The following is a 72,089-nucleotide window of genomic DNA, read 5'->3' as shown; positions in this document are numbered from 1 at the left end:
TCTGTTCTGTTCAACACTGGTAGTGGAATAGCCATGATCTGCGCTTTCTTCTGATTATCGTTTCATGAAATTCCACAAGTATAACTTCGCCATATGCCTCGGCGTTTTAATATTTTTCATTATTTTTCGTAATTTCGTATTACAGAGTAACAGTGTTTTATCGCCTTAAACGTGTTTTGCATAGTTCACTACATTATGCACAAAATGACTTCTATTTCACTTAGATTGCTTGAGGTATGTGTTCGCCACGCACTCTAAAAGTTTACTGACCGCTCGGACCCGAAACCTCGAGAAGTAGTGTCGATTCCCTGCCGTGACCTCGAATATTATCGAAGACCGTTCTTATTGGAGGATGCGTAAGCTCTTTCCTCGTCCGGCCCCGTGGTGTAGGGGGCAATGCGTCCGCCTGTCACCTGGCGGACCCGGGTTCGATTCCCGGCCCTGTCAGGGGCCTGGGGACTGGGTGTTTGTGTCGTCCTTAACGTTCCTTTCCTCGCATACAATACTGTACACTTCGGCAATTCCATTTACATGCAGGTTCCTCTCAAATGGTGAAAGTAGTGGCGAAAGATCTGTAGAGGTGGATGCCACTAACAAATATCATTTAAAAAAAAAAAGAAACTTCTTTCCCCACGTATCTATTTACGTAGCTTGACTTACTGTACCGGGTTTATGTTTTTAAATACCGAGCAAATGGCAGCGTGGTTTGGGTCACGTAGTTATAAACTTGCATTCGGGAGATACTGAATTTGAACTACATTGTCGGCAGCCCTGAAGGTGGTTTTCCGTGTTTTCCCATTTCCACACGAGGTGAATGCTGGGGATGTACATTAATTAAAGCTACGATCGCTTCCTTCCATTCCTAGCCATTTCCTGTCCCATCGTCGCCATAAGAACAATGTGTCGGTGCGATGTAAAGCAAATTCTAAAAATAAAAAAGTTTAAAATCATCCCTATTTTCGTCTCACTTAATTTTTCAAAATGGCATCGCGATTTACAAATTTTTTTTCACGACAAAGACCGAGGAGGAGGATAAACAACTACATCGACCTTCCAGTTTGCTACTGACCTCACAGTTACGGTATTCATTTATCGACATGGAATCTTGTCCTTTTCCTAGCAGGAACTATACTTTATCATCTGGGAATAATGGAGAAGATAGCCTATATCGTCGCTTTTGAATGGAGACCTCGTATCTGTAACTTTTCGGAAATATTGTTTCATTATTTCATTGCGGCCATACTAAATCTCTAGATCGTCCAACATAATTGCTCAAAATGAACCAACAATACTACCTCGTATATCGCGTATATTACGTAGTACAGTCATTAAGTTCTGTCACTAACCGCAAGATGGCGCTGTGGTGCACTATGGCGCATAGGTGGCGCCGTGGTATGGTACCATGTCAGTTAGTCTCTCGTCCCTGCATGAGACAGTTGAGTGCATGCACTGGAAGCAGACGTACGGTCGTTCTTGTGACGGTGATTTTTATGCGCCTGTCGGACCTACACATGTCACAGTTTGAGCAACGGATAAACATCAATTTCTACCAGAAATTAGGCAAAACCGCTGCCGAAACGTTTGATTTGATGAAGTAGGTTTACGGCAAGGACGCATTGAGTCGCAGTGTTGTTTTTAGGTGGCACCGATATTTTGTGCAAGGACGGAGCAGTTTGGAAGATGTGCGTACTGGTCGGCCACAAACAGTTCGAACGAAACGCAAGATCCAAGAAGTTGAAACGTTGGTGCTTGCGAACCGCTCCCAATCGGTAGACGATCTCGCAGCAGCATTAGGTGTCAGCCATGGTACTTGCCACAAAATTCTGACGGATGACCTCAACATGTCTCGTGTTACCTAGCACAGTGTGCCACGAATCCTGTCGCAAGCCCATGTGATGATCGCGTGAAGATTTGTGGTGACCTCATCAGTAGCGCGACGATGATCCGAAGTTTCTCGACCGGATAATAACTGGAGACGAAGCATGGTGTTTCCTTTACGATCCGCAACTGAAACGACAATCCGCCACCTGGAAAACGCCATCATCACCACGACAGGACAAGTCAAAAGGCAAGGTGATGCTGGAACTCTTTTTTGATTCAAATGGAATCGTTCACATGGAATTCCTCCCAGACGGTGCAACGGTAAACAAAACCTGCTACAAGGAGATCCTTGGTCGTTTACGCGATGCAATTCGCCGTAAGCGACCTGGGCTTTGGCGTACAAAGAATTGGCTGTTGCTACACGACAAATCCCCTGCGCATCGCTCTGTCCTTGTCCAAGAGGAACTGGCAAGGAAACAGGTGACAGTTTTGCCACACACTCCGTACTCACCTGATCTCGCACCGTGCGATTTTTTTCTGTTTCCTCGCCTGAAAGCACTCCTACGTGGGCGCAGATTTCAGTCGTCCGAAGAGGTCATGACGGCTACAAGAGAAGCAATGCGGGACCTTCCTGCCAACTGCTTTCAGCGATACTTCCAGCAGCTATACCAACGTTGGCAAACGTGTATAACGGCCAACGGCGACTAATTTGAGGGTGGATGTGGTTTTGAGTAAGTGGTTAACGGCCAAAGGCGACTATTTTGAGGGTGGATGTGATTCTGTGTAAGTGTACGCCGTGTGATGCTGCATCGTGCGCAACATACGGGGTCGTGTGGGTGCCTATCCTCCAGCCGTTAAGTCTCAGAACTCAATGACTGTACTACGTATAACACTTGTCTATAGATACATCGTAGGAGCGAAATGAAAATCCTAAAAGTAGAAAATTATTGTTTACTAATCAGTACCTTCTTGGCACTATATATGTATTTAGTCTAGTTTTATGGCCGGATGCCCTTCCTGGCGCAAACATCTGTGGGGGAATGTATTCACTACTGCTTGTTTCTGTACTGGTTGGTTGACAGAGAGAGAGAGAGAGAGAGAGAGTATATATATGTGTGTGTGTGTGTGTGTGCGTGCGTGCGTGCGTGCGTGCGTGCGTTTTACAAGAACAGAAACACTAGTCTCCGACGATGACTGTTGTCACCACATTGAAGATAATTTACCGAAGTTACTTGACATTCAATGTACCAGAGTGTAAAGTGTAACCTATGTTAACTTTCTGAGTTCTCAGTTAATTTGTCCGATGTATCAGTCTCCAGCCGGTGAGGAACTGGACATAGACTATACTTGCTCAGAGTTGCAGTGCTACGAGAAATACGTGAACTCCTGTCACGTAACCTTACTACATCATCGACTATTTGACAGAATCGAAAATACTCGTATCTTGTCTTATGTATAGATCTGGGAAAGAGATTCGTGTAATCCTTACGTATTTCTCATTTAACGGAGAAAAACGCCACTGAATTTTCTTTGTACAAGTCTTACGAGAATATTTCTGGAGGCAGCGATGACCTCAGTGTTGACCCCCGAGTGGTCGCTAGCCAAAATATAACGTGAGTGGTCGCGCGTGAGACTTTCTCTCACGTTAAAATAAATATGACATTTTTCAGTTTTATGGGGCGTATGGCTGAAATTTACCACTGAAATCAAAAGCAAGTTCTACCTTATATATTTCAGATAAAAATGAAATAAAGAAAATGAAATGCCGTATGGCTTTTAGTGCCGGGAGTGTCCATTGACAAGTTCGGCTCACCAGGTGCAGGTTTTTTGGTTTGATTTCCGTAGACGACCTGCGCATTGTGATGAGGATGAAATGATGATGAAGACGACACATACACTCAGCTAGTGAAATTAACCAATTATGGTTAAAATTCCCGACCCTGCAGGAATCGAACCCGGGACCCCAGAGACCAAAGGCCAGCGCGCTAACCATTTAGCCATGGGGCCGGACATAAATATGAAATTATTAGCTGTTTATTAGAGACAAAAACTGCTACTTAAAATAAAATATGCAATGTACATAAAAATAACTTCCATCCTGAAGTTGTAAAAAATAAAATCTCACGAATGCATTATATCTAGTAATATTTACGTAAAAAGCAAGGTTTCTGAACACAATAACATTTTCGAAAACAAGAAGTGCTCATAATACAAATACTAACGCGTACAACAGGAGTAAGTTTTCCGCTCCACTTCAACATAACACCAACGTCATTAGTCGCGCGATGAGAGAAACTCTCACGCAGCGCGCACGGGCACATAGGAACCTTCGTTCTGACTAGGGGAGGGGGTGTTTACCCTTCAAATGTGAATCGCTCTACTCACGACAGTTATAAACTCAGCTAGAAGAGGGATCAGTCACCTCCCTTTCATCACTGTGAAGTAATATCACACTAAAAAATAATGTGAGAGAAAATCTCATATAGCGACCACTCGCGGGTTAAGCCCGTTAAGACAACCACCATTATCATCACCGCCATCACCATATTCTTCGATAAGTAGGTCCTATCAACTTTTCAATTTGGTCTGAAATCCTGAGACAGTCGATAAGAGACCGAGAGAGAGTTGGCTAAGCGGTTCGCTTCCTGCAGCTGTAAGCTTATATCGTTACAGTTTTGGTGGTTTTGAAACCCACCGTCCACAGCTCTGGGAGTTTTCCGTGGATTCACCTCTTCACACCAGGTAAAGACTGGACTTGTACATTAACCAATCCCATGGGTGTTACGTCCCCATTCCTAACGCTTTCCTGTTCCATCGTCATAAAAGACCTAACGATGATAATGTGATCTTATAACACATAGCAAATATAAACCGCAAAGTTAATTTTCAGAACCAACTAACCTATCCCACGTAGTGCTGATATAAAGTATCTTAGTTCTCTGGTACTCGGATTAGTCTGATAGCTTAGAAATATAATATATTGCGGTCCGAGCTCCAGTGAATGTCCAAGATCTTCGAGCATTTAAAATTTGTAGAAGTTGCTATTCAGAGATAAATACGTGGTTTTTTTTCTCTTTCCAGGTGAGTAACGGTTCCTACGTCGGTGAGGTTCACTCGCTGTGAGTACCACATTATTGTGTTGATAATCCATTCTAGATATTTCTTGACTACTTTGAAAGTTGGATATGGTTTTGCTGTATTTATATTATGTGAATAGCATTGCCTTTTTACGCTGTGGGGGTAAAAGGATGTTTGGTTCTGCAGGAAGAACGCTGGTTCGATTCCCCGGCGGGAAGTTGAAAAATTAGGAAACAACAATTCCTCTCCTGGAGAAATGAGTACCAGATTCATTCATGGTGACCGAGCTCGATAGCTGCAGTCGATTAAGTGCGACCAGTATCCAGTATTCGGAAGATAGTGGGTTCGAACCCCACTATCGACAGCCCTGAAGATGGTCTTCCGTGGTTTCCCATGTTCACACGAAGCAAATGCTGGAGCTGTACCTTAATTAAGGCCGTGGTTGCTTACTTCCCACCCCTAGCCCTTTCCTATCCCATCGTCGCCATAACACCTATCTGTGTCGGTGCGACGTAAAGCAACTTGCATTCATGGTGACAAAGCGACGTGCATAGTGATTAGTCTCTCACATTCATTGTCGAGGTTACTTTCAACTCTTCCAAGAGCCTCCGTGGTCTGTTCAGAGATGGATTTGGTCTGATTTCCAAACGCATTATTTTTTATAAATAGCTCGGTGAAACTCTAGCTATATGCCGAACCTAAAGCACTGAGGTATATGAAAAGCAAAGCAAAGTCACCTCCGTACAGAAAATGAAAGCTCTTGGAGTAGTGGAAGGTAAAGACTTCCACCTTTGTTAACCTCGGCACGTGATGGGGTAGAGTGGTTAGCTCTACGTCCGGCCGCCTTTGCCCCCAGGAATTAACCTGGTATTCATTTTTGTGGTAGGCTGAGTGAACCTCAGGGCCATATGCACCTCCGGAAGTGGAAGTCTCGTTTCCTAAATGTTACGACTTTCTGACGGGGATTCGAACCCACGTGCTGCCGGGAGAACCGAGCACGCTGTACCGCCTCGGCCAGGTAGCCCCTGTGGTATGTGAAGGATTCCCTTATACTTGGTGTTAGGAACTTTTATATTAAAGAAAATGTTACTTGCAGGAGGATACCCATCCAGTCAGATTAACGGCTCAATTTTGAACAATTTCACGGCGTTTAATTCATGAAGTACTGTACTGAATATTCCTATTTGACATTTATAACTACAACCTTCGTAAACCGTAAAATTAGTTACTGGGTCGTAAATTCAAATAGTATTATTTTATTGCTAACGGCAATGCAAAGAAGCACACCACACTGCCGTAGTGCCTTTCTTTAAATATTTACAACGGTAGCGTAGCGTAGTAGGTACGGCACTCGCCTTCAATATTCGTGGTTGCAAGGTGGAATCTTAGTGACATTGGTTATATACAAGAAAACCTTATCTTCATATTTACTGTTACATTGCGAAATCCCTGTTCAGAACGAGGGAATGGTTGTCAACCGGCACTTCACCTTAAAATAATAGCCACCACCATTTTTCAGAACAAAATGCCGACACCTCAGCGTTTCTTAAAATCTACGATAACGAGCTCGATAGCTGCAGTCGCTTAAGTGCGGCCAGTATCCAGTAATCGGGAGATAGTGGGTCCGAACCCCACTGTCGGCAGCCCTGAAGATGGTTTTCCGTGGTTTCCCATTTTTCACACCAGGAAAATGCTGGGGCTGTACCTTAATTAAGGCCACGGCCGCTTTCTTCCCATTCCTAGGCCTTTCCCATCTCATCGTCGCCATAAGACATACCTGTGTCGGTGCGACGTAAAGCAAATAGAAAAAATCTACAATAATATTTTCACTTACATTAAACCTACACATCGGGACCTACTGTGCAGTATTATAGAATAAATGTAATTATCCGAAGTCAGCCTGCAGATGTAACACACTATATCACCTGCTTTCATGAAAACTTTCTTATTAATAATGGGCCGCTCCAATTATACAGTCGCTGAAAAAGGAGAATAAGCGCGTGGTCTCCTATGTTCCTCACATTTAATATTTTACCAGACTTAATTTTATTTATTATCAAAACATAACTGAGCTCCCATGCAGATGTAAACAACAAACACTGTATCTATAGGTTCAGTTGTTTCTATGAAGAGTATATCTGCCAGGAATTTATACAACGCACTGGCTATTTCTTATGAACGACTGTACATACGACTACTGAGAAATGAACATCAGAGTTTCCTTTGGTGACTGTGTGACATGATAGTGATAATACTACACTAGTGATATTACTTAAATCAACCCTAATAACTTGCATGTATGTGATGAAATTAAAAACGAAATGCTGTTTGGCTTTTAGTGCCGGGAGTGTCCGAGAACATTTTCGGCTCGCCAGGTGCAGATCTTTTGATTTGACGCCCGTAGGCGATCTGCGCGTCGAGATGTGGATGAAATGATGATGAAGACGACACATACACCCAGATCCCGTGCAAGCGGAATGAACCAATACTGGTTAAAATTCCCGACCCTGCTGGGAATCGAACCCGGGATCCCTGTGTCCAAAGGCCATCACGCTAATCGTGGTTAATAAGATGTTCATCGAGCGAGTTGCTACGCGGTTTGTGTCACGTACCTGTCAGCTTGCACCCGGGAGATAGTATTCGGACTCCACTTGCGACAACCTTTAAGATGGTTATCCTAGTCCTTTCCTATCCCATCGTTGCCATAAGACGTACCTGAGTCGGTATGACGTAAAATAAATTGTAAAAATATTTGTAAAAATTCATAAATTGTAAAAAATAACGAATAACGAAAATAACAACTAACGAACAAGTCTTTGAAATATATTTTACCATAATTATCCTCAGTATGTTTTATATCCATGAGTTCTATCCGAAAAGGCAACGGCCATCGAGTTTTCAATTATCCGGGGTAGCACAAGTACACATTATCTTGGCTAATTAGTAATCAACTGCTTCTGGAAATCGGACACTACGACATGATTTCCCATTTCAAAATCCTCACTTTGTTCGCCTTAACGAGAAACTCACGACAATGTTTCCGAGACATGCTACAGTACTTTTAAATCTATATATATAAAATAGCTTGTCCTGACTGACTGACTGACTGACTGACTGACTGACTGACTGACTGACTGACTGATCGACTGACTGACTCATTCATCATCGCCGAGCCAAAAATACTGGACATAATGAAATGAAATTTTGGAGATACATTCATATTAAGATTTAGGTGCTCGCTAAGACAGGATTTTTGGATATTCCGTCGCTATGGGGGGTGACAAGGGGGGTAAAATTTTAAAATGAGTGTATCTATAGTTTACAAATGTAAAAATAGGTATTTATAATCTTCTTTAAAAATAAGGAAACACGTATTCCTTTGTTTTCAGAAAATCCCAATAGGACGGGTGAAAAGGGGTGAAAAAGGGGTTGAATGCCTTTAATCAGGATACCGGTACTTATATCTCAGAAACTGAAGGTATTACAGACCTTAAAATTGGTACTTTTGATCTCTTTTAAAAATAAAGAAACACGTATTTTTTTGTTTTTGGAAAATCCAATTAACGGGAGGGTGAAAAGGGGGGGTGAATTTTTAAAATCAGTGTATCTATATCTCAAAACTTTGAAAGTTTACAGATGTAAAAATTGGTATTTAAAATCTTAATTAAAAATAAAGAAACACGTATTTATTTGTTTTCGGAAAATCCCAATAGGAAAGGTGGAAAGGGGTGAAAAAGTGGCTGAATATATTTAATGAGGATACTTATATCTCACAAACTGAAGATATTACAGACCTGAAAATTGGTGTTTTGGATCTCCTTTAAAAACAAAGAAACACGTATTTTTTGTTTTTGGAAAATCCAATTAATGGGGGAGTGAGAAGGGGGTGAATTTTTAAAATGAGTGTACGTATATCACGAATATTTTAAATTTTATAGGTGTAAAAATTAGTATTTAGAATCTCCTTTAAAAATAAAGAAACACGTATATTTTTGTTTTCGGAAAATCCCAATAGGAAGGGTGGAAAAGGGTGAAAAAAGGGTTGAATGCCTTTAATGAGGCTAATTATATTTCAGGACCGGAAGATATTACAGACCTGAAAATTGGTATTTGGGATCTACTTTAAAATAATAAAGAAACAGGTATTTTTTGTTTTTGGAAAATCCAATTAATGGCGGTTAAACAGGAGTGACATATTTGGGTGAATTTTTTAAAGACAATATCTACAGAATATCTGAGAAACGTAGAATGTTACAGACGTAAAAAGTGATATTTGGAATCTCCTGTAAATGTTAAGAAACATAGGCGATTTGTTTTTGGAAACTCCTCTTAAGGGGAACTAAAAAGGGGGTAAAATTTTAAAATGAGAATTTATACAGTATATCTCAAGGAACTTAACATGTTACAGAAGTGAAAAATGGTATTTTTATCTCTGTAAAAATAAGGAAACGTGTATTTTTAGTTTTCGGAAATAACACTTCGGTGGAAGTGTGGGGGGAAAGGTGACTGAAAATGGTGTTGAATTATTTTAATGAGGCTACTGTTATCTCAAAAATGAAGATGTTACAGACGTGAAATTTGATATTTGGAATCTGCTTTAAAAATAAAGAAGCACTAATTCCCGGAAAATCCAATGAATGGGGGGGGGGAGGTGAAAGAATTGAAAAATTAATTGATTTAATTGTATGAGAATACTTACATCCAATAAAAACTAAAGTTGTTAGGGCCTACAGACGTGAAAATTGGTATTTGGATCTCCTTTAAAAACAAAGAAAAGGCCGTTTGGGGGGGGGTAATCATCTTGGGGGCGGGAGTGAAAAGGAGTAGAATTCCTTTCATGAGGACACATAAATCAAAAACTGAAAAAGTTACAGTCGGGATAATTTGTATTTAGAAGATCCTTTACTATTAAAGAAACAAGTATTTTTTCGCCGGAAAATTCACTTGAGGGGGGGGGGGAGGAGTGTGAAAGTGAAAAAAGTGAATTATTTTAATCTCAAAACTGAAGGTAATAGACGTCAACAATGTTGTTTGGAATCTCCTTTAAACATAAAGAAACACGCCTTCTTTTAGTTTTTTCGGGGGGGGGGGGTGAAAACTTCACGGCGGTGGGGTGTAAAAGGAGTTGAGACCAATTGATTTTACTGTTCATAATGTATTTATAAGGAGCCTCCGTTGCTCAGGCGGCAGCGCGCCGGCCTCTCACAGCTGGGTTCCGTGGTTCAAATCCCGGTCTCTCCATGTGACATTAGTGCTGGACAAAGCAGAGGTGGGACAGGTTTTGTCCGGATACTCCGGTTTTCCCTGTCATCATTCATTCCAGTAACACTGTCCAATATAATTTCATTCATTTGTCATTCATTAATCATTGCCCCAGTGGAGTGCGACAGGTTTCGGCTGCCGGCACAATTCCTATTGACGCCGCTAGATGGGGCTTTATTCATTCCATTCCTGACCCTGTCGAATGACTGGAAACAGGCTGTAGATTATCGATGTACTTATTCTGATCATTAACCGATCATTTTTAATCTTTCCTGGGTTCGTTTTCAAGAGCCATCTTTTCCTTCGGAGAACTTTCTTAGATTACAGTAGATTCTCCTGGCATATAAATAAAAATTTACACACATTTGAAATAAACGATAGGAATGAGATTGACCGTCCAATTTTTCACCCCTATAATAAGGTCAATAATGCACGGAAGTATGTCATTCGTACGGCCAGAAATCCCCCACACTTGCCTACGCGCGACAATGGTGCTGGTCACATTCTCAACAACGACAATGGCAGCACATGTAATTTACCGCCAAGTAGCGGTCTTGCATCTTGCTGTCTTGTCCAGAACATCTATAATAATAATAATAATAATAATAATAATAATAATAATAATAATAATAATAATGTCAAATGTGCGGACCGCGCTGGAAACGGGTCCTGGACGGGTAATGACTAAGAACGCAGTCCGGTCGCGGTTTCAGTACCGCCAAGGCAACCAAGACGACACCTCGCCTGATCTCCTGAAGGATTTGTTCCATATTAAAAATGCTTATAGGAAAGGATGGTAGAGATTTAGGGACCCAAGTGACCGGGTAGAATACTTGGACCTAGCCCGGGAAAGAAAGATTGAAAAATGGGAGGAAACTTGCCGTAATCTATTAGAAAACGAGTCAGATCGCGAATTTTGGCGGATTCTCTCAGAAAAAGAGTCAGATCGCGAATTTCGGCGTATTATATATAAAACAATAAGCATTCAAATATGAATTTCAGTATAATACTGTAGCGTAGCACGGGTATCTTGCTAGTATGTACATAAGTCTGGAGCATAACAGAACTTTTAGGCTGCCAACCCGAGGAGGTATAAACTTCCTTGCTTCATTCAGGAGAATATAGGTTTGATTCTCCATCAGGAAATCAAGAAATGTATTTGCCAAGCTGATTAGTTCAAGCGGTAGAGTGTTGGCCCTCTCAGTTAAAGGTTGGCGCGTTCGATCCCAGCTCAGTCCGGTGGTACTTGAAGGTGCTCAAATACGTCAGCTTCATGTCGGTAGATTCACCGGCATGTAGAAGAACACCTGCGGTATAACATTCCACAAACTCAGTATCTCCGTAAAATCTATTATTATTATTATTATTATTATTATTATTATTATTATTATTATTATTATTATTATTAAAAACTTCTGATGAGGCACACGACGAGGCTCACCCAGCCTTCACCAGTTATTTCTAGGCTGGGAAAATGTACATACTCCTCCAGATTATATTCATGTTATTGCATGTAATCGGATTAGGTCGTTTAATTGAACTTACGAAGAATAAAATGTGTTAATTGATACATTGCTTCCTCTTATAAAAATGATAGGTATTCCGAGGCATATATTCAAAAATCCAGGATCTTCTTAGTATCAAAAGGATTGCGGTGTAAGACGCCGTTGCAAAATTGAAGCGGTGTGCGGGTGAAGAGCGTCATAAATTTCAGGCGTCTTCCAGCGTCGTTTTATGATAAACCTCGCATCTCGAGAGTGAGCTTAAGGCTTAGCCATAAACTGGACATGCAACATGGCGGGGAGGAGAGACTATGACAGTGTTATCAACGTTACTTCTCTAGCAGATTACTGATGTGGATAGATACAACTATCTCCTAATGATATTTGTTGTTGCTGTGGTTGTTGTTGTTGTTACTATTGTTCTTGCGTATGTGATGGTCTTGGAACATCGTAGTAACAGTCCTGTCTATTTACTACGTGTGACAAGTGATTGATGTCCGGTTCCGCGTAGCTAGTTTTCTGGAACTGAAGTGGAAAATTAACCTCTAGGATATTCTCGAATGGATTTTGAATCCACTTTGCCTCGAAGATAAGTTTTTCCAGTTGTAGCCTTAAATCCGCGACGAAGCATGGAATCCAACGCGTGTCACTCGGGTGACCACGATATAAATAATTTACCTGATCATCTCATTGTACTATTCCTGAAAATGAATCTATATATAAAACAAGACTGACTGACTGACTGACTGACTGACTGACTGACTGACTGACTCATCATCGCCGAGCCAAAACTACTGGACATAAAGAAATGAAATTTTGAGGGTACATTTATATTACAATGTAGGTGCTTGCTAAGGAAGTATTTTTGGATATTCCGTCGCTAAGGAGGTGAAAAGGGGGGTGAATTTTGAAAATGAATGTATCTATATCTTAGAACTTTAAAAGTTTACAGATGTAAAAAAAGGTATTTAGAATCTCCTTTAAAAATAATGAAACACAAGTTTTCTTGTTTTCGGAAAATCCCAATAGGAGGGGTGAAAAAGGGTGAAAAAGGGGTTGAAAGTCTTTAATGAGGATACTTATATCTAAGAAACTGAAGATATTACAGACCTGAAAATTGATATTTGGAGTCTCCTTTAAAAATAAAGAAACACTTTTTTTGGTTTTTAGAAAAACCAATTAATGGGGGTGAAAAGGGGGTGAATTTTTAAAATGAGTGTATCTATATCTCACAACTTTAAAAGTTTACAGATGTAAAAAATGGTATTTAGTCTCCTTTAAAAATAAAGAAACACGTATATTTTTGTTTTTGGAAAATCCCAATAGAAGGGGTGAAAAGGGTGTACAAGGGGTTGAATGCCTTTTTTTGCTAGTTGTTTTACGTCGCACCGACACAGATAGGTCTTACGGCGACGATGGGACATGAAAGGGCTAGGAGTGGGAAGGAAGCGGCTGTGGCCTTAATTAAGGTACAGCCCCAGCATTTGCCTGGTGTGAAAATGGGAAACCACGGAAAACCATTTTCAGGGCTGCCGACAGTAGGGTTCGAACCTACTATCTCCCGAATACTGGATACTGGCCGCACTTAAGCGACTGCAGCCATCGAGCTCGGTTTGAATGCCTTTAATGAGGATACTTATATCTAAGAAACTGAAGATATTACAGACCTGAAAAATGGTATTTGGGATTTCCATTAAAAATAAAGAAACACGTATTTTTTGTTTTTCGAAAATCCAATTAATGGGGGTTAAACAGGAGTGACAAACTGGGGTGAATTTTTAGAAAGACTATATCTACAGTATATCTCAGAAACGTAAAATGTTACAGACATAAAAATTGGTATATGGAATATCCTGTAAAGGTAAAGAAACACAGGTGATTTATTTTTGGAACCTCCAATTAAATGAAACTAAAATGTGGGTGAAGTTTTAAAATAAGCATGTCTACAGTATATCTCAAGAATTTAACATTTTACCGAAGTGAAAAACGGTGTCTTTTATCTCTATAAAAAATAAAGAAACATGTATTTTTGGTTTTCTGAAATACCACTTGGGAGGGGGGCGTAAAAGTGACTGTAAATGGGGTTTAATTCTTTTCATTAGGATACTGATATCTCAAAAACGGAATATGTTACAGACGTGAAATTTGGTATTTGTAATTTCGTTTAAAAATAAAGAAATACGTTTTTTTTTTCAGAAATCCACTTGAAGTGTGGGGGGGGGGGGATTTGAGAAAGCTGAATTATTTGTATGAAGATACTATTATCTGAAACATGAAAATTGGTATTTGGAATCTGCTTTAAAAGTAAATAAACACGTATTCTCTGAAAATCAAATGAAGAGGCGGTGGGGGAGGAGAAATTGAAAAATTAGCCTAATTGAATTAGTTGTATGAGGATACTTACATCTAATAAAAACTAAAGTTGTTAAAGACGTGAAAATTGGTATTTGGATCTCCTTTAAAAACAAGGAACAACGCGTTTTGGGGGGAAATCATCATGGGGGGTGGGAGTGGAAAGGAGTTCCTTTTATGAGGACACATGTCTCAAACACTGAAGATGTAGGAGTCATGATAATTGGTATTTAGAAGATCCTTTACTATTAAAGAAACACGTATTTTTTGCCGGAAAATTCACATGACGGGGCGGGGGGGGGGACCTGAAATGAAAGGAAGTGGAAAAAAAAGTGAATTATTTTTATGGTGATACTTATATCTCAAAACTGAAGGTAACATACGTGAACATAGGTATTTGGAATCTCCTTTAAACATAAAGAAACACGCCTTTTGGGGGGGGGTGAGAAGGGGGGATAAATCAACTTAACAGCGGTGGAGGGAAAAAAGAGTTGAGACCAATTGATTTTACTGTTCATAATGTACTTATTCTGATCATAAAGCGATCATTTTTAATCTTTCCTGGGTTTGTTTTCAAGGGCCATCATTTCCTTTGGAGAACTTAAAGTTAGATTACAGTAGATTCTCCTGGCATATAAATAAAAAAATAAAACATTTGAAATAAACGAGAGGAATTAGATTGACTGTGCAATTGTTGACCTCTATAATAAGGTCAATAATGCACAGAAGTATATCATTCGTATCGCCAGAAATCCCGCGCACTTGCCTACGCGCAACAATGGTGTGGTCACATTGCCATAAATGACAATGGCAGCAGATGTAATTTACCGCCAAGTAACGGTCTTGCATCTTGCTGTGGGGTCAAGAACATTAATAATAATAATAATAATAATAATAATAATAATAATAATAATAATAATAATAATAATGTTCTGGACCGTCGTCAAAATGTGCGGACCGAGCTGGAAACGGGTCTTGGCCGGGTAATGACTACGACTGCAGTCCGGCCGCTGGTTCAGTGCCGCCAAGGCACCCAAGACGACACCATGCCGGATCTCCTCAAGGATTTGATCCATATTAAAAATGCTTATAGGAAAAGATGGCTAAGTTTGAGGGACCCAATTGACCGGGTGGAATACCTGGACCTAGCCCGGGAAGTACGAAATCGATTGCTGGAAAGAAAGATTGAAAAAACTGGAGGAATTTTGCCGTAATCTCTCAGAAAATGAGTCAGATCACGAATTTTGGCGGATTCTCTCAGAAAAGGAGTCAGATCGCGAAATTCGACGGATTATATATAAAACGTTAAGCATGCAATTATAATGTTCATTATAATACCGTAGCGAAGCACGGGTATCTTGCTAGTAACAATAAATATAGGGTGCCTGTTCACCTCATTGTGTTGTCCCTGTAACGATCACAATTCGTAACAACAGAAATAGTATTTTCAACATCTCAGAAATGCAAGTTGCTTGCACCTATGGATTCAATACCGTACCGTAATGTGAATGCCGTTGGTGCAGATGTGTTTAGATTCTTGAAACTGGTTGATCAAAGGTCGAAAAACAGGCTTATAGTTTTGCGTGAATGTTGATATCGTGACCATCACCACAGTACCTTCTACGCAGAATCCCAAACACAGGGAGTGACTTGTCATTTCAATAATCCCACGTACAATGCCCGGGATTTGTTTAAGCACTATCTCCTTTATGATAAATTTGTGACTTTATCAATAGACTTTCATTCCCCTGATGAAAAATAGGAAAAATTTCATTTTCCGAATTCCAATCAAGGCATGCTCATAATTATTATACTCACAGCTACGAGAGGTCTTCCTATTTTCACGCCTACTTGTACAAAATCGTTCCTAGTGTCACCTGTAATTATACCGAACGATCGTGTAGGGCATGGCAGCTAAATGACTTACTAATTTCTAACCAACGAGGCCATTGTTCGAATTATAATGTTAACTTCATTTGTTTAGCATCCCGTCAGTTACTGCAGATCCTAAAAGACGCTGGGGTATACGAATTTTGTACGCCTGGAATTCCAACGACGCGGAGTTATTTTTTTTACACGTTTTAATACCACCAAACTCAAGCAGGAACAAATTCAGCGTTATGGGGACGAAACAACGACACAGTGACTACGACACTGGCGTCGGTGGCATGATTCGAATCTTGGTCAAAGCAAATAAGATTCTTGAAATGAAAGTCTCGTGTTTTAGATTCCACATAAAGCTGTGACTTACAAGTCACGAAAACCTCCAGGTAGGCTTACCGTTTTTTAAATGATCTGATGATGATGACCATCTGGGAATGAACCTCTGATATTATTACAGTTCTTCTTTCGGGCTGGGTGATTCAAATGACCCAAAAAAAACCAAACCCCATGGCACTACAGCCCTTGAAGGGCCTCAGCCTACCAAGCGACCACTGCTCAGCCCGAAGGCCTGCAGATTATGACGTGTCGTGTGGTCAGCGCGACGAATCCTCTCAGCCGTTATTCTTGGCTTTCGAGAGCGGGGCGACTATATCACCATCAGATAGCTCCTCAATTCTAATCACGTAGGCTGAATGGACTTCCAACCAGCCCTCAAGTCCAGGTAAAATCCCTGACCTGGCCGGGAATCGAACCCGGGGCCTCCAGGTGAGAGACAGGCACGCTACCCCTACACCACGGGGCCGGCATTCAAATGCCCCAGCGCTGGCTTTATGAGCCCAAGTTGGTGAGTTCGATCCTGGCCCAGTTTGGTCGTATTTGAAAATGCTCAAATGTAGAACCCTCGTGTCGGTAGATTTACCAGCACCTAAAATAACACCTGCCGGCCAAAATTTCCGTCAACTCGCCGTCTCCAATAAAAACCGTAAAAGTGGTTAGTTGGACGTAAATCCCTTAACATAGTTATTATTGTTACAGCACCTTTAATGACATAATTCCATAATTCTCATTTTTTGCTGATCAGTATGCTGTGTAGAGAACAGTGTGTTCTTTATTAAACTGTACATTTTATGAGAAATGTAATGGTGTCTCTGGGTACGTAGCTTAAGTGCGAAGATGGGTGAATATTTTACACATCACTGCACCATACTCCCTCCTTCCCATTCTATACACGCATGCTTATGAAATATGGTCTTATTAAATTCCTTGATGTATCATGCCTGCTTCTCAGGTTCGATTCCAGGTTAGTCCATGAATTCCAATTCTGGAGGGAGGCTGGTATTTACTCAACCACATGCGACCAACGGCGAAATTTTCCAACACGGGATGCATTGAACCCCGTTACGAAAACCGATTAATAGAGTCGGGCTTTAGTCAAATTGGCCAGATGCCCTCCAATATCCACAAATCACATGACTGGACAGAAGTTGTCTTGGCAGGCCAAGTCTCTTAGTGGGCTGTATGTACCACGGGTTCTTTTCTAGATGCCCTCATATTACGTAGTTAATTACAGAGAGAGTTTTACGATGGGAATACTCCGTAACACATGCAAACACAAAGATTGCTTGGAATGTCAGTAGTCAGGAGTCCTCGAGGATTTAGAGAATGCTATATGTTTCCTTTCCTCACAATTGTGAAACAAGAGAGCCGGTTAAAGCTCGCTGCACACGATGAACGACTTGGAGCGCGGGGGTAAATCGATCACTCGCCTCGCGTTCGGTAATCACCGTGCGCCATTTGTTTTCTGGTCGTGGGGCGCGATTGCTTCCAATTTATTAGTGTTATTGTGTATTCTTGTTTATGACTTGATTTAGATTTACTGAGAGTACATTAATCCGCCTCTGTTGTAATATATCTACAAGATGTCCCGCACTGGCGCTCAATGATGGTAACATATTTTATAAGAGAAGCTCACAGTCAATGAATGCATGAATGAATGGACGAATGAACGAATGAAATATAGAACCATGAGACTTCAAATATTTCTCATGACGTGCCGTAACGAACAAATGCCTTCATTCTAAGTACCGTATATCACTACGTACCAACAGCCTAGCCATGGCTAAGCACAGAATGCCATTATATATCCGAAGTTAAGCAACGTTGAGAGTGGTATCTTATTGGATGGATATCCCCCGTGTTGTTGCAAGAAGAGAAGTGAGAAGGTGTTGATCGATCTGCCATAAGTAAACTCTCGCTGAGAGTGGCTTCTCTTCGAGCTGTGGATATTTAGGCAAAATAAATATTGTTTTAGTTAGCCTAAATCGGTAGAAGAAAGGTTAGGCATTGAAACCAGGCAATATCAAAATGTGTATAAACTTGTATTAACGACTCTTTCTTCTTCCGCTTCTCCCACACTCTGGGTGCGAAATGTGATGCGCATGTGGACTTTGTCTTATTTTGCGGCCTGATATTCTTCCTTACGCAAATCCTGTGTGGAGGGATGATTGCAATGCTGCTGTGGTGTGTTCCTGTATATGAAGGGAAGTACACAAACACGCAGCTCCTGAGTCAGAGGAATTAACCAGACCCGGTTTGGATGCCCGGCTGCCCAGCAATCGAACTCAGAACCATCTGAACCGGAGACCTCGACGCTGACCGTTCAGCCAAGGAGTCGGACTTCGTATTAATCACTTAACTATTTAAAATTTAAATCGTCTCCTGAGCAAGGCCAAATTCTAATCTTATTGTATTTGGAAGTGTCAGTTTGTTATTGATCTCAGTTCTCTGAAGAAAAATGAAATGTAAAAAAATTTACTTTACAGCTACATTAAATTTGACCAATGTTTTTGTTCATGGCTTCCTGGCGTAAATGCATGTTTCTTTTCAGCCATGTTATTTTCAAATAGAGAGAATGTCCTCTCAGGATGTAATCGAGCTATAGGCCCTACCCCTTACTGGCCATCGAGATGTATCGAAGCAAAACAAAAAAGTAACATTTTAGGCGCTAACAGGGGCATTTAGTGCAAAATGGGCGCTAACGGTCGAAATAGACGTTTAGTCACTAACAAATGCTTGATCTAAAACGCATGTTTAAATTTACTCTGTATGATTAGCAGTTACAGGGGCAAATTAGACATTTTAGGAAATACGCCATATATATTCAGCTTACCGTAGGTCTAGCTGGAAACAGGGTTGGGTAAGGCATTATATACCTAAATCTTACCTCGAAAGTTGTCCGACTCGTTGGCTGAATGGTCAGCGTACTGACCTTCGGTTCAGAGGGTCCCGGGTTTGATTCCCGGTCGGGTCGGGTCTACTCAGCCTACGGGATTGCAATCGAGGAGCTATTTGACGGTGAGATGGCGGCCAAGAATAACGGCCATCAGGTTTCGTCGTGCTAACCACATGACACCTCGTAATCTGCAGACCTTCGGGCTGAGCAGCGGTCGCTTGGTATGCCATGGTCCTTCGGGGCTGTTGCGTCATAGATTTTTCTAATGGATTTCCTCATTAGTCTGTTACATCAATCTCAGGACTAGAAAATTATAGTAATGCATTAGAATATCATCTCCGATACAGGCCTTGGAGACCCTTGGAAGAGTGAACCTTGGTACAGTGTAGGACAAATCTTCCACTATGCCTAACTTTGGCACTACATGGCACAGAACAGCTTACTCTGCACCCGGCGATCTTAATCCTCCATAAACCTACCTAGTACTCATTTCTGTTGTACGCCAAGTCGACTCCTAGGCCAAAGGCCTCAACTTCCTCAGAGGAAATTGAACCCACATCCTTCATGATCAGGCAAGTGTCTATCACCCAAACTAGGCAGCCCATAAAGATGTCAAGTTGAATAATGCTTCATGTTATTCCAAAAAATCCGTAATCGTTAGAAGGCGCAAGAGCAGTGAAACATGTTTATAAGATTCTTGGATTTTGAAATTATTTTCTTCAGCTTGTCTCAGACGTTAGGCAGAACTCTGTTTGTGACAGCCAGTTGTAGGTAGCTCAGTAGAGTACAGAACATCAACTGTTTATGAGCTAAATCCGCCCTGGAAGCGACAGTTAATGGTCTCTGGTCCCTAATTTACATTGTCTTAAATTGTTGTTTTTAGCCTTCTGTGCAGCGATCGTTAGTCCTAGAGGTACGAATAGTCCCTAGTCTCACACATTGGTCGACATTGTACCTACTAATGTAGTCTTCCATACAGACAGTTCTACATTGCTTCAAAGGAATTGGATCCGTTGGCTTAGGGTGATTACATGTTCAAAGTATAGCAACCGAATTATTATCAATAATAATAATAATAATAATAATAATAATAATCTTTCTTTCTTAATCAGTTTACCCTCCAGGCTTGGATTTCTCTCGGACCTAGCGGGGCATCCCACCTCCACCGCCTCAAGGGCAGTGTCCTGGAGCGTGAGATTTTGGGTCGAGGATAACACTGGGGACGAGGACCAGTACCTCGTCCAGGCAGCCTCACCTGCTACGCTGAGCAGGGGCCTTGAGGGGGGATGGGAAAATTGGCAGGGATAGGAAAGGTAGAGAGGAGGAAGCGGCCCTACTCTACTCAGTTTGACCTCCGGAAGCTGAGTGGACCAGGTTCCAGCCCTCGTACCACTTTTCAAATTTCGTAGCGGAGCCGGGAGTCGAACTCGGGCCTCCAGGGGTGGCAGCTAATCACACTAAACACTACATCAGAGAGGCGGACAATAATAATAATAATAATAAGAAGAAGAATCGTCGTCATAAGACCTTTCTGTGTCTGTGCGACGTAAAACAAATAGCAAAATAATAATAATAATAAAAATAATAATAATAATAATAATAATAATAATAATAATAATAATGTTTTATATCCCACTAAATAAATTTACAATTTTCGGAGATACCGAAGTGCTGGAATTTTTTTACGTGACAGTAAATCTACCGACACGAGCCACGCATATTTGAACAACTTCAAATACCACGAGACAGAGCCGAGGTGACCTCAGAAGGCCAACTCTCTACCGTCTGAGCCACTCTGCCCGTCATTATTATTATTATTATTATTATTATTATTATTATTATTATTATTATTATTATTATTATTATTATTATTATTATTATTATTATTATTGTTGGTTCTCGCCGCCACCATGACAACAGAAGAATAAACGACTAAAGAGCGGTGCCACTGAGGTTGAATATTTTTAAAAATGGTTGTTTTTGTTTTGTTGTTGTTGTTGTTGTTATGGCCACTACTTACTGTGTTAAAAATGATGTTTAATATCCTGTGTCACCATGGTGTCTCTACTGACTAGTATGAGCGCCAGTAAATTTGGGGCTTACCGGGCGAGTTGACCGGGCGATTAGGGTCGTATAGCTGTGTGCTTGAATTCGGGAGATGGTGGGTTCAAATCTCACCGTCGGCAGACCTGAAAATGGTTTTCCGTGATTTACCATTTTCACACCAGACAAATGCCATGGCTGCATCTTAATTAAGACCACGGCTTCTTCCTTACCAATCCTAGCCCTTTCCCACCCTTGCGTCACCGAAAACGTTCAATTTCTGGGTGCGGCGTTAAATCACTAGTTAAGAAATGGTCTTCTGTTCAACTTACTTCTTTTACAGTTTTTGGAGACGCCGAAGTGCCAGAATTTTGTCCCGTATACGTTTTATTTTACATTCCGGTACATCTACAGACATGAGGCTGGTGCATTTCAGCAGATTCAAATACCACTGGACTAAAATGGAATGGAACCCACCAACGTGCGCTCAGAAAGCCAGTCCTCTACCACCTGAGCTACTCATCCCGCCGTACATTATTAACTTTTTTTTTCTATTTGCTATTTGCTTTACGTCGCACCGACATAGGTTTCATGGCGACGATGGGATAGGAAAGGCCTAGGAATGGGAAGAAAGCGGCGGTGGCCTTAATTAAGGTACAGTCCCGGCATTTGCCTGGTGTGAACATGGGAGACCATGGAAAAGCATCTTCAGGGCTGCCGACAGTGGGGCTCAAACCCACTATATCTCGATTACTGGATACTGGCCGCACTTAAGCGACTGCAGCTATCGAGCTCGGTATATTAACCATTACATCTACCATGACTGTGCTTCAGCTTCTATATATATTTCATAATATAATGATTAGATTACTCCATTGATTATGTATGTAGTATTCACGGTAGCAAGAAAGGAAGTGGCCATCGTAGCCCATTTGACTCACGGATTAGTGTGCCACTTTAGAACTACGTTGATTGACACATGAACTCTTCTACTCTAAATCATAAGACTTAATAATAATGGCGTGTGGCCTCCGGAGACGGCTGATGCAGGTCTTTCGATTTGACGCGGTATAGGCAACCTGCGCGTCTGTGAGGATGAGACCCTAAGATGAAATCTAACGCTGAATACGTCACAAATACCCAGCCCCCGAGCCGTAGGAATTGACTAATGAAAGTTAAAAATCCCCGAACCGATCAGGAATCTAAGCCGGGACCATTGAACCAAAGGCCAGCATGCTAACCATTTAGCCATGGAGCCGGACATAAGACTTAATGTCATTACATTACACGTCTGTATAACTGCCATCTGTCTAGAAGATTGCTGATGTACTCGTATGAGAAAAATCATGTCAATCTCCTGTGATTTGACGTACGAGTTCTTGTAATACAGCCGGAATGAGTGGCTCAGATGACCGAGTGCTCACTTTGTGAGCCCAGTTAGTGGGTTCGAATGTAACTCAACTCGATGGCATCTGAAGGTGCTGAAACACGCCAGTCTCGTATCCATAGATTTACAGGCACCAAATAGGGCTCACGTGGGACAAATTTATGTAATCTCAGCTTCTTCGAAACCCGTAATGGGCCGATGACCTTCGATGTTAGGCCCCTTAAAACAACAAGCATCATCATCAAACCCGTAATAACAATTATAATGTTATTGGTTTTTCGTCACACTAACTACTTTTACGGCATTTAGTGATGCTGAGATGCCAGAATTTAATCCCGCAGGAGTTTTGGACGTGCCAATAAATCTACCGACACGAGTTTGGAGTATTTGAGCATCTTTATGTAGGCCTACCACCGGACTGAGCGAGGATCGAACCTGCCAAGTTGTTGTCAGAAGGCCAGCGCCTCAACCGTCCGAGCCACTCAGACCGGCACCGTGAAAATAGTAAGGAGATGTAAACCAATAATTTTATTATTATTATTATTATTATTATGATCATCATCATCATCTGTTTACCCTCCAGGTTAGGCTTTTCCCTCGGACTTAGCGAGGGATCCCACCTCTACCGCCTCAAGGGCAGTGTCCTGGAGCTTCAGACACTTGGTCGGGGATACAACTGGGGAGTATGACCAGTACCTCGCCCAGGCGGCCTCACCTGCTATGCTGAACAGGGGCCTTGTGGAGGGATGGGAAGATTGGAAGGGATAGGCAAGGAAGAGGGAAGGAAGCGGCCGTGGCCTTAAGTTAGGTACCATCCCGGCATTCGCCTGGAGGAGAAGTGGGAAACCACGGAAAACCACTTCCAGGATGGCTGAGGTGGGAATCGAACCCACCTCTACTCAGTTGACCTCCCGAGGCTGAGTGGACCCCGTTCCAGCCCTCGTACCACTTTTCAAATTTCGTGGCAGAGCCGGGAATCGAACCCGGACCTCCGGGGGTGGCAGCTAATCACACTAACCACTACACCACAGAGGCGGACATTATTATGATTCGGTCGGGAAACGAACCCTCTGAACTGAAGGCTATTAACCTCACCTTCCAGCCAAGAAGCAGGACTTATCTTTATCTCCAAAAATGTAAGCTTATAGTTCTACCAGTTTTCTTGAACGAAAAGTGAACAGGAAATTATGTTAATAATTTGTAGTGCACCAATAATTTGCAGTTAGTTCGCCAAAATAATAATCATAATGAATGAGATGGCTGCGTGGTACGGACCGTACAGCAGTAAGGTTTCATTTGGGAGATCGCAAGTTCGAACCCCACCATCGACAGCCCTGAAGATGGTTCTGCGTGGTTTCCCACTTCCACGCCAGACAAATACTGGGGCTGTGCCTTCATTAAGGCCATGTCTGTTTCCCTCTTGGTCCTAGCCCTTTCCTATCCAACCGCTACCCAATATCTATCAGAGGTAGTGCGATGTTAAACCATTAGCAAAGAGGCCTAATAATAATAATAATAATAATAATAATAATAATAATAATAATAATAATAATAATAATATAGACTACGTTTAACATCCCTCTACTAATTGTCTTGGGAGATATGGTGGGCTGAACATTTCTCTTGAAGCGAATACTTCTTGACCAGGTTCGGTGCCTCTCATATCATCCAGATATTCAGTTTAACTGACGAGACTGACTAAATCCCGTTCCAGTTCCCACTACAGGCTTCAAATTTTCTAACAAGCTGGGAATCGAACCTGGGGTATTTTGTTAAAGGGCAGACACGCTATACTATCTTGTCGGCTAATTTAAACTTAACACTAATTACAGTTTTACGTTCTATTCAGACACCATGATAGCATGATCGTCAACTTGTATTATACACATAGAAGTATACTGTGTTGATGATCCAATATCTGTAGTTCTTCAGAAAATGCAGGACAATTACCAAATGAATAGCTATAGAGAGCACACTGTAGCCTGCATGGAGTGTTTATTTGCGAGAGATTTAGGTATTGCTGCAGTCTTACAGCTTCCCGAGTAATGGCCTGCGCTTGGGCACTTCATTAGCGCTCATGAAGTAACCATTACCAAGCTGTAATTATTCCAAAAAACAAAACCTTGTTTGTGTATCTTCATTAAACTGTTTACAATTCGCGGTCTTGCAGCTGTATCCTGTAATCTTTTGAAACAAAACTATGTAATAGGGGAGAAAACATTGGGAGAGCAAAGCTTGTTTAATTAACCATGGCGGTGGCGTCATTACTTAGAACTTCATTTTCCTCATAAGGTTGATTTCGCAACATGTACAATCAGCAGCATCACACTCTTTTCATTGCAATAATTAAGTTACAAGCGACGAAGCTAAAATGATTTGACTTACGCCTCAGTTTCCGTGGCAACACTGAAAAGCGACTAAATTCAATACAGACGTTTTAAATCCCACGAGCAGAGGATTTCTGTTTAACCACAAATCACATCGAGCGGTTTGCTGTGAACGTGCATTCCGGAGATAGTGAGTTCGAACCCCAGTGTCGGCAGCCCTGAAGATGATTTTCCGAGGTTTTCCATTCACGCAGGGCTAACCACTCCACCCGGTACACACTTAACGACGAGGTTACGAATAGTGGAAGCCTTCGCTTTTCACTCCTCCAAGGTCCTTAATAATATGAACGGAAATGGCTTCGACTTTTTTGTGGGGGAGGATATCTGAGAGGTTGACATTGCTGTTTGGCACCTGATTAAATTCCATACATAATATTCGAAGAATGTGGGGTATGGACCCCCAATACCTGTAGTCTGATGTACACAAAATATGCCAATATTACGTGCATCTTCTATTGATTATTGCCCTAGCCCATCGTCCGTATTCCTTTTCTTTCATAGCACCGGATTCCGAGTGTAAAGGATATTGCATTAAGCATTTTGATACGAACGATCGATTAAGTGGGTTATATTTTGCAAATTCCTCAGGCCACTCTCCTGAAACTGCTGCTGTATACTGCAGACCAACTCGAGATACTCCACCACATTTGAAGCACAATATTCATGGTAGGTACAGTCAAAGGGCGAATCTACCATGTAATATTAGTCCAAGTGGTGTCAGGAGATCTGGCGAGTTGGAGTGTACTGCTTTTGAGAAAATCAGAATTATATTCGATTCTGCAATACATATAAGACGCTTTCATACTTCTGATTTCAGAAGTTATAATGTTCATTGGCTACAGTTTACAGCACCTTAACATCTAATACGATTACCGACCCCACGTTTCCAAAAAGCGTCAAAAGTAGTTAGGCCTAGTGGGACGTAAAACTAAAATTATTATTATTATTATTATTATTATTATTATTATTATTATCATCATTATTATTGATTCCCGCCCCTGCTGTGATTTTATGAATAGTTTGAAGGACAAGGACAGGTTGTACTCGGCCTTGTGAACAAAACTAAAGACATAAGAGGGTTAAGAACCCGATCTTGCCCGTCGTAAAAGTATTTCATGGTTTCATACTGTACCCGTAAAAATGTGTACATATCTTTAAGGCGCTTGATATTAAATGAACGAGCATGATTCTTAATCTCGGTTGTGGCTTTATCATTGGAGCTGGTACAGAGAGAGGTATAGTTATCAAATTGAGAGATTATTTTGATAAATTGAGTTTATTGATCATCAAAAGCAAGTTCATATCACCTTCATACAGCAGCGTGGAAATGTCGTGGCTGGTTGGTACCTCCAAGTCCTGGGATGGTGCTGGACATCGACTGGGCAGGGACCACACCTGCTCGGATGAGGAGTTCTGGAACGTCTGGAGGTTCTGGAAATGTCTCGACGTTCTGGAAGTCTCGAAGATTGGTACGCGTTCCTGGGTTCGATTCGAGACGTAATTCACACCTGAATTTCCTGTACGGCACTCCACACATTCAGGGCACTGTCTGAACAGATATGACCTTTTAATTATGATTACTGAAAAATCGTTCTAGAATAATCACTCGAAGAACAAGTACTGGTAGAAATGCAAGTTCATAAGGCAAGCTCACTGTAAGTCAGGATGTTCTAGAGGATTACTGTTACTGCAGTCCTAAATGCACAGTTCTGAAGGTTTAAAACATATTGGCAATGAACTGAATAAGTAGCACTCGGAAACTGTCCTGTTGCATTAATAAGCGAAGTGAATAGCCATTAAAGAAAATAATATTTGAAAGAAAAAGTCTGACTTCATAAATTATGGATCACTCCAAATACTGGAAAGTTCTAGGCTTTAGGGAAATGCGATATGCGTATTCCGAATTGTCACAGTCTTTAAGAATCAAAACATAAGTCCCTGTGCAGCACTTGGAAAGCATTGCATATTTCACAATTAAACGTAACGTTGAATGTCCCCTAAGTTCAATGTTCCAGAAATTGATTCAAAAATATAAGTTCGAATAAGTTCGAAACGTAAGTTCAATGCGATACACAACACACGTGAAAATTCAATCGTCGTCGAATAAGTAAGTCCTTATGTGGCACTTAAGAAGAAAAACAAAGTTCCAATGTGTAGAAATAACAAAGTTCCAATGTGTAGAAATAACAAAGTTCCAATGTGCCGAAATGTTAAAGTCCCAACACGACACTCGAAGAAAATAAAGTTCCGATGACAATGTTCCAGTACGTCACCTTAAGAAAATAATAAAGTCTTATCGCGACACTTGGCGAAAATAACTAAGTTCCAATGAGACGCTTCAGGAAAAAAAAAACCAAGTTCTTATATGGCACTTTAAGAAAACATCAAAGTCCAATCACGACACACGAAAGAAAAACAAAGTCCCAATGCTTCAATATGACAAAGTTCCAATACGATGTCCGCAGAAAACAAAGTCCCATTCAGGCACTTCAAGAATATGGCAAAGTCCTGATACAACACTTAAAGAAATACCGAACTTGGATTTCGCAGACTGTCAACTAGAAGTTCGACACACACAAGACTTCTCTTGTCACCCGTGTCACAGAGACGGCGGAGTGACAGACACTGAATTCGTAGGTCGGGTGGTCTTCCTTTTATACACGTCCGCATGGAAGTGTCTAGAACTCGGGTACTATCTACCCTTATAACTTCTATAATACTCGGTGGATTTTCTTGAAATCTGAAGAGATGATGTCCATTGTAGAGGCTTTTAAGTTGGCAATGTCAAAATAGCGATACATTAGCTCAAAGATGTACTTTTGAGGACGAGCTGGATCATTACCATATATGGTAGCGGAGAGCTGGCTTACGGCGGCCACGTCACTCGCTGGGTACGTCACTGCGTTCGGCGGGCTGCCTACCTTCCACCTCGCGCGAAGTTCAACAAACATACTTCGGACTTCTGTCGTAGCGGTGTTCCCGGTACAATACGTAAATCGAGTCCCTCCCTGTTCTGTTTAATTACAGCTAGGACTGGGAAGAAATCAGCAATGACGTGTATGTTAGGTAGCATCTTACCGTTCTTCTAGATTTGAAGCGGAAGAAAACCGCTTTACTTCGTGGATTGCCAAAAATGTAATTCGAATTCACTTCTCGTCTCAGTTGTCTTCGCGAGGCTCAGTGTGATTCATTTCAGTCATTATACCATTACTTAAATCTTCTGAGGAAGAGCCGAGGATCGAAATTCGACTACCAGGACAAGACGAGAAGTTAGGATATCACTTTGCTGGTGAAATTAATTGCACTACTATCAACTGGAGCATGGGTTACCATGTACATATCTCTCACACACACATGAGCGTTAGAGGGCTGATCATACTGATAAATAATCAGAAAAAGTAATTAGATATCTCGCGCCGTAGTCATTTTATCAGTTGCTGAAGTTAGGCCAATCAGATCGCTTCGCGGGCGAATTCAAATGAGCTGTACAAGGTGGTGTTTCTAAATCTGGACATGGCTGCACATCTAGCTTATGACCGGCTTGAGAGCATCAATAGATGAAATACACTTCTCCAGGGGAGGGACTTGAACAAGGACCTCCCTGCTGATAGGCTCGGCCCATAGCATTGGCATTGGCTGAAACTCCCGGTATGTTAGTGTTTGATGTTCATTTCTAGACACGGATCTAGAGCTCCGCCAAGCTACGTGCACCGCCTCGTACAGCACATTTGAATTCGCCCGCGAAGCGATCTGATTGGCTAACTTCAGCGCGAGATATCGATATTATTTTTTCAAATTACGTATCACTATGATCAACGTTGTGACGCTCATATACTCGCTTCACATTGTTTGCGACCACCCTGTATATATAATTTTATTTACGTTGAAGTAGGCTTTATGCTAAGCTCATGGAGCTGAGGATGTCTGATGCTATTGTTCTGGAAGGAAATGCGGCAAATGATAGAAAAACCACATTCAGCATTCACATTTCCTATTTCATTGCCTTCCGTCAACTCTAAAATATAATATTTAATTAAGCCATCTCCGTACAGACAATGAAGGCGTTTGGATCAGTGGAAAATAAAGGCTTCCACTCTCCAAATTTCCAGTACTAAGTGAGATAGAGTGGTTAGCTCTATGGTTGGACGCTTTCGCCCCCTGGAATTAACTTGACACTCATTTATACTGTGCACTGAGTAAACCTGAGAGCTACGTGTCTCTCCAGAAGTGGAAGTGCCATTTCTAAATATTTCAACTTCCAGACGGGGAAATGCATCCTATGTCCTTCCCGGTGAATCGACCACATATTTAAAGCCTCGATTAGGCATGCCTTAGTATTTAAGAAACTATTTTGTTAAATGAAAATTACGTGACATATTGACTTCCCTTACACAGGAATGACCTTTTATTCTGTTCTCTATGTATTCAAACTGCCCACTCTAAACTTCAGCACACCTCAGATCTTCTTGTCCACATTAATGACATAATATACGAATAACAACCATTCCACGAGGGAGGCCTCGGCTATACTTTTCTTCTTCGTTAAGCACCACCAGTACTAAATCAGCTGTTTACCTTCATCCAACATAATGAACTCTAGTCAGCCACTCATCTCGAACAAAAAAGGGATATGTGTAAAACAGTCTCAGAAATTTCTTGGTAATAACAAAGGACCACGATCTTCTAAAATCTGCTGTTGTCCTCAAGATACCGAGAAGAGATCAATCTATTAAAGCGCATTGATAAGATTAGCATTCTTAATGATGTGTTTTTTGGCTAGTGGCTTTACGTCGCACCGACACAGATAGGTCTTATGGCGACGATGGGATAGGGAAAGGCTAGGAATTGGAAGGAGGCGGTCGTGGCCTTAATTAAGGTACAACCCCAGCATTTGCCTGGTGTGAAAATGGGAAACTACGGAAAGCCATTTCAGGACTGCCGACAGTGGGATTCGATCCCACTATCTCCCGGATGCAAGCTCACAGCAGCGCGCCCCTAACTCCACGGCCAACTCGCCCGGTATGACGTGTTGTTGTGAAGTTCTTTAGCAGCAATAGAAAAAATAATGAGCATCCGTATGATAAACTTAATTATTTGATTTGTTAATCGGTTTTCATCTTCAATCCGTTTGCCAAGTTTTATCTCATGTTTACATCCTGAATTATTCTTGCTGCGGTTTTCTTTGAAAAGATACAACTATGCCACTTTCCAGAATTCGTAAGTAATTGTAAGGTAGGAATTAACAACAATGACACGTGTACTCCTTCTTAAAGAGTTCTAACTATTCGTTCTTGCAGTAGTTAAATAATAACTTGTGATTTGCTGTTGAACAACACGAGATAACGTTATTTGAAATTATAGAGTGTATTCTCTATCAAATGTATTTATATCTCTGCTGCTTATCATTTATCAGTAGTTGATTTTATCTCTGAAATGAAATGTCGTATGGCTTTTAGTGCCGGGATATCCCAGGACGGGTTCGGCTCGCCAGGTGCAGGTCTTTCTATTTGACTCCGGTAGGCGACCTGCGCGTCATGATGAGGACAACACATACACCCAGCCCCCGTGCCGTTGGAATTAACCAATTAAGGTTAAAGTCCCCGACCCGGCCGGGAATCGAACCCGGGACCCTCTGAACCGAAGGCCAGTACGCTGGCCGTTCATCCAATGAGTCGGACATTTTATCTCTGAGTTACCTTATCAGTTATCCTTTATTTCATGTTTTGTTTCTATCTAACTGTCGTTTCTGTATATTTGTCTATTTCACCACTTACCAAAAGTAATTTGGAACGTTATTTATTTATTTATTTATTATTAATATTTATTTATTTATTTATTTATTTATTTATTTATTTATTTATTTATTTATTTATTTATTTATTTATTTAGTTGACGGACCCCAACAGGCAAATTATCACATTAAGATGCAGTGTGAACATGGCAATCTTCTTCTTCCTTCCCCTCTTCTCATTTTTTAGGTTCGGCGCTTAAAGAAGTTTAAACCCATCTTCACGGCCGACCTGCCCTATGTGGAGGGATATATCAACTAATGCATGTTTCTGTAGTGGTTTGTTTTATGTAAATGAAGGTGTGTACCAAGACGAACACAAACACGCAATTCCCAGGATAAAGAAATTAATCAGGCACGGCTAAAATACACGGCAAGATCGGAAATCGACCACGGGGCTTTCTGAACCGAAGGCCACTTCACTGACCATTCATTAAAAGAGCCGGACAATTAATTATATTTCAATGCAGTTAACATTTAACATGGTAATTGCCACATAAACCGCTATATAAATCGAACGTAGATGCTGTATAGTACCTGTATCGGAGGTACACCCGCCCTGCGCATTTAAAACTAGCGCCTTGGAGAAGGCCATCTAGATCAGGAAATCTGAAACTCATTTTGGAAGTAGTTTGAACATTTCTCGACAGATGTCGCTACTATCAAATTCGATTGCGCCCTCTGGGGTGAAGGATGAACTATTAACTTTCAAAGTGTTTTTGTATATCAAGGTTTCCTAAACTGAGTTGTTTATAGTTTGTTTTTGGTAATCAAAAGTTATCAACACTTCGATCTCTTCGCGCGAAGTTAATTTGTTGGCCAATCAGAAAATGTGTACATTTATTTAAGTAACCAAACGCACATTTTTGACATTTATGAAATTAACCAATAGAAATGGTGGGTGTGTCAGGTTTCCGACCTTGAGAAATCTGGAACCTCCTTCTCCACTATAAAAGCTGTGACATTTCGGGTCATGCTGTCTTTGTGATCTCTCCAGTCTAGAGTGTGTACGTAGCGGAGGCAGGAGGAAAGGGCCCCCTCGTCCATTTCCGGGAGGTCCAGCAGCTCGAGGTAATGGCAGATTCTGCTTAGCAACGTAATAGTTTTTGAAAGCTAGCTCGAGGGGAAGGTTTCAAATTTCTTTCGCAATGTAACTTTTATTTCTTAATGTAAATTCTCACTCAAGTCTACAGAACTTACTCGAAACAGGGAATAAAGAGCGATACCCTCTTGTATTCCCCCTTTAACTTGGTGTCGAGGTGACTACGACTTTGTAACCATTAAAATCTATCTAGTCATTTCTGTAACCTAAATGTTTTTATCTATCTAGTCACCTCCGTGGTATAGGCTTAGCCCCTGTAACGTCGGGCCATAAGGCCAAATAGTGTTTTAAGTATTTCATGTGAATTTCAAGGAGTGCAAGTGTTCGCTTCCTAACATATTTCTTTCCGGCCAGTAACTCTAAACTTTTGTTTTTTCCAAAGGCCATGTTGAATGGGTGCTCGTTACCCCCTGTTAAACTCAATTTAATTCATTTCATTTCAAGTCAATTAGACTGTTGAGCAGTTAAGACAGTGAATACTGTTTTAATTTTGTTAAATGTAGGTTGTGCCTCGGATAGGCCTGGAAAGTGTGAATTTTCGAAAATAGACTCCTAAAGTGTAAATTTTTAGAGCAATGAAGCTCTTCCACTGATGTAAAAATTGGGAGATCCGTCTCCATGGTTGTTGGTTGAAAGGAGCAGTAGCGCCCATGTAAAATTTGTAATTAGGGATCTTCAAGCTCATGTTGTTAACTGGTTATTAGTTGATTATTCTGATTTTCCTAATATTGTTACCCCAGCTCACGAGCTAGTTCTGTACCTGATTTGTTATTTGCTTAGCAAAGTGTAAAGTTTAAAATAGAAAAGGAAAGGAGAAGAGAAAGAAGTATAGCTCCAATTTTAAAGTTTTAAATTAATCTTACGTCATTTATATATCCACCCATTCTTGCCCGCACCTTCTTTCACCTCTGCATTCCACAGAATCCCCGGAAGAGTACCTAAGTTAAAACATAAAATACAATCGATACATAATTTTACGTTTATTGCTTCAAACCAGTGAATATATATATATATATATATATATATATATATATACACTGACTGACAGAGCAAATGCAACACCAAGAAGGAGTGGTTCGAAAGTGATGAAAGTTGGGGAAAAAATAGAGTCGGCACGGACGAATAATTGATGTTTATTTCAAACCGATATGCAGGTTGCACAATGCGCACGTCATCGACTCAGTAGGATGTAGGACCACCGCGAGCGGCGATGCACGCAGAAACACGTCGAGGTACAGAGTCAATAAGAGTGCGGATGGTGTCCTGAGGGATGGTTCTCCATTCTCTGTCAACCATTTGCCACAGTTGGTCGTCCGTACGAGGCTGGGGCAGAGTTTGCAAACGGCGTCCAATGAGATCCCACACGTGTTCGATTGGTGAGAGATCCGGAGAGTACGCTGGCCACGGAAGCATCTGTACACCTCGTAGAGCCTGTTGGGAGATGCGAGCAGTGTGTGGGCGGGCATTATCCTGCTGAAACAGAGCATTGGGCAGCCCCTGAAGGTACGGGAGTGCCACCGGCCGCAGCACATGCTGCACGTAGCGGTGGGCATTTAACGTGCCTTGAATACGCACTAGAGGTGACGTGGAATCATACGCAATAGCGCCCCAAACCATGATGCCGCGTTGTCTAGCGGCAGCGCGCTCCACAGTTACTCCGGATTTGACCTTTCTCCACGCCGACGCCACACTCGTCTGCGGTGACTATCACTGACAGAACAGAAGCGTGACTCATCGGAGAACACGACGTTCCGCCATTCCCTCATCCAAGTCGCTCTAGCCCGGCACCATGCCAGGCGTGCACGTCTATGCTGTGGAGTCAATGGTAGTCTTCTGAGCGGACGCCGGGAGTGCAGGTCTCCTTCAACCAATCGACGGGAAATTGTTCTGGTCGATATTGGAACAGCCAGGGTGTCTTGCACATGCTGAAGAATGGCGGTTGACGTGGCGTGCGGGGCTGCCACCGCTTGGCGGCGGATGCGCCGATCCTCGCGTGCTGACGTCACTCGGGCTGCGCCTGGACCCCTCGCACGTGCCACATGTCCCTGCGCCAACCATCTTCGCCACAGGCGCTGCACCGTGAACACATCCCTATGGGTATTGGCTGCGATTTGACGAAGCGACCAACCTGCCCTTCTCAGCCCGATCACCATACCCCTCGTAAAGTCGTCTGTCTGCTGGAAATGCCTCCGTTGACGGCGGCCTGGCATTCTTAGCTATACACGTGTCCTGTGGCACACGACAACACGTTCTACAATGACTGTCGGCTGAGAAATCACGGTACGAAGTGGGCCATTCGCCAACGCCGTGTCCCATTTATCGTTCGCTACGTGCGCAGCACAGCGGCGCATTTCACATCATGAGCATACCTCAGTGACGTCAGTCTACCCTGCAATTGGCATACAGTTCTGACCACTCCTTCTTGGTGTTGCATTTGCTCTGTCAGTCAGTGTATATATAGTTATTTGCTTTACGTCGCACCGACACAGATAGGTATTTTGGCGACGATGGGATAGGAAAGGCCTTGGAATGGGAAGGAAGCGGCCGTGGCCTTAATTAAGGTACAGCCCCAGCATTTGCCCGGTGTGAAAAAGGGAAACCACGGAAAACCATCTTCAGGGCTGCCGACAGTGGGGTTCGAACCTACTATCTCCCGATTACTGGATACAGGCCGAACTTAAGCGACTGCAGCTATCGAGCTCGGTGAAAATACTTAACATACTGAACCCATAATTCTACGATGAGAAAGTAATTTTTTATTTTCTCAATATTTATTTCAAATAAAAGTTACTTGTTTGAGAGCGGCCATTTCATGAGTCTGGCTGTCTCGTGGGAGCGACCTCACCGTGTCGAGCCGAGCCGCAAGCTCGTGAAATACCGTGACACTTCGGTGGGCTTCGAATATTCAACAATTTTTCATATTCACGGAATTCTTCGTAACGAGAGATTTTGGCAACGCAGTAAATCCTGAAATAAAGAATTTAAATTATTCTTAAACCCTACGTGAAGACAGAACCCCCAGGGTATATATAAATGCAGTTAAGCCTAGAGACAAATCCGCGTCAGATCCGCGGACTACCTACACGCGCCAAGGTCAATGAATGAAGAAAACCCGCGAAACGCCCGGGCAGAAATAATTTATTTCGGCTGTTGCGAGTATGGGAAAATTATGAAATTAACACAGAAATAAATTGTAAGTCTGTCCGAAGTTATGGAACAAATTTCAGAAAAATCGGTCTATTGGATGCGGAATTAGCATATTGGATAACCAAGCTCCTTGGTGTGAGTAGCGTCACCCCATAGAGTATAAAAAAACCTCCCTCCGTATATTTCTCAGTGCCTGTCTGGTCTCTGGAGCTGCGGAGCTCACGCCCATCGTCGGCAGAAAAGTGTAAAAGGTTGATCTCCAAATAACTTACTACATGTTCGTGGCTATGGTTCAGATCTACTGTTAGGAATGGAAGATGATAGAAATTTTCTGAGCGGCCGCTAATGAAACTTTGAAGGTTTAGAAGTAATTGAATTCCTCTCGATATTCAGTGTGTGTCTGTTAAAGAGGAGTTTGAAGTTAGCTACTGTGTCGGGTTTCTTATCTGTTGGAACACCTGGCGGGCGAGAAGGGGAGAGATTCTTGTGAACGCAGTAGATGCGGTCATTTGAGCAGAGTGTTCGTCGTTTGCTAAACGTTTGAAAGTGCATTGGAAAGTGTTGTGTAATTTAAGTTATATTTATAAAGAAGATGTATAACCTAGCTATGGTAGGCTAGACGAGAGGTTTGCTGGCTAAATGCAGCAAGAACTCCAAGGATGACGGCTAAGATCACAGGTCTGTAAACTTTTAATCAATGTTGTAGTTAGAATGTTGATTGTCCCAACCAAATTTTTCATTGCGTGTGTCGGGTTGATATTTTGTAATGATCAGGAAAAGATATTATATTTTTGGTCAGCGTGTGAAAATCTTTAGTTTTGTAAAATTCACATCAAGAAACTATAAAATGCGACGTTTAAATCATGTGTTAATGTTCTTTGAGATATTGTCCGAAGTGAGGAAAATTAGGAAGGTGATCATGATAAAGTAGTCGTGGCGAATGTCTTAATTTCGAATATCGTTTGAATTCAGAAACTTTTATCGAAATAATAATAATAATAATAATAATAATAATAATAATAATAATAATAATAATAATAATAATAATAATGTCTACCGCGGGATAAAACTTTCCTACGTGAAAAAGTGGATTAAACAAGTATGTTCTACAAGGATTGCGGGCGTTTAGAAAAATTCCAGTGAAAGTTCGATAAAGTTATGTTTTATTCATGGGAAGTAAAATTTTGTGACATCGTGTATGTCGATAATATGGAAAGTCACGGTGTGTTGTTGTATTCTCGAGGTCCGAAAGTTGTAGTAACAGTAAAAATAAAAAGGTATATTTTTATAAAAGTTGTTTTTCACAAGAGGATTGAGATTTGCAAAGGGTCTTTAAATATAAGAAAAATGGATTGAGAGCGAAGAATTTATATATGTGGAGATGAGAGTGGTAGAAATGTTGAAGGCGAAAGGGAGCCTGGATTTTACGTAATACCGCCATGAGAAGACGAGGAGAATGAATTTTGGAGATAGGCTATATTTGCCGCGGAAGAGTTTTTGAGACAGTCTATATTTGCCGAGGAAGGATTTTTGAGACAGGCTGTATATTAAATGTGAGATTCATGTGGCAGGCTGTACTATATTCCGCTAACAATCCGAAAGCTGGGACCTGGAGAAAGTCGGTCCGAGATAATTATTGTGTGAAGCACAGTAACTGTCAAATAAGATCCCAAGTGAAAAACGATTTTTGGTGAAGATGGTAACTCTTGGTAGTAAAATTTCAAGTGACTAGTTACGTAAAGTCAGTAATGAATTATTAGAATAATATGACCTCAAGGATAAAAGAACATTTTGTATAAACGGTCGGTGTTGTTTGACTGTAATGACGAGTTTCCAATTAGTAAAGTTCATAAATTACAAGGCGGTAATTTATCAGTAAATCGGAGCATTTGTGAAATAGATATTGGACGTTTTAAAGCGATATGTTTGGCTGTGTAGATTCATTGGGTTTTGTTTCACTGGATAGTCATGGATATGTATGTTTGAAAAATGACGGTAGGCGATCTGAGGGCTTCACCCTAAAATTATCGTATGGATCCCTAAGGTGGTGATGCTTATTGTTTTTTGACGACATCCACTAAATGTTAAACGTGTGTTGGAAGTCATTATTCTTTCCTAAACTTCATTGCGCATGCTGAGATCGTGTTTGAGTTGGGGGATTGTTCGCCATGCGATATTTATTTTCAAGTTCACGTTTTTTTTTGTAACACGATAGAGACTTACTGCATTTTCCGACTTGCGTTCGTTCTGTGGCAAGAGTTGTTTCGTTGTATGTTAGTAGTTCGACCAGATTTACAGCTAAAGATATCAGAGTTTGTTTGAAATTACGATTTCGCCTGATATGCTAGGGGAAGCGTATACGACCCAGTTTCCGCCCGGCAATAGACTTAGGACGTCACATGTCTTCCTAGGAGTATACTGATGATGAGACGTCCTAGTTCACGCTCAACGATAGAATTAGGAAGGTACGTGTACATAGAAGTTACTGTTAGGGTGTACAGATGTTAAGTAGGCCCGACGATAGGTCTGGGAGGTCAGCTGTACATACTCAAGTCTTAGATTAGATGTTTTTGCGAAGTGACCTGATTAAAGGTAGTGTCTACAGTAAAATACGAAATGGGAAGAATGTTAGCTCGGTAATAACGAGGACAAACTTGCGCGCAGCCCTCAACAGCTGGAAGGTGTTTATTCAAGATTATAGAATCACTGACGGCGTGCATGATGAGGGTTGTCCAATATTGGATACTGAGCTAACGGTGAGTGAATCTTTTGCTGTAGTTCTCCATGCATGTTTGAGTTCAAATAACTTCGGTATTTTATTTTATTTTACGGACTTAATTGTTTTGTCGTTCTGACGTCCGTTTCGCTTTGATAGTGTGCATATTGACATTCCACGTATTAGTGTGAGACTTGAGTTACGAATATGGATTCGATTCGTCAGCCAGTAATATATTTTATTTTCGATCGTTGTCGTTCTTTCATTTTTATACGTAGTTGAGTTCGGTCAATTGATAACTTGTAGGTAGAGTGTTGGGACAAACAATAAGTAGATGGATCTGTGATGGTAGTCATTGTTAAGTAGGAAAGAATTCTGAAATTTGTGTATTTTTTTCTTTGTGGACTTGTAATTTTATTAAGCGTAACGTAACTATTCATAACCTGAAACCGGTTTTATAATAATATTTTTCAAGTTATTTACTACTTTTTAATTAACTGCAGTGTTTGGCATTTCTTCTAAATGCGTGATGAATAAGTGTTTCCTGTATTTCGCAGTTTTGTTCCTTCAGAACCACGTAACGTAAGATCCTCGCGGATCGTGTTGTTGTTGGTTCCTTCTGAACAGCTGTTTGGGTGATGCACGTTTAGCATCGGGTTTATTTTATCACTTAAGGGTGTCATGAAATGACAAATACATGGTGGAATTTTGTTTCAATTGTGAATGCTGCTGTTAACTTGTAATGAACACCATGCTTTCCAATAATATTTCGCAACCTATCCAAAGCAACTGATAGTCAATTTGGTTCGATTAAGGGTCCATTCGGCGGGTGTTCCGTATCCGAAAGGGTATTGGACTGGTGGATAACCTTAATTGAGTGTAAAACAGGCGTTCTACTTGTTGAAGGTCAGATTTTCCACGGATCGTGTGGATTAATTCTCAGTTATCGTTTGGATTAATAGGTGCCCGATTTTTCAGGTTTTCCTTTCACTTTTTTTGTTTCGCCGTCCACTAATTTATGATATTCCTACTTTCACCGAAGCAAGTTCTTCGATATTGTAAAAGAAAATATAGACGCTATGCAATGTGACTGCGTTGAAACATTTCATAATTAATAATTAATTGTTGATCAAGGATTTATATAAATAATTTTTTGTGCCATTAAAAATTTTATAAAAGTTAGTAAGCACATATTTGCTCCTCATTTCAAGTAGTTAGACTCTCTTCTAAACCCCATCGTTTTGTTAAGATCGTGATCGAAACATTCCCGCAACGACCCCAAAATTTAAGAGTTCAATATTGCTCTACTGTAGCAGCTGTGGCCGACCAACGATGGAACGGTAAGTCAAGGGTTCAACACTTCGGAAAGATTGAAAGTGTTCTGAATGATTTGATTTCTTAATTTCGTTGTTGTTGTTGTTGTTGTTGTTGTTGTTGTTGTTGTAGGATTGCTTCCTGGAATTCTAAACTCCAGATCGGCCGTATTTTTGTAATTTGAGGTTGAAATGCTAGTATTAGTGATCTTGAATTGTTAAATGCAGAGTTACTTTGAGATTGTGGTGAGAGAGATTATTAAATTGTTTAGACATTCTGCATACTGGGTCATCCAGTCATCTTGGAACCGTAGTGACGGCTGGGAGTGACTAAGCGGACAGCTGTGCAGGAAGGAGTAGACCCTGCCGGAGACTACCGATTCTGGCTTTGTCTCGCAACGTAGTTGTTTCGTTTTTCAGTGAGAAGAATGCCTGTGTGCAAAGCGAAGTGAAAATAAATGGAAAATAATGATAATAGGTGTGGCTACTGTATTCCACATCGAATATTTGCTTACGATTCGTATGTCCGTACAGAACCCGCTCGTGCTGTATGGAGATTATTTCAAGACCAATTCCCAGGTGTTCGAATTCAAAGTTATGAGACGATACATAGATTAGTTAATACAATTCATGAAACGAGAAATATTGATAATAAGAAGCGAAGAAGGTGGCATACGTGCTAACAGAAATAATCTTGAAAACACTGAACAATGCATGAAAAAAATCTCCTAAGAAATCTCTTAGTCTTCCTTCTCAGCAAATGGGAATTTCTTACGGTTCCGTACAAACGGTTACGAAGTTACTAAAGTTATAACTCTTTAAATTCTCTGTGGTACAAGTACTTAAACCGGAGGGATCCTGTGTGTAGGATTAGATTTAGTGAATGGATTTTTTAATAAAGTGAAGGAGAAATTGATCCCAAACTCGTTTTTAAATTTCCTTTATGTCGCACCGACACAGAGAGATCTTATGGTGGCGATGGGATGGGGAAGGTGGGAAGGAAGAGACCATGGCCTTAAGTAAGGGATATCCCCAGCACTTACCTGGTGTGAAAATGGTAAACAACGGAAAATCATCTTCAGAAACACGGCCCAGCACGTGCAGCAAGGTGGAGATTCCCTGATGTTTTTGGGTTGCATTATATTGGGCAACCGTATGTTACTCGCGAAATCACCACAGGGACGACTTCTTCGACGCATAGCGACACCGTATGGCCAGCATTTTGGAGGAGAATTGGTCTTGATGGACGACAATGCGCACATCCATCGTGCGGTTCTCGTTAATAACTTCCTTCTGGATCGCGATATTGTTCAACAAGTGTGGCCGTCGTATTCACCGGAAATGATCCCTGCCAACCATGCCTGGAAGAAATTAAAGAAGGCTTTTTATGACCATTACGTTCCACCAAACACTCTGTGAGATCCACGCCGAATCACCATTGAGAAATTGGACAATTTGGGATAAAATTAGCTTGATAAACTGGTAGACAATATGCCAAGATTAATTCAGGCATATATTAATGTAAGAGGACGTGTTATCGGGTATTAATATACTGCTGGGTGCTGCATTCAGTAACTCAAATTGCGAAAGCAAAGTTGTATTAATGTAGAGGCTCTAATTTGTTGTTTTGCTATGCAATAAATAACACTGCTATGGTATGTCTGTATGTCTCTCTGTTTCTGATGTGTCAGAGACGCTTTAGTGTGAAGTGATGCGAACAGTTTTCTTATACGTGTAATGAGCATTTATAGAGTGAACCTTGACTGAGTCAAAGTTAACATTTTTAAGTATATAATGTGGTTTAATCGTACGTTACCTGTTAAACTCTTCTGTACAATGTACCTTACAGTAAGCTATGCTCTCCGGAGTTAAGATAAGAATAACGATCAGAGGACCACCTTTATGAAAATTGTTAAAGGAGAAAAAGTAACCACAGATTAATCACAAGCTTTTCATAGGGAATCTATCAACTAAATGCTGTGACGTGCCTTGACTTTTAAAAGAACTTCCTTGAGGACCTGCAAAGTATGTCACGACGTTCCAAAGGAAACATAGCGAGCCTTAATATTCAAAAAGTTACATGTCCTAAGGAAATTGATGGGGCCTAGGAAAACGTTGGTTACAACTGCCAGGTGTGCAAATGCTGTTGTCATTTCCTGGATATGGTTACTGTTACAATGTATTCATCACTGGAGAGAATTCGACAAGCAATGTCCATAGGACGATTTCCACCTTGTGATAGGAAGCTCGAGGTCTCATAAGAGTTTTCTGGTGAATGTTAGCATAACCAATAATAATAATAATAATAATAATAATAATAATAATAATAATAATAATAATAATAGGCCATAAATTATACAGTACTTTACGCTGTCCCTCGGTCGCACAGTACTGACATGACAGTTTAACAAATGATCGTGTTATCGACCTCCTGCAAACAGGGAAAATAATTTGGCCTTCTATCCCACTACTTACTTCATAACAAATGGATCTGCAGGTTGAGAGATTAAACTACGTTAAAGGCAGAATCAAGCTATTACGTACATTGCTGGGCTGAATGGATCAGACGGTTGAGGCGCTGTCCTTCAGACCCCAACTTGGCAGTTTCGATCCTGGCTCAGTCCGGTGGTATTTGAAGGTGCTCAAATATGTCGGCCTCGTGTCGGCACGTATACCGGCACATAAAAGAACTCCTGCGGGTTAACATTTCCGCACCTCAGCGTCTCCGAAAACCAAAAATGTAGTTAGTGGGACATATTATTATTATTATTATTATTATTATTATTATTATTATTATTATTATTATTTCCGATGAGGCCTGCTAAGGACCACGTGCCATTGTCAATTCAGTTCTTCATACTTTGTTGTTTTCTCTTCTTCCAATATTCCTTCATCCTAGCTAGCCGACCCCGTGGTGTAGGGGTAGCGTGCCTGCCTCCTACCCGGAGGCCCCGGGTTCGATTCCCGGCCAGGTCATGGATTTTTACCTGTACCTGAGGGCTGGCTCGAGGTCCACTCAACCTACGTGATTAGACGTGAGGAGCTATCTGACGGTGAGATAGCGACCCCGGTCTAGAAAGCCAAGAATAACGGCCGAGAGGATTCGTAGTGCTAACCACACAATACCTCGTAATCTGCAGGCCTTCGGGAAGAGCAGCGGTCGCTTGGTAGGCCAAGGCCCTTCAAGGGCTGTAGTGCCATGGGGTTTGGGTTTGGTTTCACTATGCTGTTTCTTTCTGTCCCCGGACCACTTCGCACCTGGCTTCTTGTTCAAACTTCCTTGGAATCCTTCCATACTTGCTACCCTTTTCAGAACGCCTTTTCAGAACATTCTTTTGCCAGAATAAAAATACACTGGCTGTAGTAAAATCAGTGGGATACTAGAGACCACTGCGGGACGATAGGAAATGAAAGTAATCCCTTCATAAAAGCTTAAATTACATACTAATCACAACGACCACGTGCAAAGCAAAAGACACGATGGCCACCAAGTTATTCAACAATGTTACTGGCTAATTATGGGATAGATTAAGGGACATACACGACAGGGAGGGGAGACTGAGTTAGAATTAATATCTGTACTCAGACACACTTTTAATTAGTAATGATCCCATAATACTTTGTGAAAGTGATGGGGAGGGGAGAAGGATGATAATGTAGGACTGGACACGCGGTACTTGTTTAATGTTTCGTATTTGAAGTTACGAAGTTACGATTCAGTCACTGGTTTGAAAGTTATATACAATTAAACAGTAAGGGAAAAGGAGAATGCTCATATCAACCTCATACGGTAACTACTAGCACTAGAAGCGAGAGCAATTTCAAAGAAATCTGATACTGTTAACCACTCCTTCGCGTGCTTTAAACCTCATTCTTAACCAAAAACACCAGAAGAGATGTGAGATGTCTACTGGACATGTACGGTAGTTTTCGAAATATACACAGAGAAGGTCATTAAAAAGCTAGTGACCTATCAATATGCATAGCATAACTGAGATCATCCCTGGATTTTCCATGATATACATTATTTAGCTCTAACGTATACTCAGGATAAAAGTAAAGAGCACGACAACATTATTGCAAATTCCCATAAAACATCAAAGAATTCGATAACATTTCAAGCATGTTTATTTTTCCACTGATATTTATGTCTCTAAAAACGAATTACTAACAATTTAGTAGAGAAAATAGGCACACGGATGTTCTTACCAACTCCAACATGTGGACATACAGTTAAAATATTTTCTCTCTTTGCAGGTAGTCTGCAACACAGACATTTGTTAACTCGCCATGTCCATACTGTGCGACAGAGGAACAGGCCAAGGAGCCACTGCGAACATAGCAGTCAAGGAATCACACTTTTCTTGATGTTCAGTCCAAGAGATGAGAATATGAGGTATATTACGATATTAGAAAATTGTGACCGTTAATGCGACAAGTCTAAATGGTCTGACACCATGGTAAGCCGGTTCCAGTCCTGCTGGTCGAAAAAATGTTCACCATCAGAATGTTGGCCTGCAGGGTATGAGGGGTGGTGGTATACGATTTATAATCATTAGATAGCGTCCAAAAGTCTGGATTCAATTCCAAACACCTCCGCAGTGTTCGTATGGAGTGAGGGCATATGGCACTGTTGATTGTGATTCGTCCGTCAGATGGCGACGTAACGCTTGAACAGACCCCTTGGCATTATTCGACAGGAGTAGGCTACGTACCGACACCGGTTTTCACCTTCTCCCTACCTCATTATCATCACCCCACATCCAGACATGCAGGTCGTCCGTGGGCGTCAAATAGAAGGATTTGCCCAAGGAGACCACACGTGTCCTCGGACACTCCGGTACTAAAAGCCATACGAAAAGTTTATTTATTTATTTATTTATTTATTTATTTATTTATTTATTTATTTATTTATTTATTTATTTATTTATTTATTTATTTATTTATTTATTTATTTATTTCCTACGGACCGAGTCGCTGCGCGGTTTGGTCACGTAGCTGTCAGCGTCCATTCGGGAGATAGTGGTTCGAACCCCATGGTAGGCAGTCCTGAAGATGGTTTTCCGTCGTTTCCCATTTTCGCACCAGGCAAATGCTGGGGATGTACCTCAGTTAAGCCCACAGACGATTCCTTCCTACCCCTGGCCCTTTCCTGTCCCACCGTCGTCATAACACCTACCTGTGCCGGTGCGACACAAAACAAATTGAAAAAAGTGACATGGAGTGGCCAATTTAGGGCCATGGGCCTTTCCTTACTCTTTGGCACGTATAATATAATATAGGAATATTAACATTAATTTAGAGAAATGCCTAATATGGAAAGAAAACAGTGTGCATCAAACGAAGAAAAATATGGCGCATAATATTTAACAAATAAGAAACAATACACCATAATGAAAACAAGTAAGATGCGAAATGATTACTAAGATGAGCATAAGAGAACGCTATTCATATACTATACATAACCCCTATTGGCCGGGCTGAGTGGCTCAGACGATTGAGGCGATGGCCTTTTGACCCCAACATGGCAGGTTGGATCCTGGCTCAGTCCGGTGGTGTTTGAATGTGCTCTGATAGACTACCTCAGCCTCGTGTCGGTAGATTTATTGTCACGTAAAAGAACTCCTGCGGGACTAAATTCCGACACCTCGGCGTCTCCGAAAACCATAAAAGTAGTTAGTGGCACGTAAAGCAAATGACATTATTATTATCATTATTATTATTATTATTATTATTATTATTATTATTATTATTATTATTAACCCTTATTAAAACAAGTATAGCGGTAAACTGTGACCCTACTAAATTCTCTTTCACTAATTAAAACGTAAATATTATGCGCGTATACGCTATTTCATGAAATAATAATTATATTAATAATAATAATAATAATAATAATAATAATAATAATAATAATAATAATGTGGTAGATGACCTAGATGCTAGTCTCATCTAAGGAACAATCATCACATTACCATCAATATAAGTTTTAGAGATGAACAGCACATTTTAATACAATGTACATTGGTTTTACGTCCTACTAAATACTTTTTGGATTTCGGAGTCGCCAAGGTGCAGAAATTTTGACCCACACGTGTTCTTTTACGTGCCCGTAAGTCTGCTGATCTATCTGAGCACCTTCAAATACCACGGGACATATCCAGGATTGAACCTGCCAACTTTTAGTCAGCTAGAAATTAAGTGGTCCCCAGTCGTATCTTACGGTACATCTTACAGCAATTTTATGTACTTATCTATATATATAAAATAACATGTCCTGACTGACTGACTGACTGACTGACTGACTGACTGACTGACTGACTGACTGACTGACTGACTGACTGACTGACTGACTGACTGACTGACTGACTGACTGACTGACTGACTGACTGACTGACTGACTGACTGACTGACTGACTGACTGACTGACTGACTGACTGACTGACTGACTGACTGACTGACTGACTGACTGACTGACTGACTGACTGACTGACTGACTGACTGACTGACTGACTGACTGACTGACTGACTGACTGACTGACTGACTGACTGACTGACTGACTGACTGACTGACTGACTGACTGACTGACTGACTGACTGACTGACTGACTGACTGACTGACTGACTGACTGACTGACTGACTGACTGACTGACTGACTGACTGACTGACTGACTGACTGACTGACTGACTGACTGACTGACTGACTGACTGACTGACTGACTGACTGACTGACTGACTGACTGACTGACTGACTGACTGACTGACTGACTGACTGACTGACTGACTGACTGACTGACTGACTGACTGACTGACTGACTGACTGACTGACTGACTGACTGACTGACTGACTGACTGACTGACTGACTGACTGACTGACTGACTGACTGACTGACTGACTGACTGACTGACTGACTGACTGACTGACTGACTGACTGACTGACTGACTGACTGACTGACTGACTGACTGACTGACTGACTGACTGACTGACTGACTGACTGACTGACTGACTGACTGACTGACTGACTGACTGACTGACTGACTGACTGACTGACTGACTGACTGACTGACTGACTGACTGACTGACTGACTGACTGACTGACTGACTGACTGACTGACTGACTGACTGACTGACTGACTGACTGACTGACTGACTGACTGACTGACTGACTGACTGACTGACTGACTGACTGACTGACTGACTGACTGACTGACTGACTGACTGACTGACTGACTGACTGACTGACTGACTGACTGACTGACTGACTGACTGACTGACTGACTGACTGACTGACTGACTGACTGACTGACTGACTGACTGACTGACTGACTGACTGACTGACTGACTGACTGACTGACTGACTGACTGACTGACTGACTGACTGACTGACTGACTGACTGACTGACTGACTGACTGACTGACTGACTGACTGACTGACTGACTGACTGACTGACTGACTGACTGACTGACTGACTGACTGACTGACTGACTGACTGACTGACTGACTGACTGACTGACTGACTGACTGACTGACTGACTGACTGACTGACTGACTGACTGACTGACTGACTGACTGACTGACTGACTGACTGACTGACTGACTGACTGACTGACTGACTGACTGACTGACTGACTGACTGACTGACTGACTGACTGACTGACTGACTGACTGACTGACTGACTGACTGACTGACTGACTGACTGACTGACTGACTGACTGACTGACTGACTGACTGACTGACTGACTGACTGACTGACTGACTGACTGACTGACTGACTGACTGACTGACTGACTGACTGACTGACTGACTGACTGACTGACTGACTGACTGACTGACTGACTGACTGACTGACTGACTGACTGACTGACTGACTGACTGACTGACTGACTGACTGACTGACTGACTGACTGACTGACTGACTGACTGACTGACTGACTGACTGACTGACTGACTGACTCCGAGCCAAAGCTACTGGACATAAAGAAGTGCGATTTTTGGGGATAGATTTATATTAGAGTGTAGCTACTTAACTAAGGGAGGATTTATGGGTGGTGAAGACGGGGGTGAATTGTTTAAATGAGTATATCTATATCTCAAAAACTTGAAAGTTTACCGACATAAAGATTGGTGTTTGGAATCTCCTTTAAAAATAAATGAACACGTATTGTTCTGTTTTTGGAATATTCAATTAATAGGGGGTGAATGGGAGTGACAATGTTGGTCAATTTTTATAAAAGACCGTATCTACAGTATATCTCAGAAACGTTAACATGTTACAGACAAGAAAATTGGGTATTTGGAATCTCCTGTAAAAGTAATGAAACATAAATAAATTGTATTCGGAAAATCCATTTAAGGGGAAACAAAAAGGGTGTAAATTTACAAATGAGGATATCAACAGAACATCTCAAAAACTGAACATGTTACGGATGTGAAAATTGGTATTTGGAGTCTACTTTAAAAACAAAGTAAAACGTATTTCTTTGTTTTCATAAGATCAACTTAAGGGGGTGAAAGAATTGAAAAATTAGTTGAATTATTTCTATGAGGATACCTATACCTAAAACACTAAAGATGTTACAGACGTGAAAATTGGTATTTGAAATCTCTTTTAAAAATAAGGAAACACGCATTTTGGGGAAAAATCAATTTGTAGGGGGGAGGGGTAAAAAAGGATATAAATTATTTTTATGAGGATACATTTATCTCAAAAACTGAAGATGTTAGGGTCATGGTAATTGGTATTTGGAAGCTCCTTTATAAATAAAGAGACACGTATTTTTAGATTCTAGAAAACTCACTTAAGGGGGAGGATGATAGGATGTGAAGTAAAGTATTCTTACGGGGATAATTATGTCTCAAAAACTGAAGGTTATAGACGTGAAAATGTGTATTTGGAATCTACTTTAAAAATAAAGAAACACACATTTGTGGGGACGGAAATCAACTTAAAAGGGGGGGCTGAGAAAAGTGTTTCATTCTTTTTTATCAGGATACTTATACATCAAAACCTGAAGATGTTATGGACATGAGAATTTGTATTTGGATTCTTCTTTCAAAGTAAAGAAACAAAATCCACTCTAGGGTGTGAACAGAATTGAAAAAACTTGTGAAATTTTAAAATGAGTATATCTACAGTTTTTGTCAAAAACCTACCATGTTACAGACGTCAAACTTGGTTTTTGGAAAGTCCTTTAAAAGCACAGAAACATGTCTTTTTGTTTTCGGAAAAGCCACTCAACGGGGGTGAAAACGAATGAAAAATGAGCCGAATTACTTTTTACGAGGATACTTATGGTTCATGGTGTGGGTTACTGTAGTCATGTCCTAGTTCGTGAACCATGGGCAACGGCTGAGTGGCCTAGTAAGTGGACCTGAGAGTCGGGATACCAGTTGCTATGGAATGGGAGTGGGCATCTCGGACATATTCTGAGCCGTGGCCCTCCTTGTGCTCAGGCGGTTAGGACTATACAATCCATTAGTGCTCCCTAACCCGTCAGAGGAGATATCCTCACTTGGACTATGTGTAAGTAGGGTAGTATCCTGCTTCATGAATTTGCCGAGCTCAGAACTTTTTTAGCATGCCTCGGACCAATGGGAGTAACGGAGTCCCACTTCCCTTTGACAGGCGAGAGTCTCCTTGGAAAACTTGGCGAACAAAATAGAATTTGATGGGGAGCTATCAATATTAATGGGGCTTATGGAAGGAAGAAAGAAAGTGGAACTGGCTGAGTCCGCATAGAGGATGCATCTGGATGTGTTAGGAGTAATTGATATTAGGGTAAGGGGAGATAACAAGGAAAAATTAGGAGATTATAAAGTTTACTTGACGGATGTTAAAAAGGGAAGGGCAGAATCTTGGGTTGGGATGTTCATCAGAAATGCTATTGCACGCAACATACTTTCTGTTAGGCACGTAAACGAGCAAATGATGTGGGTGGATTTGGCAGTTGGAGGAATTAGGACGAGAATAAAATTGTCTCAGTGTATTCACCATGTGAGGGTGCAGATTAGTTTGAAGTTGACAAGTTTTTTGAAGCATTGAGTGACATCGTAGTCAGGGTCAACAACAAGGATAGGATAGTGCTAATGGGCGATTTCAATGCGAGAGTTGGAAATAGAACTGAAAGATACGAAAGGATGATTGGTAAATGTGGAGAGGATATGGAAGCTAGTGGGACTTTGCTGGACTTCTGTGCTAGTATGGGTTTAGCAGTTACGAATACATTCTTCAAGCATACGGCTATTCATCGCTACACATGGGAGGCTAGGGGTATCAGATCCATTATAGACTATATCTTAAAAGACTTCGAATTTAGGAAGTCTGTTAGGAATGTACGGGCTTTTCGTGTTTTTTCGATGTTACAGACCACTATCTGATCTGTAGTGAACTAAGTATCTCTAGGCCTAGGATACAGAAAGTGAAATCTGTCTGCAAACGAATAAGGGTAGAAAATCTCCAGGACGAGGAAATTAGACAGAACTTCATGGATATGATTAGTGAGAAGTTTCGAACAGTGGGCAGTAAGCAGGTTCAGGATATAGAAAGAGAATGGGTGGCATAAGAGGATGCTGTAGTAGAAACAGCAAGGGAATGCCTAGGAACGACTGTGTGTAAAGATGGGAAAAGGCGAACATCTTGGTGGAATTTTGAAGTGAGAGCTGCTTGTAAACGTAAAAAAAGGCTTATCAAAAAGGGCCGATTCAGACAAGAAATTGTACATGGATGAAAGAAACAGAACGAAACAAATAGTTGTTGAATCCAGAAAGAAATCGTGGGAAGATTTTGGTAATAACCTGGAAGGGATAGGTCAAGCAGCAGGGAAACCTTTCTGGATAGTAATAAAGAATCTTAGGAAGGAAGGGAAAAAGGAAATAAACAGTGTTTTGGGTAATTCAGGTGAACTCATAATAGATTCCATGGAATCAATGGACAGGTGGAGGGAATATTTTGAAAATCTTCTCAACGTAAAAGGAAACCTTTCCGGTGGAGTCGCGAACAACCAAGCTCATGGGGAGGAGGAAAATTTTGTTGGGGAAATGACGCTTGCGCAAGTGGAAAGGATGGTAAATAAACTCCATTATCATAAAGCAGCAGGAATAGATAAAATTTGACCTGAAATGGTGAAGTATAGTGGGAAGGTAGGAATGAAATGTCTTCATAGATTAGTAAGATTAGAATGGAGTGTTGATAAGGTACAGATTGGACAAAGGCAGTAATTGCATCTATCTATAAGCAAGGGAGCAGGAAGGATTGCAACAACTATCGAGGTATCTCATTGGTGTACCAGGCAAAGTATTCACTGGCATCTTGGAAGGGAGGGTGCGATCAGTCGTTGAGAGGAAGTTGGATGGAAACCAGTGTGGTTTCAGACCACACAGGGGCTGTCAGGACCAGATTTTCAGTATGCGCCAGGGGAAAAATGTTACGAGAGGAATAGACAGTTATGTTTATGTTTCGTAGATCTATAGAAAGCATATGACAGGATACCGAGGGAAAAGATGTTCACTATACTGGGGGTCTATGGAATTAAAGGTAGATTATTAAAATCAATCAAAGGCATTTATGTTGATAATTAGGCTGCAGTGGGAATTGATGGTAGAATGAGTTCTTGGTTCAGGGTACTACAGGGTTTAGACAAGGCTGTAATCATTCACCTCTGCTGTTCGTAGTTGACATGGATCGTCTGCTGATAGGTATAAAGTGGCAGGGAGGGATTTAGTTAGGCGGAAATTTAGTAAGCAGTCTGGCCTATGCTGACAACTTGGTGTTAATGGCAGATAGTGCCGATAGCCTGCAGTCTAATATCTTGGAACTTGAAAATAAGTGCAATGAGTATGGTATGAAAATTAGCCTTTCGAAGACTAAATTGATGACAGTAGGCAAGAAATCCAAGTGAGTTGAATGTCAGATTGGTGATACAAAGCTGGAACAGGTAGATAATATTAAGTATTTAGGTTGTATGTTCTCCCAGGGTGGTAATATAGTGAGATTGGATCAAGGTGTAGGAAAGGTAATGCTGTGAGCCCGCAGTTGCGACCAACAGTGTTCTGTAAGAAGGAAGTCAGCTCCCGCACGAAACTATATTTACATCGGTCTGTTTTCAGACCAACTTTGCTTTACGGGAGCGAAAGCTGGGTGGACCCAGGATATCTTATTCATAAGCTAGAAGTAACGGACATGAAAGTAGCGAGAATGATTGCTGGTACATACAGGTGGGAACAATTGCAGGAGGCTACTCGGAACGAGGAGATAATGGCTAAGTTAGGAATTAAATAGATGAATGAAGCTGTACATATAAACCGGCTTCGGTGGTGGGGTCATGTGAGGCGAATGGAGGAGGATAGGTTACCTAGGAGAACTATTTAAAGATAATAGGTATAGAACTAAATGTGGCCACAGCACTAGTTGCAAACATAGGATTGTGGCAACGTTTAGTAAATTCACAGAGGCTTGCAGACTGAACACTGAAAGGAATAACGGTCTATAATGATAATGTATGTATGTTTGTATGTATATGCTTATGTCTCAAAAACTGAAGATGATACAGACGTTAAAATAGATGTTTGGAATCTCCTTTAAAAATAAAAAGCATATACTTTCTGTTTTCTGAAAATCCACCTATGTGGGGGGAGGGGGAGGAAAGACTGATAAACGTGTTGAATTCTTTTTATGGGGATACTTACATCTTAAAAACTGATGATTTTAAAAACGTGGAAATTGGTATTTGGAATCCCCTTTAAAAACGACACACGTTTTTTCGACTTGCGGGAAGACTGTTTCTCACTTGTACAGTTCTGTGTCGCATGGTCATCTTTACCCCAAAAGGCAATACCACAAACGTGGTTTACAAAGAGTTTCTGGGGTAAATGGAACTCAAATTTTCGGTGAGTTTTTATACTTTAGGGATTTTCAGATAATGTCTTGGTAGAGTACCGCGGAACGATTACTTTTAACAAATTACGAAATCCACCCGACCGAAAGCCGTGGGTAATTGCTAGTAGCTTGATATAATGCAAGAACCGTACAAGGGGCAGTAGATGATGCTCACTTTGAAACACGATCCTTTTATATAGAGTGGAGTCCACTACTCTAATAGTTTTTAAGAAATTTTACTGTGCTGTACGAACTATATCCACCCCTATATCCACCCCTAGAGCTGTTCCGGAGAACTGGGTGTCTTATTGTTCCAGACTTCATATTTTTGAGAGAAATGGAGGTCGCTTTATCATAGAAGACGCGATAGATTAAGACCAACTAGACGCATGTCAGTTCACCACCATTTTGTACATTATTGTCACGTTGACATCGACAGAAATTTGGGTGTTCTTTCTTCAAATTATTGTGTAAACGATGCTAATGAATTGTATACAGCATATTCAGTAGCTTACTCTGTGTAATTACTACTGCTAGACTTTCAGTAAAGACGTATAACCGGAACATAAGATTGTAACACACATTTTTTTTTTGTGAGAACTTCGGTCTCCTACTGAAAACGGAGTTACATTGCGTAAATCAGCGCGCTTCATATAGGTGGCTAGAATTATGTAGGGTAAAGTGAAGGTCCAAATCGACCACCACTCATGATTTTGTTTTTCATTTGGCGTTCGGGTAGGTATCCTTTATAAATATTTGACATTCCTTAAAGTCTCAGATATCCTCAAAACGAAGTTATTGTAAATAAGGCATACATAGACAATTTATTTTACCTGCAATGTTAAGGAAACTTGTTCCTATCTTACACTTAACCAGTACTGTAAATAAACGAGTAACGTGAAATTTGAACTATGCTAAACTAATTGGTCCACATAAATTATCTAACATACTAATAACATATACAAAAGAAAAGGTTATACTGCTTCTAAAACACAATAATCATATAATACTTACGCATAATAATAATAATAATAATAATAACCGCTGTGGTTCTACGAGTTCATACCAAGGAGATATTTTGAGCACGCTCGTTTATAACTTCGAGGTTTGGTATTCTTCTGGCCTATAGCGAAAGAAATTTTCATTCAAAGCTAGCCACAACAGGGAAGGAGTTATTGAGGTTGAGTATTTGTGTGTAGGAATAGCGAGCTTTATTGTGTTCAGTGCTCTGATCTTTTGATCATGGTGCTCAGAAAGGCTGTGAAATTATTCATATAGGTAGATTGTAAATTGTTAGGTAAGGGATCGGTGCACTGTTGTCAAGGTATGCAGCGTGCGCCTGTCTTCAAAGTGTAGCCGTCCGTGGTCAACGTAAGATTGGTTTTTCAGTTTGCATATGAATCTCAAGCAAGAATCCCGTGCCCGTTGTAGTTTATCTCGGAGTTTTGTTTTCGCGTCTTTATAAACCACGTCACAGTATCGAATATTGGACGAATGAGAGTTTAGACAAGTTATTTTTCTTTTTTCAATTTTCCTTACGTCTCACCGATACAGATAGGTCCTATGGTGACGATGGGGTAGGAAAGGGCTAGGAGTGGGAAGTAAGTGACCGTAGTCTTAATTAAGGTACAACCCCAGCATTTGTCTGGCGATAAAATTGGAAACCACGGAAAACCATGTTCAGGGCTGCCGACAGAGGTGTTTGAACTCACTATCTCCAGAATGCAAGCTGATAGCTACGTGACCCAAGCCGTGGAGCCACTTGCTCGGTGACTAGTTTATTTTTAGACTGAACGGAAAAGTGAATTTGAAATTATTTAACGCATGTAACGTGGCAAGAGCAGGGCTACATGCAGATATTGTCTTGAACGACCAAGAGAAGTGCTGTTCAGTGGTTATTCTACGATATTTTACCCTCTAGCAAACAGGCAAATCTTGATTTTGAAGTCGTTCATCAGGGAAGGACATGCGATCATTATTAGAAATGCGTTTTGGGTGGGCGGTTGGTACGTTCTGGGATTTATATAGGTTTAGCAAATGTCCATGCTTAGAATACCAGTCGCTTACTGCATCGAGATCTATGTTTATTTGTTCGATTGCTGTCGTAACGTCTGCTGGTTTTTCGTGAATGATTAATTGTGCGTAGTCAGGGTAAATTTGAAAAGTGTGTCGGTTTTTTGCCTACATCGTTCATAAAGACTTAAAATGGCAAAAGAGCCAGAGTTGACCCTTGGGGGACACCTGCCTTTATATGTTGCAATGATGAAAAGGTACATTTTTTAAGGAACCGTTGTTGACGTCCGCGAGAATACGCTCCCATTCGTCTCCGAGTACTGTCGGAGAAACCTAGACAGAAAAGTTTGGATAGGAGCAACTTATGGGATACAGAGTCAAATGCTTTTCTGAACTGTAATAAAACTAATATTGTGTCTTGTACATTATGGTAAATTTGCCTATACCGCCCCACGTTTCAGTTTTCATTTATTTCCAAAGGTAAGAATTAAGAATTAAGATATTAATGTTTTCTTTAAAACCTACTTGTGTAGAGACTTTTAAATTTAATCCCGTTTCAAAGTAAGTAGTGTGTTGAAATTTAGTGGACCTTAGTGGACTAATTAATCAGAGGCTTGCAAACAGGGTGATAAAGGCAACCAGTTTCCTAAATCACACCATTCGTTTGATTATAATGAGGCGCACCCCACTTGGAAATGATCATTGTTGAAACCAAATTGTCGGCGGCATTTGTGCAAGCCACGAGAGGTGTGTTGATTCCTCTTTCCCCAATATTCACTGTCCCCACTTGATGTTTCCCTTTTATAGCAATGACTCCACTACTTATGACTGAACTGTGCTATAGTCCAATTCATTAGCTTTATAAACAGAGAAGGTGTTAAATCTGTTTTTATCAACCGCTTCTTCTAAATTGTCAAAATGATATCTATTGGCTCTATTAACATTTCTAGAGCGGGCTCTTAGGTTGTGATTCCGTGCCTTAAAATAATACTATCATTTCTTTCCTGCTAGTTTATTTTGTCTATTAAATCTGTTGAGTAAAGGTGTATTTGCTACAACAATATCGTAAGCAAGTTTCCGCACATCTGTGATAGGCCAAAGGAAAAATTCCTCGAAGCGTATTATATGAGCGACAAGCTCGTCTTCAACTTCGGTTAGTAGATCAGTGTCTCTTCTATTAACATTTCTGTGGCCTACGCGTTGTGTTTGTATACTTCGTTTAACTTGACCTGTAGAATGCCTGGTGAATGTCTTCTTTGGAATTGTATATGTCCTACAGCATTCATTTAAACCAATCTTAAATTTTGAAATCTGCAATAGCATTGATCATACCTTGAGGTTTCCAAACTTCATACATTCTTTTGTTTTTCATGATTAGGCTGCCTACCTGCAACATGTAAGCATATCGCACCAGTGCGACTTTGTGAATGTTGGGTGGGGAAATTTAAGACACTTGCTCATTTCACGTGAATATTAAATTTAACTTAAAAGGATGTATTCTCTAAACTAGTAATGTCAGATCAAGGCAAGTGATACATCTTTGGATCTTCTGCAATCTAGTTTGCAGTAAGTCACGTATAATGCCTAATCCTAACAACGTATCTAGAGGGAACATTTCTCGTATAAAGGGTGAGAGTAAAACAATTTAATATATTATAAGAGTAAGAGAATACCTTATAATAAATCCACCATTAGTGTACGATAAAAATGTGTTTGAAGTAATGGAAGTAAGGAAACGTGTTGACCAGTACATCAGAGAAAAGTAAAAATACCATATTTAGAGAAAGCTATTATTTAATTGCACGGGGTGTAAATCTACCTGGCGCTTTCAGAAAAATATAGATTTTATTATCTTTCTTCGTGAAAACCATTATCGTTATCTTCGCCTTTCCTTCCAAGGCAAATCCACATCTATACAAGACGAGTTTAGTCTGGCATTATTGTTAACTATGTAGAATATTTCATCTCTTTGAAAATGTAATCCCAAATGAATTTGAGTTCTATTTGGAATTGCCTTCCTGCCACCTCTCGAGAAGCAAATACCAAAATTATCACTAAGTGGATTATGTAGAAGACCGCAGAACTAGATTGTGCTAGAGTAGACTTTCTAATGGAAAATTAATGGTTCCAGGCTTTAATTAGTATTGGGTCCGTGCTTGCTAACATTACCTCCATATTGTTCGCTGTTCGCAACTAATTGTTCCCGTTACAAAGTTACTTTATAATAGCCTTATTACCAATTCCAATCCTCCGCCTGTCTCACCCTCTCGCTCGTCGTGCCTCCAGGCTCTCTGAGATTCTTTCTTCCTTTGAACTGAAATACATCCTGCTAATTAGTCTAACAGGTGTTGATAAGAAGAAAGACCACCATCTCATCTCTCGGAAGAAAGCGTCTGTCGCAAGTTCAAACAGCACAAACCGCTAGTCTCTGTTGATACAAAGACTTTAAGCATTATCTCGCTGGAAGATTCAACGCAGAAGCTTTGGTTTGTGCACGATTCTCATTTTCAGTAATGGATATGCTGTTTAAATTTATACACGCGCTTACCCTTACTGTTGGTTTAAGTGTTTAGTGAAAATGAAAAGCCTTGTGTAGTAAAACTACAAGGAACAATGTGTGACTAGCGAGGTAATTACGGCGAGATATTACTTTATCAGCTTTTATTGACTTGCAAATATGAGGCCTATCTTAACTCACTGTTGATTCTTGACATTCCTAAGCCACAAAGGCTTGAATATTGTCTCAATGAATCAGATCAATGGGGACTAAACCAGCATCAATTGTTGGATAACAATACCACGTTATTTGTATTCTTATTCCTGGCTTTTTTCGCAGTCATCTGGGAGCGGCATTAACGTGGATTGATTCCAGAATAAGAGCCGATTGACCTTCCCGACTTTTATGACGAGAGATGTATTCGCTATTACGTGTTTTTGTGGTAGTTGGTAGTGCGATGTGTTATTTATAAATAAATATGTGTATTAAGACGCTCACCCCGAGCTAGTGAAATTTACTAAATAAAGTTGAAATCCCAGGTCCTGCCAGGAATCGAACCCCAGGTCCTATGAACCAAAGACCATTGCGCATACCATTCAGCCAAGGAGCCTGTCGACTGTCCGTATTCATTTCTATAAATAAAACTATAAGTGTATTTTTACACTTCAATTGTTTCCGTTTTGATCTCACATTAGTTACACAAAAGTCCAAGGAGGTTCAGTTCAATTCTTGTCTTTCTTCTGTCAGTAGTAAAGCAACAGCGTTTGTACACCAAATTTCACGTACGCCACTGCCCGTTTTCTACTGAGTCAGCGTTTTGCGTGGTGCAGACGTCGGCAAGGTCAATGACCTCTGACGTCATCATGATGTCATAACCTAACCTACTCTAACCATCACCCCTCCCCCCTCTCTGGACCGCCCCTCGGCGCGCTGAATCTTTGAAGGGAGAGAGGGATCTCCCTCTGGACCGTCTCTTGACCGACGAAAGAATTGCCGGCCTACTTACCTGTCCCTTTTCTCAGGCATAGTGTCCGAGGGCGGTGGACTGCTGGTATTCAGTAGAGGTCACTCCGCATGACCCGAGCGAAGTGAAGACTTGTACTAAGAAAGTATTGTGCCTGTTTCCATGTCAAATATGCTACCAGCCAGATTAGATATTGGGTTGCGTGGTACTGGAGGTTCGTAGCAAGAGCCAGGAAAGAAACCCATATGCAGGTAAAACCTGTCAACTTATGCATAGCGCATCCAAGGATGTGGGCTGGAAAATCCCAGAGGTGATGTCAGTTAGAATATGTATCAAACATATCATAACCATTTTCCTAGCTTGTGTCCACTGTTAAGGGGAACGGTTGGTCTTGTCACTGCCGGGTTCAATCTCGGGTCCACTAGCATCCGGGCTTTGTGGCTACAGGATGGCCCCGCGGACCAGTAGCCAATAGTCCCTAGTGCCCAGTCTCCGTTTGTTGTAAGGGACTATCTTCTTCCGCCTATCGACGTACCGTTCTTGCGGTGGTGGCACACCCGTGTCCCTGCAACTGTAACTAATAAGATAAAAGATAGAAGAACATGTATATCCATGTTTAATTACTGTAGACACACACACTATAAAATACCGGGTGTTGAAGTCTCGTACAGGGTACGGGCAGGCTCTTCCGCTCTCATGTCCCTGTAATACTACATAAATTAGAGAACAAAACAGGACAGAACAAGACATGTAGCAATCTTGCTGGTGCTGTGCGGGTCCAGTTTCCGCTCCCTTGTCACTATCGGGGAACTTCGTTGTGGATTGAGGCGTCAGCATGCGCTGGCTTAAATTCCAAGATGTCATCCAGCTTGGCTGTCTTCGTCAGGGTGTAGCTTCTGTCAATATTTCCCTCAATTGTGCCCCTTGAAGACAAAGAAAACTGTATCACTATTACAGAACAATTGTTTTCTTTACAGTGTACCGTTTAGTGTACTGTGTGCAGTGTGTTAATGGTGGGAGCATAGAAGGGGAGTTGGGGTTTAGCCTGCAATATATATTCTGGCGTGTGGTATTTCTTGTAAAGATCAACGTTGTAGCGTCCAATGCTATTTACTAGTGGGTTATTCTTATTACCCCGTGACTTTTTGCACATTTGGAGTGTTTGTTTACGTAGACTGTATGGTGCCTCATCGAGCGGACTTTCGTGATTTCGTGCAGGTCTCTTAGTGGCGTATCGAATGGAAGCTTAGCCTCTACTCGTAGTCATGTTTTGTATTCTTTTCAGGTTATCCAGTTTTTTCATTACAGTGGCACTGAGGCTGCGTACATGATAACTGGCCTAATTTAGGCCTTATACATGTTTGTGGCTGCCTTCGTGTTTATACTGGATTTTATTGGATAAAGCTGGACAAGTCGTATGTGTGTCTCATGTTGTATGTCTTTGATGTGGTGAAGCATGGTGACCATTTTATCTAGAACTACCCCTAGGTATGTAGCATTTTCATGCAATCTCTTTGTTGGTTGAATAGCGTGAGAGGTTTTATGTTGGCTAGCCTATATGTGCGTTTGTTTTACATTGTAAACATCACCGTTTAACACTTGTCAACATTTACTTTTATGCACCTTTTCGTTAGCCATGTTCCAAAGGTGTGTAGTGTTGCTTGTAGCCTCTTTTGTGTACTCATGAGGTGAGGTTGCTGCACTGATATTGATGTACCGTCTGCACCAGAGGAACGTGGTAGTGAGTTCTGCTATCGCCATGCCATGTGTATATAGGACAAACAGGACAGTTCTGAGCAACGCCCGCTCTGATCCTTCGCGTGACCGACAGTGTATTATGTACGTCTGCTTGGAAGTCTCAGCCCTGCTGATATGACTTGATTAGTCTGACATATCCAGGATGGAATTCACAGTCTACTAATCTCTCTAGTAAGAGTTCACGCCATACTTTGTCGAATGACTTTTGAACATCTCAGAAAAACGCGCCCGTATTGTGTTCTAAGAATCGCATGAGCAATTGTGTGGAGGAGTGTCCGTACCCAAATCCAAATTGTTCGTTACGGATAATTCCTCTTGCATTGATATGTGCCTTTCAGCAATATTTTCTCGAATACATTGCTCAGGGCATCCAGGAGGCTGATTGGTCTGTAGTTATTTGGGTCCGACCTGTCCTTGCTGGTTCCCCAAATACTAGAATTCTGGCCCGTTTCCACTGCTCGGGGTACTGTTGAAGCTTGGTCAATGCATTGAATGTAGCTTGCGAGTAAGGTTAGGGCTTGTGTAGTTAGTTTCGTTATGTAATAGTTCGTAGTCGGCCCCTAGGTATAGGGGTAGCGTACCTGCCTCTTACCCGTAGGCCCCGGGTTCAATTCCCGGAAAGGTCATAAATTTTTATCTGGGTCTGAGGGCTGGTTCGAGGTCAGCCTACGTGATTAGAATTGAGGAGCTATCTGATGGTGAAGTAGAGGTCCCGGTCTAGAAAGCCAAGAATAACGGCCGAGAAGGTTCGTCGTGCTGACCACACGACACCTCGTAATATGCAGGCCTTCGAGCTGAGCAGCGGTCGCTTGGTAGGCCAAGAACCTTCAGGGATGTAGTACCATGGGTTTAGGTTAGGTTAATAGTTCGTAACTCATCTGGGCCGGGGACCTTCTTTGGGTTAAGGTGATCAATAATCCACTTACGCTCGTGGATGTCAGCTTTTTTTATGTCGAGCTTCAGTTCATTAGCGAGGAAATCCTGTACATATGCATCTATTCGCTTTGTGAAGGTTGGGTCTGACTGCTCCTCGTTGGGAGTGAATGTTGACTCAAGCGTGTCTGCTCTGACCTCGGTCTTTCACGGGTGTCGAATACTGGGCCATTTGGTCCTTTTATTGTTGGGTTATGAGCGGTTCTTCATTAAAATGTCTCTCACTATGTTCCACACCGGCCTGGTACGACGGTTGGAACATTAATAGTGGCAACTATATAATTACAACTGATACAAAAGAGATACATGTTACCAAGTTTTACTGTCCTTCAAAGTAGTCATGAGCATTGTCTACAACCCGTTGCCAGCGATGTGGAAGTCATGGAATATCTTTAACAGTGCCTGTTGTGTTGATAATTCGAATGGAACGGTATACTGTCTGACGAATCTCTGGAACAGTTCTGAAGCGAATGCCAGGAAGTGGTTCCTTCATCTTAGGAATCAAATCGAAGTCACAAGGGCTTTAGTCCGGGTGTATGGTGGATACTACAGCTTCCCTTTGGCTGATAGTCCTTAGATGCTTTAGGGGCGTACTTGAGCTTTCGGGTTGCCATGCTGATCACCCCTTTGCCCTTTGTTTTGAATTGCAACTTCAAAATCCCTGCAGTGGTGGCAGTTCTTACAGTTAGCCACGTTTAGCTCCCCCCAGTTAGCACATTTGGAGTGCGTGGGCTCATTGCCGTAGGGGAAGTCACCTGACAGGTGCGAACCCGCGCACCTCCTGTACCTCGCGCTAGACCTGCAGACCGCACTAGAGTGTCCATGCCTCTGATACACTCCACATTGAAGGCCGGAAGCAGAGAGGCGGTATGACTTCACTGAGACCAGCATGTTTCCCAGGATGCGCATGCGTCCCACATTGTCACCTCCAGGGGCGTCTGCTACGGCTGTAGGAAAGGGGGCTCTGAAAACGCCTATTTCCCGTTCTCCTCCGTGACACGCATAAAACAGGGATACTCTGGGAGTGAACTGTAACTTGAATGTCCTGCAAAGAATATCTGTTGTGGGAGATACCGCTACATACCACTTAATCGAGTTGCGAGGCCCTTCATGCCTGCTAGAACTCGATAAGCTATGTCATACCTTTTGAAGCACGTCATGTGCAGCTGAACCACTTCATGGACGTCCCATCTCGGCTTAGAGAAGTAATAACCTCTTTGCTCAAGTGGTAGTGCTCCTATTAGTGCGCTATGTATTGCCTGTATGTCATCTGTATGTACCGTCAGAGGTGGGGGCGTGGCTTCCTTGGGTTAGGTTTGGTGTCATTTTTTGATTTTGCTGTTGTTCTTGATGTAGTGATGTTTTGGTATGCTGTGTATTTTCGTGTTTTCGTGTTGAGGTGGGGGAGGGGGGAGGGTGCAGCGATGTGCCAGTTGTGAATAGTGTCTCTGCAGCCGATGGAGTCGGTACTGGTGTTTCAGCTCCGGCCTGCCTGAGCCTCACTGCTCAGTGACTGGGCCTCCTTGCGTGCGTTTTCTCCTCCTTCCCCTCCTCCTCCTCATCCCCTTTGCTACATTAAAGATTTCTTCCAAGTGTGTCGGCCGTGATTTTAACCTACCCGATACAAAGCTAACCCATTTCCTCAATGCCCTCTGCGTCTGCCACTTGGGATTCAGCCGATAGGTCTATGACTAAGGGTGGTACCCTGGAGTCCGAGCCCGAGTCGCTTTCCTTTTCAGGTATGAGTTGGGTTTCCTGTGACGCCGGCAGCCCTGTCCGCGGAACCTGGGCCTCGCCAGCATCCCTTTTAGCCTCTTGGTCGTTTCTGACAGGGGCGGGGAGGCGGTTGGACGACTTGTAGTGTGCACAGTTGGTTTCATGGTCTAGCGAGGCAGGTAGTAGGGGAAACAGAATGAGCCCTTTGCCGTATTGAAAGGTTGAGCGGTATAGATGGCGGCATATGGCATAAAATGGCGGTATGGGGGGGAATTTTTTAATTTGTTTGTTGATACATAGCGGAAAGAATTCATTAGTATATTCCTAGAGAGCGCAGCGTATGTGACAAGAGGTCACTAGTTTATCGCTAGAGGGAATGTGGCACTATACAAAAGAGCTCACTTTGAGTAAGTATAGGGCGCAGTAACACCGAAGATGGCGGTATGCTTTGAATGATGATAGCTGTCTGAGCGCGCGCGTATTAAATGATGTCAACTAAGAGAGTTCTTTATAGAGCGCACTTCATGTAAAAGATGGCGGTTGAACCTATGGTTTGAGCAAGAGTGCGCGTGTTTTGAATGTTGACAGGAAGAAGAGGGCACATATGTAGAAGCTACAAGGTCTAACAGAAGGAAGAGATATTTCTCTAAATAGCTGATAGAGCGCTGTTCATGTCAAAGATGGTGGTATGAGCACATATTATTGAACGAGAGTACGTGTCTCGAATAGTGAAGCTGTCAAGAGAGTCCATATCTAGTTCCAGTATAAAATAGTTATGTGTGAGAGCGCGCGTTTTGAATTTGATAGGCAAACACAGAGCACGTGGTACAGTTGCAGGTTGCGGTTTGTCTGTGCACGTGTTTCTTGACGCTCAGAGCGAACTCTCGCGCTGATCGCGTGCGCTAGCTCCAAACTATTATGAAGATAAGGAGGAAAAGAAGAACAAGAAGGCTGCATAAGTGCTCGCTACTAGGTCTATGAAAAGGAGGAGGCTACACAGGTGCACGCTTCTAGGTCTATGAGAAGGAGGAGGCTACATATGTGCATGCTTCTAGGTCTATGAGAAGGAGGCTACATATGTGCACGCTTCTAGGTCTATGAGAAGGAGGCTACATATGTGCATGCTTCTAGGTCTATGAGAAGGAGGAGTCTACACATATGCACGCTTCTAGGTCTATGAGGAGGAGGCTACATATGTGCATGCTTCTAGGTCTATGAGGAGGAGGCTACATATGTGCACGCCTCTAGGTCTATGAGAAGGAGGAGGCTACATATGTGCATGCTTCTAGGTCTATGAGAAGGAGGCTACACATATGTGTATGCTTCCAGGTGTATGAGAAGGAGGAGGCTACACATATGTGTATGCTTCCAGGTGTATGAGAAGGAGGAGGCTACACATATGTGCACGCTTCTAGGTCTATGAGGAGGAGGCTACATATGTGCACGCTTCCAGGTCTATGAGAAGGAGGAGGCTACATATGTGCACGCTTCCAGGTCTATGAGAAGGAGGAGGCTACATATGTGCACGCTTCTAGGTCTATGAGGAGAAGGAGGCTACATATGTGCACGCTTCTAGGTCTATGAGGAGAAGGAAGCTACATATGTGCACGCTTCTAGGTCTATGAGGAGGAGGCTACATATGTGCACGCTTCTAGGTCTATGAAGAGGAGGCTACATATGTGCACGCTTCTAGGTCTATGAGGAAGAGGAGGCTACATATGTGCACGCTTCTAGGTCTATGAGGAGGAGGAGGCTTCATATGTGCACGCTTCTAGGTCTATGAGGAGGAGGAGGCTACATATGTGCACGCTTCTAGGTCTATGAGGAGGAGGCTACATATGTGCACGCTTCTAGGTCTATGAGGAGGAGGCTACATATGTGCACGCTTCTAGGTCTATGAGAAGGAGGAGGCTACATATGTGCATGCTTCTAGGTCTATGAGGAGGCGGCTACATATGTGCACGCTTCTAGGTCTATAAAGAGGAGGCTACATATGTGCACGCTTCTAGGTCTATGAGGAGGAGGAGGCTACATATGTGCACGCTTCTAGGTCTATGAGGAGGAGGAGGCTACATATGTGCACGCTTCTAGGTCTATGAGGAGGAGGCTACATTTGTGCACGCTTCTAGGTCTATGAGGAGGAGGCTACATTTGTGCACGCTTCTAGGTCTATGAGGAGGAGGCTACATATGTGCACGCTTCTAGCTCTATAAAGAGGAGGCTACATATGTGCACGCTTCTAGGTCTATAAAGAGGAGGCTACATATGTGCACGCTACTAGGTCTATGAGGAGGAGGAGGCTACATATGTGCACGCTTCTAGGTCTATGAGGAGGAGGAGGCTACATATGCACGCTTCTAGGTCTATGAGGAGGAGGAGGCTACACATATGCACGCTTCTAGGTCTATGAGAAGGAGGAGGATACATTTACAAACTCGTTATACTTGATAATAATTTTACATTAACCAGTCTAACAAATTGTAGATTGGGGGATCAATAATTTTTGAGTGTAATTCAAATGTTATAATCGACTACAACCCATGTGGACGCTTCTAGATCTATGAGGAGGAGGAGACTATATATGTGCACGCTACTAGGTCTGTGAAGGGGACGAGTAGGAAGCCGCATAGTAAGTTCAACTATCTCGTAGTGCATTGGAACATCTTGTTAAAGAACCAAAATTATTGTTGAATGTATGTAATCAATTTATGCTGTACTGTGATTGCCAATAGGTGCATTATCATGCTTCTTGTTATGAATTTGGATTGAAGATGTATGCCTTTCTATTTAGTGCTCTAAATAACATAGTGCTTCCCAAACTTATTGGCAGATGCTGTGATTGCTTACAAAACTCTGCTTCCTTTCATTTGCTGCTCGTAATCCATTGCGCACTTTAATATTACTTAATTTACTTCAAACTGTTGGTATTGAAGCAGAGAGGGAAGTTACGCGTTGCATCTACACGTTTCCTTTTATTTGCTCCTATGTGTATGTAGGTACTCACTGATTGTAATTAATAAAGCATCAGTGGTGAGCATCACAGGCTTCTGACTAGAACTAAGCAGAACGTGATGTGATGCTATCTCACGCGTACAGTCGCTCACAAAATATGCAATCACTATGGTGGATACCACGTCGTATGTGATATCCATGTTGATTCATTGTAAAATGCCGCCTCTCTTTCTTCCTCTCCAAACACGCATCCCTGTTCGCGCTTGAATCTGTACTCTCTCGATGGACAAACAGCATCGCAAAGCATCGCCAGACTTAAAACTTTTAGCCGTGGTATTTGTTCTTCATTTTAAAACCAGGGTAAACTTCATGTCATTGTAAGTGCAGGAACTGTCTGATAATTGCGTACCTCTCGTAAGTTTGTAACTGTAAATAATAGGGGACCTCAAATAAGCATTTCCACAGCACCTTCGAAGAATGATTGAGAGTGTAACCAGGGAAAATTCATATTCAGGATAACCACTCTTGGTGCCGATATTATGATCTTGCATTTCGGGAGATACAGCTTCCCAGTCGTATTATGGAGGAGTTAACCGTTATGTTTCAAAAATGTATGCTGGCTATGGAGAACTTGCAAGTGTCTACTAGCGCTAAAGGTGGCTAAACAGTAAGGTAGTGTTCAGACCATGCTGGTCCAACTAACGCACAGCTGTGGTGTTGATTGACGGAAAGGTTTGTTATTTGTCTCTATAATAGTATATCGTAACTGTTTATATAGAGAGACAAGATGGAACGTCATCGTCGTGCTAAACTATACTGTTGTGTCGTGAACTGCCAAAATTCAGAAAGTTATAGCGATCTTAGTGTTAAGTTTACTCGTTCCCATGGAAGGAATACGAAAAAGAAAGAATACAGAAATGGATATTGGCAGTGAACCGAATTAAGTAAGTATCGTGAAATAATGCCACAAATAATTCATTCATACATAATTGACCACTTGAGAATGAAAGAGGTGCAAGTCAAAACCAGATATTATAACTTCTGTGTTCTTATTTATTACAACGCTAAATTCATATAATCCCAAAATTGATTGTGTACTGATTCCAGATTTCACGTTTTCTGTAAATAAATACTAATTCATTCCTGCGAAAATATTAAGAGGGTTATGACTAAATTTTGAATCTTCAGTTTTGATTCTATTTTTACCAAATTTAGATTTCACATGTAGGTACAAATATACAAATAAACATATATTTTATCAAAGAGATATGTAGATGTATTGTTCTGACGTTTTATCAGTTTTCTGTTATACACTATAATTGCAGGTCTAATCACGTACATTAAGAAGCAATAAGTGACACAGCATTTTGTATTACAGCGCTGATGGGCCTCAGTGGCAACCTAGTAAATAAACCGAGATTTGTGGACATAATTTTAATGGAGTAGCATTGTAACTTATCCTTCTTACAACCCTACGATCTTCTGTTGTTGTTACCGCAAAGAAGAGAGGACTAAAGGCGATCTTTTGTGGTATGACTGATGCAAAAAGAAAAAAACTCAAATAAGTAATTACCCGTACAGTCATATTCCGTTTATGTTTGTAACGACATTTGTGAGGAGCCCAACATGAAGTCAATAGGAGTGCAAGTGGGAATGTAATACGAACATTCTGAGTTTGTCTTCGTGGTACCAATAGACGGAAACAATTTGCAACTCAGTGTAGCAATGAACACAGTAACATTACAGGTGTTCTTGATAATAATGGAAATTATGAATTGAAAGGCATGCAAAGGTTTCCATGTGTATATAGATATTAAAAGGGAAGAAGATTCAACAAACAATTCCTTCCAATCATTTCGGATGTAGCTGTATTTTTTGCTTTCATACTATCTTTACTTATGGCAAAGGAAAATGTTCTATTACATTTTTTAATGGAGATAAAGTCGGTTATTACCTTTGGAGTTTCCTTTCCATGTCACAGAACAACATGAACCAGATCGTATTTTAAAACTCTTGGTATATGGTGTCATGCTACTCAATAATTTATTTTCTGGCTGAGTCGACTACCGGTTCAAAAATGCATGCTCAAGCTATGTAAGAAAATTGTTGTGACACCCGTATTATTATATATTGTACAGAAATTAAAGCAGAGATGCCTAACTGGGTTGGCGATAGACTCCATATGTATTCAAATTATAAATCTGCTCATACTTTCACATTTCTTCTCGCAGTTACCCCTGATGGTGCCATTGTTTTTAAATCAATATGTTATTGTGGATAGCTAGTGACACTTACATCACTAACAACTGTGGGTACCTTAATTAGCTTGACGATAGCGATGTTGTCCTTGCAGATGAAGGTTTCCCAGGGAATAATATAACACTAATACGTACTACGATTGTTACACCCCCCACTTTTACACAACGAGAGATTGCCTTTTGAAGAAATTATGGAGACGCAAAGTAGAGCTGGCGTTAGAGTAGGCTACATGTCGAGCTGTGCATTCAAAGAATCAAAGTATAAAAATATTGAAGTTTTGTATCATTCTCCGTTCATTCGAATAGACAATGTAATACACATGGTATGTGTTTTGGCTAATTTAATGGCACTAATTTTTAGGAATTGTTAATAATTCAACACGTAAAAACGCAGGATTACTTTAGAAGGAAATATTCAACCTTCTGGTCCGGTAAAGAAGTAGGGGACTGGAAATAATAATAATATTGTATTGAAAATTACTCACATGTGTTCAGCACTCCTCTTTTAATATTTTCAGGTCTCGAAATGTAGGATTTTAGTGATTTTATGGATAACATTAGTATTAATTACTCATAATGAAGTAGGAGGATGTATTTATCATAGCCACCTTTGTTTCCGGAGATGTTATGGGATAGACTGGTCACTTGATTTTTGAGCAAAGCATGGCACTTACAGTAGGTGAGGAAAGCATGGAAGTTACAACGCAAAGCATTGATGTTACAAGTTTTGTTTATGTTATTGAAATAAGGCAGTATATTTTCGTAGGATATTCTTTTACTTTATTTGACATTATCAGTGGCGAAGTTAGACCTCGTGGCCGTCTCTTACACTTAACCACGTGAATTACAATCTAATACATAAAAGACATGTACTATTCATTCTAAAATCAAGGATAACCTAAATAAAACACATGGGGAACATATAAAGAAGAATGAAAGCTAAGCTTAGCAAATAAAACAAAATAACGAGTAATCCGGAACATAAAATTAAAAAAAAGAATTAGAAAAGTCATAATGAAAAGTTACATACTAACTGAAAAACATAAACAGTGCATAACAAATTAACAGAAATACAAGTGTGCCAAAAAACGGTTATCTATGCACAGGAGTTAAAAGCAAAATATCATGTACATTCACTCTATAACTATAAAAATATAATTACAACCTCATAATAATGATAAAATCAACAGTATTCTTCAGCTATACAGTAAAATACCAATGTTACTAGCCTACGTACCACAATCACACAACCTATTAAACTTCACAATCAACGGTATTCAACAGGTAATCGCTGCATGCTATTTTAAATATGTTGTTGAATTAGAGTTCCTGACAGCAGCTGGAAGTGAATTCCAAAGTCGTGACCCAGCCACAACGACGTATTTATTATATATTGAGGAGTGGTTGATGGAAATAGCAAGGGAAGTGCCAGATCTAGTGTTACAATTATGGGATGAGGATAATAAACGAAATTTGATGAAATGTATTTGGGTAGATTTTCCTTCAGAGTTCGATAAATCAACGGAAGTATGTGAAACTTCAGTCACTTTTCGGGTTTCAGCCAGGAAAGAGCTGTGTAGCTAGGGGTTATGTGAGCATCATAACTCAAGTTATAGGCAAATCGAAGACCAGAGTTCAATGCTCGTTGAAGTTTGTTAGTTTGTTCACGTATCGCATCAACGAAGACAATGTCGGAATAGTCAAGTATAGGTAGTATCAATGTTTTGAGATGTTTTATCTTTAAGTCTTGTGGCAAAATGTCCTGATGTTGTTTTAGAGGGTGTAGCGTCGCGTACATCTTTCTACATGTATTTCTTACGTGTGCAGACCAGTCAAGAGTTTCAGTCAGGGCCATACCTAGGTTCTTCACTTCCTTACTGAACGGGATTACGGTTGCATTTAATGTCACCGGTGAGATGGTATAATTTTTATACATGGTGTTTAATAATTTCTGAGAACCGATTATAATTGTTTGAGTTTTTCGGGTTAAGGAGGAGAGAGTTTTCACTGGCGTTCACACTGACCTGTTGAAGGTCGGAGTTAATATCTCTTATTGCGTGCGATATATCTTTTATATTAACGTGGCAGTAAATTTGGAGGTCATCATAAAAAAGGTGATATTTATTATACTTTATTTGAGAGGATATGTCATTAATAAAGAGGGCAAACAGATGCAGAGCAAGGACAGAACCCTGTGGAGCTCCAGCCTTCCTGATCCGCCACCGTGGAGTAATTTCGTGAGCTATAACACGTTGCTTACGACCTGTAAGGTAAGAGCGGAAAAATCTTTAGGCTTAACTACCAAAAAATGATTCAAGTTTTTTAACAATGTCTGAAAATTGATCGTGTCAAAAGCATTGCTGAAGACGAGGCGTGTGCGTATAGTCACTTGTCTTTCGTCCATTGCTTGTCTGATGTCGTCAGTCACTTTCAGTAAGGCAGTTACTGTATTATAGCCCTTTTGAGAAGAGCAATGACCTGGCGATAATCGAGGGGGGTCAGGGGACGTAAGCCCCCAGGTTAAAGCCGCGAAATGGCCTTAGGCCTCCATTTTGCACAGCAAGCACCATTTGTCTGGACTGGTTAGGGTAGGGGCTGGACTAGACCGTTGGTCTGGATAGACCAGTGATATGTGACAAGCAAAAGGGGGTCTGGGGGCGTAAGCCTCCAGGTTAGAGCTACAAAGTGACCTTAAGCCTCTAGTTTCCACTGCAAGCACCATTGTTCTGGACTGGTTAGGGTAGGGCCTGAATTAGATCATTGGTCTGGTCTGGTTAGGATAGGATGTGCACATGGGCATTGGTCTGGATAAACCAGTCATACGGGGATAAGCAAAGAGGGGTCTGGGGGCGTAATCCCCCAGGTTAGAGCTGCGAAGCGACCTTAGGCCTCTAGTGTTCACTGCAAGCACCATTGCTCTGGACTGGTTAGGGTAGGGGCTGGATTAGTCTATTGGACGTATAATACTTGATATACGGGCAGGAGCTTTTGTTTCCACGTCATTTTCCAACCAAATATACTAACGAACAGACTGCACATACGAAAAAACCCACTGTAGAACAATTAATTTTTAGCACATATTATATGGCGAACATAATTATGAATTGTGTTAATGACGTAAACTGAAGTGAATTCTCTACAAACTGAAGAGAGATGTTTTACATCTCGGTACTGTAACTTCCATGCGTCGCTAAGTGTACTACAATGCTTTTATTGTATTTGCAGTCTATCCCTTAATATCTTTGGTTTCAAAATGGCGTGATAACAAACCATGCTGTCAATGTACGACATATTATGGCCAACATAATTATGAATTACTCTTAAAACATGCTTTTCGGTACCTGAAAATATTCAAAATGGACTGCTGAACACAAATAAGTAATTTTCAATGCAATGTTGTGTTGATTTACAGTCCCCTCGTTCTTTACCACCACCAAACTTTCTAAATCATTTCATTTCAAAATAAGAAACGCGTTAATTGAATATTCAACAAATGGTAAAATCAACATCGTTAATGGACTTTTAATTTTTATAATAATAATAATAATAATAATAATAATAATAATAATAATAATAATGTTATATGCTTTGCGCCCCACTAACTACTTTTACGGTTTTCGGAGACGCCTAGGTGCCGGTATTTAGTCCCGCAGGAGTTCTTTTTCGTGCCAGTAAATCTACCGACACGAGGCTGACGTATTTGAGCAAGGGTATAACCTGCCAAGTTGAAGACAGAAGGCTAGTGCCTTAACCCGGCTTAATTGTTAGATCATTGGTAAAAACTAAGTTGTAATTTTTATTGTTGAATAAAACTAGATTTAAGCCAACTTACTGGATCTTAATGTCAGATATCAGTGTAAGAGTTCTACATTGTAACTCTATTCCTCAATACTAATTTAAATAACGTAAATGGTAACATTGCATACACAATTATTTTATTAATTCAAGACTTCAAGAAATAAGACTAATTTTTTACTTGTACCCTTATAAAGTATACTTTGAGAAGACTTTATAGTACAAATGTTTCACTTTTGAAGTATTTCTTTATGTAATGGCAAATATTTAGTAATATACTGTGTACCATTTCCAATTTTGGATTTTTTCTTCCAAAAGTAGGTCGTCTCTGGCCACTTAAATGAGTATATTGTCTACTTGAACAAACAAAGACGTCAAGGACAGACAAGCCAGTCAGTATAACAAAATCTGTACCAATTAATAATATATGATTCCTTTGCAACAGAAGTGAGTTATTGTCTTTGCAAATATAATCTATATTCACGTCTCCTGATGGCCCTACTACAAACCTATTTTTTCACTTAAAGGGATATGCTTACTTCAACGACTAGGTTTTATGAATTATCACTCCGTGTTTATGGTTTTACTGTGTGTTATTTCAATATATTTATTGAAGGCAATAGACTCAGTCTATTTGCCATACGATACGTTTCCATGGATCAATGAGCTTGTCCCGTATAATATTTATTATCAGTTTTCCCTTTTCCTTACCTCGCAATATTTTATGAGCTTTAGTAAGTGGGACTCGAAATATTCTCTTGTTCGCCCAGTCGGAACATTCCAGTTGAGCCATTTTTTTGTACAGCCAAGTCAATGATGTCACCTTCATTAGCATCTACATAGGCATAATAGAAATGATCAACAGTCAGTCTGCTGTCCACTGTACCTACACCTATATATCGCCGCTGCCGGGACAAAACCTCCTATGTGAAATATTTTAGCTTAGAACTTTGGCCGGTAAGGTTCTGTCATCTAAGGTGCAACATTGTGTGAATATTGTCAAGGCATTCCCGCTCTTCATAATGTATGTGCTGCGGGTCGGTATAACTCCAAAAAGATTATCACATAGGAGGTTTCGTCACGGCAACGACGATATACTGACTGACTGACTGACAGATTCATCATCGCCGAGCTAAAACTACTGGACAGAAAGAAATTAAATTTTGAGGATACATTTATATTAGAGTGGGGGTGCTCACTAAGGGAGAATTTTTGGATATTTCTTCATCAAAAATATTATTTAAAACGAGGAATGCCATTGCTATTTTTGTTTGCTCCTCGTGAAATATGCAACAACATTTTTCGACGAT

Source organism: Anabrus simplex, chromosome 2 (assembly GCF_040414725.1).
Source record: "Anabrus simplex isolate iqAnaSimp1 chromosome 2, ASM4041472v1, whole genome shotgun sequence".
NCBI lineage: Eukaryota > Metazoa > Arthropoda > Insecta > Orthoptera > Tettigoniidae > Anabrus > Anabrus simplex.
The sequence above is the reverse complement of the archived record's forward strand: the minus strand, read 5'-3'. Positions refer to the sequence as shown.